Here is a 72,089-nt window from a genome sequence, read left to right as displayed (position 1 = left end):
TGAAGCAGAACTAAAGAGCCTCTTGATGAAAGTGAAAGAGGAGAGTGAAAAAGTTGGCTTAAAGCTCAACATTCAGAAAACTAAGATCATGGCATCCGGTCCCATCATTTCATGGCAAATAGATTGGGAAACAGTGGAAACAGCAGCTGACTTTATTTTTCTGGGCTCCAAAATCACGTAGATGGTGATTGCAGCCATGAAATAAAAAGACACTTACCCCTTGGAAGGAAAGTTATGACCAACCTAGAGAGTATATTAAAAAGCAGAGACATTACCAACAAAGGGCCGTCTAGTCAAGGCTATGGTTTTTCCAGTAGTCATTTATGGATGTGAGAGTTGGACTATAAAGAAAGCTGAGCACTGAAGAATTGATACTTTTGAACTGTGGTGTTGGAGAAGACTCCCGAAAGTCCCTTGGAGTTCAAGGAGATCCAACCAGTCCATGCTAAAGGAAATCAGTCCTGGGTGTTCACTGGAAGGGCTGATTTTGAAACTGAAACTCCAAAACTTTGACCGCCTGATGCGAAGAGGTGATTCATTTGAAAAGACCCTGATGCTGGAAAAGATTGAGGGCAGGAGGAGAAGGGGACGACAGAGGATGAAATGTGTGGACGGCGTCACTGACTCGATGGACATGGACTTGGGTGGATTCTGGGAGTTGGTGATGGACAGGGAGGCCTGGCGTGCTGAGGTTCATGGGGTCACAAAGAGTCGGACAGGACTGAGTGACTGAATAGAACAGTACTTCGCATGCCCACTAATTTTTTACTAAATATTGAATCCTCTATGCTTTGAATGATGCTATCTTTTTCCAGCGAGTGTTTAGTTTTACTCTGGCAAGTCGATAAAGTATAGATAAATCACCTTATTGCAGTGGAGTCTTTGTTTCCAGTTTTTAATAGGGATGCCTGATTTTAGTTTGCTCTTAGTCCTAGGGCATAGCTCCCACTCATAAAGTTTAGCCTTTTTATGTATTACCTGAAAATCTTCCTTCATTCCTCCCTCCCTCCCTTCCTTTATTTCTCTCTTTCTTTTTACTTCCATACCCTGTCCTGAAATTTATTAATAACCTCTTTGTGACTAGGCAGCCCGATTATTTTCTAAGATTTTTAGCTTTTCAGATACTGCTCTTCCCTTGCTTTTTAGGAGTCTCAGCTCATACATACACAAGGTAAGAATGGCACAACACCCAAAGTAGGAAATTACCTACTAGGGTCATTTATTTTTGGTTTCCTGATTCTGGTGCTTTTTGCCTCAAGTTTTTGCCATTATAGGAACCCCAAACTCCAGACTCTGTCTCTGTTACCCAGTTTGACTGTCCATAATTTTAGGCTACCACTGGAAAAGACTCTGATGCTGGGAAAGGTTGGGGGCAGGAAGAGAAGGGGACGACAGAGAATGAGATGGCTGGATGGCATCACCAACTCTGTGGACATGAGTTTGGGTGAACTCCGGGAGTTGGTGATGGATAGGGAGGCCTGGCTGCTGTGATTCATGGGGTCACGGAGAGTTGGACACGACTGAGCGACTGAACTGAACTGAACTGGCTTTCATTTCCCTAAAATGTGATTGGTTAACTTTCTGAGGTAAACCCAGAAGTGAATGGGGATTTACTTTGGTGTGGTTTCTTTCTCCTGCCTTCCTTGGTTGCTTTCCTATGACATCAAATGGTTGTTTACAAACTTTATCTATCCTTTATAGTTTCTCTCAGTGGTCAGATGAATTTGTTACATGTCCCATTTTCATGGTTGAAATATAGATATAGGAAGTGAAGACTAAGTAAACATTTCCTATGATCACACAGAAAGGCTTTTGTGGACCAAGAATTCTAATTAATCTCAGAAACTTGTGATCCAAGCTTTTTGTTTCACACCCTTCAGATTTCATATACTCTGAAATTCCATAGTTCAATTTTTGTCAGGTTATATTGAAGAGGAATATTAACAAGCCAATGATCTCAGCTTGCATCGAAACACAATCTTGGTATTCTGGTAGTCAGTATTCTTATGAATGCTGACTTAATTGAATATTACATTAAAGGGATAGGAAGAAGTTTTCTTGAATTAACAGCTACTTGTGAATCCACAATTAGAATATAGTGTACAGAATACTGTAGAAATAAAATGACTCCTACATCTCTTAACATGAATTCTAGCACTATTACCTTGACCAGAAGTCATATGTCAAATATGTTGATATATTAGAATGTATTCATAATATCCAAGCCAGTGGCTGACAAGTGGACTTTTCAATGGAAAATGACATTTATTTTATGACATCTTAAAATGCTTAGTGATTTGCATTTACTATCTCATAAATACTTTACAGTGATGTTATAAGGTAGTTCCTTGTTATGGAGAAGGAAAAAATAAAGGATGCATAGTTACGGTCACAGAAATTTACCAGGGCAATGAGGAATTTGTGACAAAATCAGAAATGAAACTCAGGAAAACCTCAGTTTTATGGATACATCCCAAGAACTTTAATTCACCCTGCATCTCTGAATCTATCCTCAGGTATTGAAAATGAATGAACTCCTGGAAGAAAGGTTTAAGAAGCTTAGGACAAAAATATTACTGGAAGCACCTGCTGTTTAAAGTGTAATCAGAATCTTTCTCTTTTAATTTTCATATGCTCTCATAGGAACTCCAACCCTTTGTACAGATCTTTCTTGATTCAGGAATTTAGAGAGTTCTCAATGGGAATTTTATTTGAACATCAGGGACACAATTTCCATTGATCTCAGCATGAATGATAACACATGAGTTATTGGTATTAGGTTTAGACTCAGAGGTTCTTCCACGATTCCCTTGCATGTTCTAACAATAAGATTTCTAGCAATTTTCCTCCTAATATTTGTCAATGCTTTTCCAGATGTTACGAGTCTTAAAAATGTTCTAGAACTATTCACAAATCTTTTTTCATGTAAAATATTGATGAGCTGTTTGATTCCCAAACAATTTTAATTTTTACAAAACTGAAAATATGAGAGTTTGAATCTCTTTCCTTATGGTACACTTCATCACAGAAATCCCAAAGCTGTAAATGTGAGACAAAGTTTAAAGAAAAGACCACCCAGTGGATATGAATTTTGTGACACCTACCTTAGGAAATAAATACTATTCACAAATGCAATTACTCTGTCTCTGATGGATAAGCTATCATAAGGCACAAAACTCTTTGTTCAGAAGAAGTCTTCTCCCAATTGACTTTTCATTGTCATTTCAAGAAATTATCATCAGAATAGCGCAACAATTTCTAAGACAGTTCTAAAATTTCTGCACTTTTCAATATACAATTGGAACTTTCCACTACAGAGATCATAATAGATTTCATCTATAGATTGAAGAGACTGGCTAAAAGACAATTGTACAAAATAAATACAATAAAATGTTTATGTCAAATCCATAGTGTTGACCATCACTAATCATAGAAACAGACATTTATGGACAGCATAGTCCACCATTTAATTAGACTATAATAGTCCTCATTATCTAATAACTGATTTATTTAGAGATATCATTGTATTTTAGAGATTTGAGTCATCAATTTTTGAATCATCAGAGTAACTTCTTTTATTGAACTTAATTACAAGCTACATAGAATTTGGTAAAAATTGAGCTCTCTCTTTTAATAAAAGCTTTCTTTCTGAATCTTAGTATGGAAAATAGATTAAATTATACTAGGAGGAACTTTTACCACAGTAGGCTAAGGGGAAAAAAACAAAACAAAACTATTAAACCCTTTCCTCTAAACGAATGAGTGTTCAAAGATTGCCATTTCATAGGTTTGTTAATTTTCCAAAAAAGAATGATTCATATAATTGCTATGATTTTTTTTCTTAGGTGTTATCACTTGTAGTATGCTTTTATTCCATCACAGAATAAAAGGTTAAAAAAAAGCATTGGTAATTTCCTTAAATGAGCCTTCTTATTTTGTTTAACAATTCAGAAAAGATCAGAATTTAATTAAATGCATTTTGTTCAGAAATGAAGCTACTTGAGAAAAGAGTGGATGGGGGAAGGGGAGAGAGTCAATTGTATTATAGTTAAGATTTTTACCAGCGATTGCTCACTTTGAATTGAGAAAATATATTACCTGTGAGCAACAGATGCTCAAGTGAACTTGTGTTTCAGTGCCAACTGCTTTAAATCGCTATGTAATTTTTGAGATTTAAATCTCCAGATTTTCTTTTGTTTTTAGGCCAAGGTAAATGTTGCTACTTGAAAAATCTGTGAACATGTGTCAAATTACATGATCTTGGTTGCCATATTCAACGATGAAAGTTGATCAGAAATAAATAATTCATATTTCTTTCATATGTATAACATATTCATACAAATAACAAGAAATAATTCAGTATTTAGTGAGATAAAGATTAGTCATCACTGCCTTTCCATATTGCCAAAGCTGTGGTTTCTCCATTACTCATGTACAGATATGAGAGTTGCACTATAAAGAAGGCTGAACTCCAAAGAATTGATGCTTTGTGTTGGAGAAGACTCTTGAGAGTCCCTTGGACTCAAGGAGATCAAACCAGCCAATCCTAAAGGAAATCAGTTCTGAATATTCATTGGAAGGACTGATATTGAAGCTGAAGCTCCAATACTTTGGCCCCTGATGCGAATAACTGACTCATTGGAAGAGACCCTGATGTTGGTAAAGTTTGAAGACAGGAGGAGAACGGGGCAACAGAGGACGAGATGGTTGTATAGAATCACCGACTCAATGGACAGGAGTTTGAGCAAACTCTGGAAGATGACAAAGGACAGGGAAACCTGGCATGCTGCAGTCGTGGTGTTGCAAAGAGTTGGATTAACAACTACCATCACTGCCTTTGAAACAAAACCAGTCCATCTAATTCTGTATTCTGACAGGTCATCATTGCTCCTGAACGTTCACATTTTTGACAAGAAACTGATAGCATCAATCAAGGCAATAATTAGTTTGTTGGGATTTGAGAAATATTGACATGGTTTCAAGCAAGCACATATTAAAGTGTAGAAAGTGTTTCTTTAAATATTTGAGAACAAAGCTGCAGCAAAAGTTAATTTGGTACTAACTTCAGATACGTGTGTGTGTGTGTTAGTCATTCACTCGTGTCTGACTCTTTGCAACCCCATGGATACCCACCAGACTCCTCTGTCCTTAGGATTCTCCAGGCAAGAATACTGGCCTGGGTTGCCATTCCCTTCTCCAGGGGATCTTCCCAATCCAGGGATAGTACCCTGGTCTCCTCATTGCAGGCAGATTCTTTACCATCTGAGCCACCAGGTAAGCCCAACTTCAGATTTAGCTCAGCTTAATAACACGTAGATAGCTATCATCTGATGAATGGTTATTTTTGGGTACGTGGCAAGTTTTCTTCATATTTTACATATAGTCTGATGGCTGCTATCTTGAGGAAACAAATTTTTTTGCTTTATTGTGAAAAATTGCAGTGCCTATTAATGATTATTACTGTATAGTCACAACCATGGCTTATGTGCTTATGTTTCTACATTCAATCTAACTCTTCGTGGTTTCCTTATTAATTTAGCCCCCATAGCTCAATTTCTTCTTTGTTAACATTCTCTCAAATTTTTTGCATTTGATTTCAATCACAATGATATATTTTTGTGTATGAATATTCCTGCTGCAGGCTACTTAGGCCTCTATACCATCAATAAGTCCCATGGAGGGGGATTATTCCCTCACTGTTCACCAATGTAGACCTGAGTGATTCAAGTCTGGAAATAAAGTCTTATTATTATTTGTTTGTTTTTTATACCAATTGAACATTTATTCAAAATCTTTTTAAAAGACAGTATGTATTATCACCTCAACTAGACTGTAAACTAGTTATTTTGTCTTCTAAGATCTCCACATTTCTCCTTGGTAACCAGTGGGAGAATTATGTATTTTTATTTCACATTACAATCTGCCAACGTAAGAATAATTAATGGAGAGATCATAAAGTGTTATTAGTCTTTCTGACCCTTTGGCTATTTCTTTCATAATAAAAAAAAACTCTGTGTATTTATTGCATATATTCAGGTTTTATAGCATTGATTTAAAATCACAGATTATCATATTAGAGTTTCCCTTCCTATTTGAAGTTCTGAACTTTCTGTAATCCATGGACTTATCAAAATCATTTTAATTCAGATATTTTGGCCAGATGTTTGTGATCTGGGTTGTTCAATTGTGTAAATGTCAAAATTGGGATATTCTCTTACCTTTTTATTGCCTAGTAACAATGTTAAAGTATTCATTCATTTATCCTTTTTGTATCTATTTTGCTCTTTGCCTCCTTTTCTTCATTCTAGCAATCATTTCTCAAAGGTTTATTATGCAGTGGGAGGTAGAACATCCAAGAGTGTTCTAACATAAAGAAGTCACAGACTTTCCAGATGCTCAGAAGGTGAGAGGTGAGGGGTGAAATCACCCCAAAATCAAAACTACAATGCAATGAAATTCTCTCTCTTTTGTACTGCTTTAGTGAAGACTAAGCCAGTTGATTCATTAGGGAAAGTGAAGAGGATTCTACTTAAAATATGACACTTAGATCTTGAAATATGAACATGTTTACGTACAATGGAGAAAGTATGGAATATCTTCTAGGTAGGGACACAACAGTTATAAAACCAAAGAGAAATGAAAGAACACAGGGTGTTTCAGAAGAGGAAGTCTCTCCACGGATGCATCTGCAGTTGTGATCCCCTTGCTCCCTTATCACAGTGGGGGAATGATGGATGGATGACCTAGAAGAGGTTCCTACATGAGACACATTAATAAAAGGTTACTCCCACAATTGTGCTCTGAAACTGGTTGTTTGAAAACAGTTTTCCCACAAATTGTACTGAGTACATAAAAAATATATCAGATTATCAAGCAAATAATTTTGAGAACAAGAATGACACAACCAGAAAACATACTTCCAGGAGAGACATGCCATTCTTCATGTTAAAAAGGATCCTTTAAAATTAGTTAGGATATATTTTCATGTGGCTCTTTGAGGAAAAGTGGCTTTGTGCCCAATCTACCCACTGGACAGAATTAGTTAATCAAATGTATGTTGACCAAGTGATCATTCTTTCTCCTTTTTAATTGGCATTACTTCTCTTAATGTAGTTTTCAGTTCCTGTGAGTCACTGTTCCCAGTGAACATTTGTCCTTGCCAATCTGATCCCCTTAGAATACTGGAGAACCCATAGACATCATCAACCAATTAGGTTTGAAGGTTAAACATCATGAATGGGTTGTATGCACAGGTGTAGGTTCCTATTTTCTTCTACTCTTAGCAGGAGAATTTAATTAGACAGCATCTTTTGAGCTCTAAGAAGAGATCCACGATGGTACTCATTGACATAAGAGCCTATGGGCTAAAAATTCATGTTGCTACAGTGAATTAAATATAATTTGAAGTGTCTTTAGTGAGCATATGCAGGTATGCTTCTTCAACTTCAAGAATATTTGGATTTGTGCTTCTTACAGTTAAATAGTACACTTTGCTTACATCTTGTAAAGAGAAAATATCTCTGTGTGTATGTGCTGTGTAAGTGCATGTATTTATGTTTATAAAATGAACACCTGGGAGTAAAGATGTCGGACTAGCTTGAGAAACACTTCAGTGAAAGGTAAATGTTGATTTCTAGCCACCATATATAACAGACATTGGATTTGCCATCCCAAACCAACCATAAACTAGACAACATACATAAAATGATGGTTTTCAGATATTGAACATTGATCAGTGCAGGACTGTGATAACTGAGACATAGGAGATAAATGATGTGAGCCGAAGATTGTTCCAATTTGCTATCTAGGGAGTTTGCAAGCTAAAACGTAGGTACTAGGAAACTAAGTGAAAGCCAGAAATATTCCAGATTTAAAGAGAGAGTTGAGAGACCAGGACAGACAAGGCAGGGGGAGTTCACTATAGTGTAAGAGAAGAGAGGAAGATTACCATTAAGTCTTGAACTAGTATTAATCAGTGCATGAATGTAAGAAAATTGTGAAAAGTTGAGGGGAGAATAACTCCAAACTTTTTTTAAAGAAATGATTATAATTGTTGTTATTATTACTAATGAATTTTACATCACGTTAAATTAACAATTTTAGTATGAACAATTCAGGGCCATGTAGTATATTGAAAATGTTGCCTAATCAATACCTCTGTCTAGTTCCAAAATATTTTCTTTATTACAAAAGGAAACCCTGTACCCATAAAGCAGTTCCTCTGTCATCTCCCCTAACAACCAACAGTATGGTAATTGTTTAAGTATCTATTTTCAGTTATTTGGGGTTTATTATTTAGGAGTGGTGTTTACGGGTCATATGGTAATTCTGTGTAACTTTTTGAAGGTCTGCCAAACTGTTACCTATATTTGCTTAACTACTTAATATTCCTAATAACAATGTACCAAAGTTTCAATTCCTCTAAACCCTTTCCAGTACTTGCTATTTTCCATCAACAAAAATAGCCATCATAGTTGTGAAAATAGTGCGTGTGTGTGTGTGCTAAGTCACTTCAGTCATGTCTGACTCTGCGATCCTACGGACTGTAGGCAGCCAGGCTCCTCTGTCCATGGGATTCTACAGGCAAGAATACTGGTGTGGGTTGCCATGTTCTCCTCCAGGGGATCTTGTCAGTCTAGGGAACAAACCCACATCTCTTACGCCTCCTACTTTGGCAGGTGGGTTCTTTACCACTAGTGCCACAGGGGAGCCCCTGGTGTGAAACAGTGCCATTTATGATTTTGATTTGCATTGCCCTATGCTAGTAAAGTCATGCTCAAAATTCTCGAAGCCAGGCTCCACCAAAACATGAACCGTGAACTTCCAGATCGGAGAAGGCGATGGCAAGCCATTCCAGTACTCTTGCCTAGAAAATCCCATGGATGGAGGAGCCTGGTAGGCTGCAGTCCCTGGGGTCACTAAGGGTCGGACACGACTGAGCGACTTCACTTTCACTTTTCACTTTCACACATTGGAGAAGGAAATGGCAACTCACTCCAGTGTTCTTGCCTGGATAATCCCAGGGATGGGGGACCCTGGTGGGCTTCTGTCTGTGGGGTCACACATAGTCGGACACGACTGAAGTGACGCAGCAGCAGCAGCAGCAGCAGCAGAACTTCAGATATTCAGGCTGGTTTTAGAAAAGGCAGAGGAACCAGAGATCAAATTGCCAACATCCACTCGATCATGGAAAAAGCAAGAGAGTTCCAGAAAAACATCCATTTCTGCTTTATTGACTATGCCAAAGCCTTTGACTATGTGGATCACAATATACTGTTGAAAACTCTGAAAGAGATGGGAATACCAGACCACCTGACCTGCCTCTTGAGAAACCGGTATGCAGCTCAGGAAGCAACAGGTGGAACTGGACATGGAACAACAGACTGGTTCCAAATAGGAAAAGGAGAACGTCAAGGTTGTATATTGTCACCCTGCTTATTTAACTTATATGCAGAGTACATCATGAGGAACGCTGGGCTGGAAGAAGCACAAGCTGGAATCAAGATTGCTGGGAGAAATATCAATAACCTCAGATATGCAGATGACATCACCCTTATGGCAGAAAGTGAAGAGGAACTAAAAAGCCTCTTGATGAAAGTGAAAGAGGAGAGTGAAAAAGTTGGCTTAAAGCTCAACATTCAGAAAACAAAGATCATAGCATCTGGTCCCATCACTTCATGGGAAATAGGGAACCAGAGAAAACAGTGTCAAACTTCATTTTTGGGGGCTCCAAAATCACTGCAGATGCTGATTGCAGCCAGGAAATTAAAAGATGCTTACTCCTTGGAAGGAAAGTTATGACCAACCTAGATAGCATATTAAAAACAGAGACATCACTTTGCCAACCAAGGTCTGTCTAGTCAAGGCTATGGTTTTTCCTGTGGTCATATATGGATGTGAGAGTTGGACTGTGAAGAAAGCTGATTGTCGAAGAATTGATGCTTTTGAACTGTGGTGTTGGAGAAGACTCTTGAGAGTCCCTTGGACTGCCAGGAGATCCAACCAGTCCATTCTAAAGGAGATCAGTCCTGGGTGTTCATTGGAAGGACTGGTGCTAAAGCTGAAACTCCAATACTTTGGCGCCCTCATGCGAAGAGTTGACTCACTGAAAAAGACTCTGATGCTGGGAGGGATTGGGGGCAGGAGGAGAAGGGGGCGACAGAGAATGAGATGGCTGGATGGCATCACGGACTCAATGGACATGAGTTTGGGTGAACTCCGGGAGTTTGGGTGAACTCCGGGTGATGGATAAGGAGGCCTGGCGTGCTGTGATTCATGGAGTCGCAATGAGTCGGACACAACTGAGTGACTGAATTGAAATGAACTGATGCTATACTCTCAGATGATTATTAGTTGCTTCGATATCTTCTCTTGAAAAATGTTTATGTAAGCCCTTTGCCCATTTTAGCTATTTGTTTTTGAGTTTTTAGACTTTATACAGTTGGTCCTCCATATCTGTGGTTTCCACATCCTTGGATTCAACTGATTGTGAATAATATTCAGAAAAAAATTCCAAAAGTTCCAAAAAACCAAACTTCAGTGTGCCATGCTGGTAATTATTTATGTAGTGTTTATATTGTATCAGGTATTTTATGTAGTGTAGAGATGATTTTAAGTATATGATGGGATGTGCATAGATTATATGCAAATATTACACCATTTTATATAAGGGAATTAAGCACCCATGGATTTGGTATGCACAGAGGATCCTGGAACAATTCTATACTGGAAAACAAGGGACCACTATGCATTCTGGCTTTTACACCCTTATCAGATTTATGAATTCCAAAATTTTCTACCATTCTGTATATTATCTTTTCACTTGCTTGGTAATACCATATGATATTCAAAAATTTTTAACTTTGATGAAGTACAATTAATGCAATGTTTTTTTGTTGTTGCTCGTGCTTTTGTTGTTCAGTCACTCAGTCATGTCTGATTCTTTGTGATCCCATGGACTGTAGTACACCAGACTTTCCTGTCCTTTACTATCTCCTGGATTTTGTTCAAAATCATGTAAAGATTTTGAAATTTTGAAAGAATTATACTGTTTCCAGCTATATTTTTCAGAAATCAAAAATATTGAAAATCCAACAAAGCAAATTTTGATGTCTAACTTTCAAATAAACAAGAAAATTAAGCCCATAATAAAGAGGAAAATCAAATTATATAATGAGAAATTATGGAGTTACCAGGTAAATGCACTAAAATTTTTTATAAGTGCATTTTTTATATCTCAAAAATAGAAGATGATGGATACATGACACTTGTTTTTAAGAATAAATTCAGACTTTGTTATTGAAAAACGTCAATATCTGAGATGAAAAAGATACTCAATAGAATTGACACTAGATTTGTCCAAATAGAAGAGGAAATTAGTGAATTTGAAGGTAAACTGTTTATGTAGGTATTTAAAAATGTTTTCATCTGTATTTTGAAGCTTCACTGTAAAAATCTTGAACAAGTTTTCTAAGATTTATACCTCAGTATTTCATGGTTTCAATGCAACAGTAAATGGATATTTTAAAATTAGAAATTTTAGTTTTTATTGCTTGTTCACTTGCTCAGTCGTGTCCGACTCTTTGCAACCTTATGGACTGTAGTAACCCTGGCTTCCCTATTCTACACCATCTCCCAGAGTTTTCTTAAATTGAGTTTGCTCATGTCCATTGAGTTCATGATGCCATACAACCATCTCATCCTCTGTCACCCCCTTCTCCTTCTTCTTTCAATCTTTCCCAGAATTAGGGTCTTTTCCAATGAGTCAGATCTTTGCATCAGGTGACCAAAGCATTGGAGTTTCAGATTCAGCATCAGTCCTTCCACTGAATATTCAGTGTTGATTTCCATTAGGATGGACTGGTTGAGACTCCTTGCAGCCCAAGGGACTCTCAAGAGTCTTCTCCAACACCGCAGTGAGAAAGCAACAATTCTTCGGCATTCAGCCTTCTTTATAGTCCAACTCTCACATTCATACATGACTACTGGAAAAACCATAGCTTTGACTAGATGAACATTTGTTGGCAAAGCAATGTCTCTGCTTTTTAATATGCTGTCTAGTTTGGTCATAACTTTTCTTACAAGGAGCAAGTATCTTTTAATTTCAAGGCTGAAGTCACCATATGCAGTGATTTTGGAGCCCAAGAAAATAAAGTCTGTCACTGTTTCCATTGTTTCCCCATCTATTTGCCATGAAGTGATGGGAGTGGATGCCATGATCATAGTGTTTTGAATGTTGAGTTTTAAGCCAGCTTTTTCACTCCTCTTTCACCTTCATCAAGAGGCTCTTTAGTTCTTCACTTTCTGCCATAAGGATGGTGTCATCTGTATATCTGAGATTATTGATTTTTCTCCCAGAAATCTTGATTCAAACTTGAGCTTCATCCAGCCCAGCATTTCTGCATATAAGTTAAATAAGCAGGACAGCAATATACAACCTTGACGTATTTCTCTTCCAATTTAGAACCAGTCTGTTGTTCAATGTACAGGTCTAACTGTTGCTTCTTGACCTGCTTACAGGTTTCTTAGGAGGCACGTAAGGTGGTCTTGGATAGAAATATAGAAAATCAATAGAAAATTGATTTGTGTATATTGACCTTGTATCCTGTGACCTTGCTAAAATCACTTGTTAATTCCTATTATTTTGATAGACTATTTGAAATTTTCTAGGTTGATGGTCATGTTGTTTGCAAATAAAAACAATTTTATTCTTATTTTCCAAACTGAAAAGCTTTTATTTCCTTTTCTTGCCTAAGAGAAGTGGCTAGATCTTTTGGCAAAATATTACATGGAAATCATGAAAGGAAACACTCTCTCCCTGTTACCCATCAGTGGGTAAAATCATTCAGTATTTTATATTTAAATACAATGTTAGCTGTAGCTTGTTCACCTTTTAATATCTTTTACCAGGTTGAGGAAGTTCTTTCCTACTGATTTTTTAAAGTTTCTACCATGAATAAATGCTGAATTTTGTAAACAGCCTTGTCCTTAATTTTCTGAGATGATCACAAAGTTTTTTTTATCTTGTTAGATAACAAAATGTAATGACTAGTTTTCTATTGTTGACTCAATTTTATATTCCTGGGATAAGCTCTGTATTGTTATCCTGAAAAGATTAAAAAATAAAAAAACTTACACAACTGCTAGACTGTAAAAACCATATCTAATCAGCTCTGTTTTAGAAACAGTATTTTAAGTAACATAATTTTCACTTATTCAACTGGTGTTAAATTCATTAACTAATTGACAAGTGCTACTTTTAGCTTTCAACTAAGACTTACGGAGATCTTTATTTTAGTCATTACTGGAAATTTGAAATAATACAGATCAATAAATAGTCAAAAAGTTAGACTTATGGATTAAGTGCAGTGGTAACAATGGCAGCAATGTAATTGTATTTTCTGTAGCAGAAACTAGTTGAGGCACCACATTATGTTAGCCCTTATCCAGCCCTGTACTCTCCATCCATTTAACCTACAGGTGTTTTTCTCTCTTGCTTGCTTACTTAACTGCATTCTGAAAACTATTTCTCTCCAGCTACACCTGACGTTTACCTGCTCCAAGACAACACTCCCTAACACTCCTTTCCTCTGGGAACATTCTTATTTCAGAAAGAATGCCTTGGGACGATGAGCTTGAAGCACCAGAAATCACTGGATGCCAACCCAAATGATCTCAGTGCCCCCAGGAGGAGAAGAATGCAAAACCACATCAGCCCTGATCTTTGTCTTTAGCCCCATTTTCCATCCTAAAGTTATAAGACCTCCTCCAATTTCCCAGGAAGGGGGCACAGTCTTGGAAGTGCTAGCTTGCTGTGGTCCCTCTTTGCCTGGCAAAGTAATGAAGTTACTCCTTTCTACTCTTCCAAAACTCTATCTTTGTATTTCTATTTGGCTTCGATGAACAGAAGTCCTTTTTTTTTTTTTCAACACATTAGAATTTGAAGATAAAAGGATATCGCTGATCAATATGATTGAACACTAGAGTCTACATGACTGAAAAGCCCAGGAAAAGGTGTATTTATATAGTGGAGAAGTGAAGTTGGATCTTTTGACAATAGAAAATATAATAGTCACAAAATATTTTAGTATATTATTTAGTAAATTAGTATATTTTTAGCTAGTTCAAAATATAGCTATAATATACTAAATTTAATATACTATATAGTATACTGAAGATAGCTGAAATATACTAAATTTTATTTTATGTCAAATATTTGAATTGATATTTAATTTTCTTTTATATCTGTTTGTATTAAGATATTTAAAGGTTAAGAAATACTCTGGATCACATAGCTAGCAAGTCTTATGCCTAGAATTCAAACTCAATATTTTCTGCCTTTATAGTCTATGATACTAAAGAGCTAGTCTGAGCACCAAGATATAAGTTAGGGCAGATTGGTTGAGATCATATTGGAAAACACTGAGCAGTGCCTAACTATTTATAATGGTTTGAGCTTGATGATCATAATGTATGAAACAGAGAGAGAGAGAGAAAAAAAAACCACAACTGTGTGGTTTATGGGAATGTCATAGAAACTCACATAAAAGAAATGTTCCAAAAGTTTCCAAAAGGAAGAAGAAATTCAAATGAGGCATTATATTAGCATACTTTGTCCCAAGTTAACTTCTACTCACTCACTCTCAAAGATGTAGTATATTACCCTGGGTTGTTCCTAAAATAAAAAAGGAAACAGCTTTATGTTATAGTAGATTTGCATGAACATTATACAAAGAACAACTTTCTCATAGTGATCATTTTGTAAAATATAGAAATATTTAATCACTATGTTGTGTTCCAGGAACTAACCTGGTATTGTAGGTAACTTGTAATTAAAAATACACAAACTCATAGGAAAAGAAATCAGACTGGTGGTTACCAGGGGTGAGGAGAAAGGGAGAAGGGAAACTGGATGGAAAAAAAAAAATAGAAGAATTTAGGCTGGAGACAGATAGATGTGTTCCAGATGTAGCAGCTGGAACCTGTTTCCCTTGGACAGATACTCCAACATAAAGATAATGGCAGGAGCAAGGAGGAACTGAGTCCTGCTTGGATAGAAGATAAAGAGACCACATATTTCTCATTCTTGAGGTCAAGGAGACTTCCCCATCTACAAAAGTGCAGAAAATCTCCTCAGGAGTCAAAAATGGATGGGACCACCTCATAATAGGTGGTATCAACCTCCTCATAGAAATCTGTGCTGGAATCCATCTTGGCAATAAAAGATACATATGCATGTCAGGGAGGACCCTAGGACAGGTCATGTGTGGAAAAGAAATGAAGTAATTGGCCAAAAACAAAGACCTGGAGGAAAAACCCTATAAAGTGACATGATCACCTCTCTGGGATGATCCTCCCCACACCCTTTCTCTCCAAGTGTGTATCTCTGCCTTGCTTCTGTCTTTAAAAAGCAAATTGTTATCTCTATGTATTCCCACTTATTGTGTTGTGTCTCTAACAATAAACTTTGCACCTGATTTTACATTTTTTGCCTCCTTGAGAAATTCATTCTTCAACAAGGACATGAGCCAAGGAAACTTTGCTTCTAGTCAGCCTCTATCCCCTGGTGGACTGGTATTTAGAATTCCTGATTTTCACCCAGGCTGCTGCTACTGCTGCTGCTGCTAAGTCACTTCAGTCGTGTCCGACTCTGTGTGACCCCACAGACGGAAGCCCACCAGGCTCCCCCGTCCCTGGGATTCTCCAGGCAAGAAAACTGGAGTGGGTTGCCATTTCCTTCTCCAATGTGTGAAAAGTGAAAGTGAAGTCGCTCAGTCGAGTCCGACCCTTAGCGACCCCACGGACTGCAGCCTACCAGGCTCCTCCATCCATGGGATTTTCTAGGCAAGAGTACTGGAGTGGCTTGCCATCACCCAGGCTACCCAGGTTCAATTCCTGGGCAGAGAACTAAGATCTTACGTCACACCACCTATGTTGTCTCCTGAGATCAAAATGACTTCCTCAAATTGATTGGCAAGGATATATTTGTTTGCTCAGATCAGTGGTCCTCAAATTCAATAGTGCTTCAGAATCCCCTGAAGCTTTGTTAAAACAGCTCTCTGGGCCCTAGTCCCAGAGTTTCTAATTCAGTAGGTCTGTGATGGGGCCTAAAACTCTGTGTTTCTAACAAGGTTCCAGATGATGTTATGTTGCTGGTCCTAGTATCAACCTTGGTAACTGCTGCTGCTGCTGCTGCTAAGTCGCTTCAGTCATGTCTGACTCTGTGCGACCCCATAGATGGCAGCCCACCAGGCTCCCCCGTCCCTGGGATTCTCCAGGGAAGAACACTGGAGCGGGCTGCCATTTCCTTCTCCAGTGCATGAAAGTGAAAAGTGAAAGTGAAGTCACTCAGTCATGTCCGACTCTTAGCAACCCCATGGACTGCAGCCTACCAGGCTCCTCTGTCCATGGGATTTTCCAGGCAAGAGTACTGGAGTGGGGTGCCATTGCCTTCTCCTGGTAACTGCTAAGATACCTTAAATCATTCTCTCAAGGGCTAAAAGTCAGCACACCAAATTCCTAGTAACAATTCCCTAACCACCTATGTAGCCATGGGAAAGATTCTGAGTTCCCTAGATCTCATTCCCTCCATATCTAAAATGTGGGTGTGAATTATTGTTTAAGGGCTAAGCCATGTCCAACTCTTTTGTAACCCCATGGACTGTAGCCCACCAAGCTCCTGTGTCTATGGGATTTTCCCAGGCAAGACTACTGGAGTGGGTTGTCATTTACTTCTCCAGGGGATCTTCCAGAACAAGGAACTGAAACCACATCTCCTGCGTTGCAGGAGGATTCTTTTACCATTGAGCTACCAGGGAAGCCCTGGGTATGAATTAAGTGACCTTTAACATTTTCTTCAGCTTTATAAATTTTTATCTTATATAATTATTTTCATTATTTATAATTGTTCTTTTTTTTTCATTTTTTGTAATGATTTTTTTCATTTTTTTTCAGAAGTCTGAATCTTTCTTGGAGCATCTTACTACTACTGGATTTGAGAATAATTCATTTGTTCATTAATTTATAAAATACTTATGATGCTTACTTCATGCCAGACATCAAGAAATTATTCCTGCTTTTCAGGAACTAAATCTAATTTTATAAATCTCCAACTTTACCATATATAAGACTCACTCTGACAGAATTAAAAACATCTAGACCTTTCCCTGTGGGAAGATTCCCTGGAGGAGGACATGGCAACCCACTCCAGTATCCTTGCCTGGAGAATCCCATGGACAGAGGAGCTACAGTCCATAGGATCGCAAAGAATCAGACAGGACTGAAGCAACCTAGTATGCAGGCCTTTCCCTAAGATGGTTATTCATTAAATCTAGGCAGAGTCTTTGTATCTGAAATGGTGGTGAATCTCACCAACGACTACACTAAGCATCCAGTATCAAGAATTAGTGATTTAGTGGAGGCAATAGGTACAGGAAAGAGGTTATCACAGTGCCATATTTTGGGCACCAAGAGAAACCTGGCATAAGGTGAAGGAGTCAAATGAAACAGCTTATATTTCATGAAGGCACACCTCAACCCTCCTTTCCCTGAATATTCTACGCATAATGAAAAAAAAAACCCTCCCATTCAAAGGGCTAAAATTAAGATAAAAAGGGAGATCAAAAACCCTGTGGCCTGCTCCTCACTCTTGAGGACACCAGTTCTTGTCTCAGAGTGTGTAGCTTTCATTTCTGCCCTAAATAAACTGCTTCTTTCTCTTTACTCCTCTGCCTCAGGGTTGGTTTGCTTGTTTTTTGCTTGCTTTTTAATTTTTCCTTTGTATTTTGTGTTCCTCAACCAAATTCTTCTGGAGAAACCAAACAACTTTTTGTTAAAACCTTTCCAGTATCAATATTGCCCAACTTGTTGCTCCCTAAAGGCCTTTTCTGGACTGTTTGCACTCACTCTCCTCTATGTCTGGAACATTTTGCCCTGTATATCTACATGGGTTAATTTCCTCTCGTCCTTTAAATCTTTGCTTATATGACATTTACACAGTGAGAGACTTCTTAATAACCCTATTTAAACTGTAGCCCACACTCAGACATTTCACATTACCCACTTATCTACTCTATTTTTTAATGTGCCATTTAATTCATTTTTTTCTTTCTGTCTCCTCCTACTCAAATATGGCTCCTCTAGGGATCATATATATATGAGAATATACAAACATAGTATAAATACTCTGTTAATGTTATTGTTTTCTGATGAGTTCCCAAGGTCTGGACCAAGTGACTGGCACACAAACACTCAATAAGTAAGTGCTGTATAAATAATCATGTCTATGTAGTTTCGTACGTAGATTGGACCCAGATATTCTTCTTTATCAGGAATGAAGGGTAACAAGATGAAGCATAGGAGTCTCCAATGATTTGTGTTAGGAAACCAGTTTTCAATGTAAGTTTTCTTTAGCTTGCACACGATAGGTTATAAGCTTTGCTAATTTAGAAGCTAAATAATAACAATTAAATTGATTTTAATTTAGCAACATAAATCAGTCTTCAGTTCAGTTCAGTTCAGTTCATTCGCTCAGTCGTGTCCGACTCTTTGCGACCCCATGAATCACAGCACGCCAGGCCGCCCTGTCCATCACCAACTCCCGGAGTTCACTCAAACTCACCTCTAACGAGTCGGTGATGCCATCCAGGCATCTCATTCTCTTTCGTCCCCTTCTCCTCCTGCCCCCAATCCCTCCCAGCATCAGTCTTTTCCAGTGAGTCAACTCTTCTCATCAGGTGGCCACTTAAATAATCACAAAAAATGACACATAAGCAAATTGTTTGCAGTATGATGTGCTAATATATTCTGAGACCATGTGAGAAGTTTAAAAGCTTTTCTTCCTGGATTTTGAGATTGATTTTAGTACTCTGAAAAATAAATGCATTTGAATATATGGAATAAGCATACCTTTATCATAATAGCAAGTTTACAGCTACTTTTCATATTTTACTAGAGCCTTCTGGGTTTTATAAATATGCAGCATATCATCAGCAAATGCATATACTGAAACTCTTGAAATACAATGAACTATAAAAATGGTAACAGAGACCACTTTTGCAAAGTTACAGATTTTAATTTTAATTACATTGTTGCTCTTCTATTTAAAATATGTGTTTGACTTTGGACTATTATTTTTACTATATTTATTTAGTTACTTTAATTCTTATAACATTTTAAATTTTACTATTCTTTATAGATAAAATATCAATATTCAATGAGAGATTTCTCACTCTATTTATATTTAGATAACAGATGAATTAAATTCTCCACTTGCAATCTCCTTTGCTTTTCTGGAATAAATCTACATTAATTTTGTATATACTGTTATTTTGATACTTCATTGGGTTGTATTTTCTAATATTTACTTAAATTATTTTGTATCCATATTCTTAAGCATTCTGAACACTTGCTCTTTACCAAGCCGGTGAAGAGTATATAATAAATAATACATAATTATAGGATACCCAACACTAGGAATATGAGATGGTAGTAATTTATTTACTACACATGCAGGGCCATACCAGGGATTGCACTTGGAAGCAAAGTGACCCAATAGGGCCCAAGAGAAGCAGGCTTACAGTATCCAGAGGATGAGAAAACACCTGGTTCCATCAGAACCCTGTGACTGGCTTCTTGGAAAAGTTTCATGAGTTGGCAAAGCAGTGAAATGTAATAAATTGAGGACAGGAAATGGCTGATCAGGAAACATGGCTGAGGAGGGGAGCATTTCCCACTGTAGAGGGGTGGGAGAGTACATATTTGGCCAAAACAAGGGAACTCACAATTAGGCTTTTATGGGGCCCTGTGGAGGTTTAAAGATGTCAAGAAGCACTTGAAATTTTACGTTTTCCAACACAACAAATAAGATTTATTTTTTGCAGTTCCTGAAGTAGAATTTTGTAATAAATGTATGTAAGCCTTATACAATAAATCAGAGAGATTTTTAGAGTATTTTCTAGAACATATTTCCAATACCAGGATATTATTTATAAAATATAAATATTCTAGAACACTTATAATGAACTCAGTGATTCTTTAACAAATATCAGTTGTAAAGCAAGCTGATTCTGATAACGTTTGAATCACCTTTGCTGCCCCTTTTATGTCAAAATAGTCAAATTATTCTCAGGTTTTTAGAAATCATTTTATTTTTCTTATAAACAATTAATTTACTCTAGGTTTTGATGTTTTTGTCACAGATTTATTCATGGTATCTTATTTTTATTTCTCTTATGCTTATGTATAACCCAATTCTAAGAAATATAAAATGCTTCTTTTTCTATTTCTAATCTTGTTTTCTTATTCTTTTTAAGTTAATCGAGTTCATAAAGGATATTCTATTAATCTTTTCTAAAGACAAGTTTGGATTTATCTTCAAATATTTATTTTTATCTCATTTATTTCAGTATTTATTATATTTTTATCTCTAATATCCGTGTCCTTGTGATTATATTGTTCATTTCTTAATATCTTAAAAAATAAACTGATTTATGTTTGTGAAAGTTTCAATTACCTAAATGCTGAAACTGAGAAGCTAATTCTTGTGAAATTGATTTATTAAAGGAGCAGCCACTAGGGGAAGTCTTTAATACAATACTCTGAGTATAATATTAATTGTAGGGTTTGTTAAATCTCCTCTATCAGATTTAAAAAATCCTCTTCTATTCCTCTATCTGCATCTATTGATGTGATCACATTTTACCTTAGATTCTGTTCAAATGGTGAATTACGCTTAATTTTGGAATGTTGAAGCAACTTTGAAATCTGATATAAAGCCCACATACTCATGATATATTAATTTTTTCACATTGTGGTATTTACATTCTAATTTTCTCCTCTACCCAAAAGCAGAACCTCATTAATATGCTTTTAAAAAGCTGTGGTTCTTCTTGTTACAGGTGTCTTTGTGTTTATTATTGGAGGCTTCACCTGCCAGGTTTTAAGCTTCAGTTTATTTGGTATCTTTTCATATCTTAGTGTTGGAGAAAAAGAAGTACAATTAGAATTGGCTCTTTGGTTAACCATTTTGTGTGTGTGTGTGAGTGTGTGTGTAGCCAGCGCTCAAGGGAGAAGGAAATGAAGAATGCCATTTAGTGGATATCTAATTTCAGTTATGCAAGATGTACGCATTTTAATTTAACCTTTTCAAGTTACTATGACAAGTTTTGAACTTATTAGATATTTTTCTTCTTATCTCAAATTCTTCTATACTTTTAGCAAATAAACTTGGCTACTTCAAATGTCTTCAATAAAGAAGATAAAAGTCAAAATAATGATGATGTCTGGCAGATGAGATGAGAGATATTTGTTAGAAATATTCTGTGTTTCATCCGAATTAGTTAGCATGAATATGTATTTATCATAGAAAGACAAATATTTCTGCTTATTTCTTAATGGCATGGACAAGTCATAGGAAATTTGCCTAGAGCCTTTTCTATGTCATATAATGGTTTTCATACACAGAAACTCACAGTTTAAAGAGGGTTTATATTAGATAGACAAATTGGTAAAAACAGAGACAAAAATTGCAAATAAAACTACCAAATTTCTGTCTTACTTAAATGGGGCTGGGATTTATGTTATACTCAATTTTATGTATTTAATACAATTCTTAATAAATATTCAATACAGGTATATAAAGTATATTGAGAAAAAATTATTAAAGGATATCCTTAGCTACATAGAGCAAAGATTAAAGTTCCCCAGTATCTTTTGGCTTATAATATATCCATTACTGTTGTCTGAAGAAGGATGTATTTATTTTACCCAATGGACTCAATATGTCAATAATCTTAGTATTTTTTTTTGACAGTACTCAGCACTCATTATGACAATCTTTTATTATAAATGCTCAAGGGCTTTGATTAAATAAAACATTATTTGGATCTTATCATAAAACTGTTCAATATCTTCTTCCTGTAATGTTTAATTTAGTAATTGAAAATAGTTACCACAAAGAAAGTTTTTATAAGTGAGTGATGACTGTAATGACTGTATCCTTTTACATAAAATTTATGTCTAAAAAGACATATATATATATCCTGAAAACTGTCATAAATCAAATAAACATGAGATTTCTATTTTCAATTCCCATGTAATATATAATTTGATGATGAATGATACAAAGAGGTTGGTTGCACATGAAATAACTACATATTCTGACAAACTTTTCTATTTGTTTACATTTATGATAATAGCAGACTCAGGAAACATTATTTTTAGCAGAACCTATGTGAGAATGCTGATGCTAAAGCTGAAACTGCAATACTTTGGCCACCTCATGCAACGAGTTGACTCACTGGAAAAGACTCTGATGCTGGGAAAGGTTGGGGGCGGGAGAAGAAGGGGACGACAAAGAATGAGATGGCTGGATGGCATCACCAACTCTGTGGACATGAGTTTGAGTGAACTCCAGGAGTTGGTGATGGACAGGAAGGCCTGGCGTGCTGTGATTCATGGGGTCGCAAAGAGTCAGACACGACTGAGCGACTGAACTGAACTGAACTGATGTGAGAATGCATAGTGTTAGTCATTCAGTCATGTCTGACTCTTTTGCAACCCCATGGACTGTGTAGCCTGCCAGGTTCCTCTGTCCATGTAATTCTCCAGGCAAGAATACTGAAGTGACTAGCCATTCCTTTCTCCAGAGAATCTTCCCAACCCAGGGATCGAATCCAGGTCTTTTGTTGCAGACAAATTCTTCACCAACTGAGTCACCAGGGAAGCAAACTGGGAGATAGTGAAGGATTGAAGCCTGGAGTGTTGTAGTTCATGAAGTCACAAAGAGTCTGACATGACTTAGTGAAAGAACAACCAAGCTGAGAATACAGTGAACTGGAATAAGAATATAAAGATCTTTGCTTTCCAGGACCCAGCATTGGTAAATACGTGGTGCCTCTATGTCCACTGACAGGGAGCCAATTAGTTCAAAACCTTTGGAGCATTTCTGTCCCTGAGTATAGAAGAAAAAGAGCAAGTTTCATGAAATTACTTAGATCCAGTGAAAACTCTTCTGTTATATATTTTAAAAAGAATCTGAACATATTAAGGGAGGATGTCAACCTTTGCTCTTTACTGGAGAAGGAAATGGCAGCCCACTCCAGTGTTCTTGCCTGGGAAATCCCATGGATGGTGGAGCCTGACAGACTACAGCCTATGGGGTCCAAAAGAGTTGGATACAACTGAGTGACTGTAATTAATTGCTCTTTACACAGTAGGTGCAAACACATACAACTGACTGACAATGATTATAAGTCTTCCTCATTGTTTCTATTTATCTAATGTCTGTTCTGGCTCCAGGAACTGCAATCTGAATCAGTCTCATGACAATTTTTTTCAGGAGACTCCATTTAACACTATTGTAGCTTTCTTGGAGCAAGACCAAAATAGAAAAAATGATTCTTTCAGAGAAAGGGTGGATGAATACACAGAGTGAGAGCTCCTCAGGACACTGTAGCCTGCTGAAAGACAAAATGATCCAGAGTAGGTCAGGAAGATCCCCTGGAGAAGGGAATGGCTACCCACTCTAGTATTCTAGACTGGGGAATTCTATGGACAGAGGAACATGGTGGGCTACAGTCCATGGGTTTGAAAGAGTTGGACACGACTGAGCAACTGATAGCTTTCCATCATCAAAGAGGAGTCTTAACAGGTAGACACTTGTCCAGTAAAAAGTGCTCATCTTAAACTGGCTCACAAGAAATAACTGTTAAATATTCAGGAAATTTGTGAGCTGATTATTAAAGCTATTATCAAAAACTAAATTACATAAATTTATGATCACAAAACAAATGTGCTGGACACTTTAAAATCATATTTTTTAATTCCTATACTATATTTTGCTATTATCTATGCTCTTAAGGCTGTTTTTGCTATTGAAACTGAGGGATGGAAATTCTCATAATGGTAGCTGGTGCTTGTCTCTTTTCTATGTTCTGTAAGAATAGACTAGCAGTTTGAAATCAGCCAAGGTGGGAGTAAAAATATTATGGAAATTGACAAACGCTACAAACCTGGGTTTGACTTACTGCTTTTTTGAATAAAATGTGAATCAGGCAGATTAAAAAAAAAAAGTGTTCATCTTTTATCTTTCCACTCCTTATTCAGAAAGCAACTTTCCAAACCCTTTTGTCAGGATATTGCACTTAATGTCAGTATTAAGGCTTTCCATCTTTATTTACATTTGCATTTCTTTATCTTTTTCTGGCTAAATTATATTTTGTACAAAATGGGCAATGAATGTTTAATCCAAAATTTCAATTTCTGTTTAATTTTTTGAGTCTTTTCTTCTAGGTTTCTTATGTAAGAATGATTCTCTTTTTATAGCTATTAGTAAGCAGTCATTAGCAAGAAATTAATACCCTTAGTATAAATATTTTGTATTCAGTGCAGGTAATTAAATTCCTGGTCCCCTTAAAACATGAATATGTAAGCATTCAGGAATGTATGAGTAGGTATATGAAGCACATGGACTCACCACTACCAGATGACAAACAGAGAAGAAAGAAATCAAATACTGCAAAGTAAACACCTGATTCTGGGCTTTACTCAGAAGCTTCAAATGGAGACATATGGAGTAAAATGAAAAATGTGAATGGCTACTGTGCTTGGTGTGATGAATGTGGTAAACGTGCAAAAATCACTAGACTCTTAAAAGATAAATATTTTCTCCAAAGGAAAAGATAGCATGAAAGAATAGATTTGATTCATACTTTCTATAACAGAAGTTCTTGAACTAAGATCAACAGGCAACGTGAAATCATTGAAAGCTCTGTAAGCTATCTGCAACACTTCAAACAACCTGACAAATCAAACCTCATGACAAGTTTGTGCACGTTAACTAAAATCCAAGGTGTTTTTGTTTTCTTTGGAATTACATCAGTGTGGCATAGTAATCCCTCCCACATGGAACTAATAACACAATTTTAGCAGACTGGTGATAGTGGGAAATAACGTAAGAGGTATTATATAAATTGGTGTTTTTCAGTTGCTAAGTTTGTGTCTCACTCTGCAACCCCATGGACTGCAGCATGCCAGGCTTCCCTGCCCTTCACCTTCTTCTGCAGTTTGCTGGAATTAATGTCCATTGAGTCAATGATGCCATCCAACCATCTCATCCTCTGTCACCCCCTTCTGCTGCTGCTACTGCTGCTAAGTCACTTCAGTCATGTCCGACTCTGTGTGACCCCATTGACGGAAGCCCACCAGGCTCCCCCTTCCCTGGGATTCTCCAGGCAAGAACACTGGAGTGGGTTGCCATTTCCTTCTCCAATGTGTAAAGTGAAAAGTGAAAGTGAAGTCGCTCAGTCATGTCTGACCCCTAGCGACCCCACGGATTGAAGCCCACCAGGCTCCTCCATCACCCCCTTCTACTCTTGCCCTAAATCTTTATCAGCATCAGGGTCTTTTCCAATGAGTTGGCTCTTCATATCAGGTGGCCAAAATATTGGAGCTTCAATTTCAGCATCAGTCCTTCCAATGAGTATTCAGGACTGATTTCCTTTAGTATTGACTGGTTTGATCTCCTGGCTGTCCAGGGGAATCTCAAGAACCTTCTCCAGCACCACAACTTGAAAGCATCAATTCTTTGGTCTTCACCCTTCTTTATGGTCCAATTCTCACATTCATATATGACTACTGGAAAAAAACATAGCTTTGACTATATGGACCATTGTCGGCAAAGTGATGTCTCTGCTTTTTAATATGCTGTCTAGGTTTGTCATAACTTTTCTTCCAAGGAGCAAGCCTCTTTTACTTTTGTGGCTGCAGTCACCATCCACAATGATTTTAGAGCCCAAGAAAATAAAATCTGTCAGTGTTTCCACTTTTCCCCCATCTATTTCCCATGAAGTAATGAGAGTGGATGCCATGATCTTAGTTTTTTGAAAGTTATATAGATTTTAAAAAATTATTTTCTTCCTCCCTTGCTACATTCACAGGAAACTTAAACTTCCCATATATTTTATTTCATATTTATCTTGTCATCTGCTTGGGATGAGGACATCAGAAGATGGACAATAGAAGCTTAAAAAATACTTTGAATATTTTGATATTTTCTCTTGCACCTTTGCCCTCGTCATGAATTTATGGTGCTATGTTACTCTCACTAGCATGCTGCTAGAAAAAGAAATATTTGGAGTAGCACTGGCCCTAAGCAGCTGCTGAAAGCCATCCAGCCATGCCCACCTTAGATCATGCAGCACCAGTCAACTCACAAACACTTGAAGGAAAAACAAGTCTTATGCTGTATGCCACTGAGATTTTGTCTTTTTTCTTATTTAATAAATGACAGTTAAATCCAATGAATACTAAGAGATCTTGCCATAAAAACTGGGAGAGGAGCTTATTTATTGCATAAATCACTTCAGAGTTTATGTATGAAAAATGAGAAATTTTGAAGACTCAAAAAGAGTGACTTAGAATTTGCACTTGGGTAGTTTATTTAGTTGGATCAGTGGACAACAGATTTTAAAATTGGGTGCTAAAGTTTAAAAAATGACAACGAAAAGGAAAGGCTGTTAATATACGAATGTCAGATATATTTAATATATGCATGCATGCTTATTTGCTCAGTTGTGTCCAACTGTTTGTGATCCCATGGACTATAGCCTGCCAGGCTCCTCTGTCCGTGGAATACTGGAATGGGTTGTCGTTCCCTTCTCCAGGGGATCTTCCTGACCCAAGAATCAATCCAGGGTCTCCTGCATTGCAGGCAGATTCTTTACTGTCTGAGCTACCAGGTATTTGACAGTTATTTGCACTAATAAATGTATTGTTTCACAGCTTCAAATCCACCCTTTATTACCTGCTCTGTGATTATAGAGAAGGATTCTGTAAACAATTCTCCTTTACTGCTGGCACAGACGTCACATAAAGGCGACTGAAGAAGGAAATGTTTCTCTTCCTGATACAGGTGTTTCTTTTGGCCCCTCTTCCCGCCTTACAGCTGCACACCCAGACCACACAGTCCCTTGGTATATTTGCAGCCCTCCCCCTCGTTACCAACTCACTGCAATTTTCTCCGTAGGGTCACTGTGCTCCCCAGGCCTCATTCTATCCACTCAGGAAGCAGAATCCTGAGGCTTTGGTGCCTATTGTGCACACATCTCTGAAGTCTGGTCAAGGTGAATCTCATAGGTATGTCAAGAAGCACCTAAAACAGGCACCACATATCTCAGGCCTCACACCACTAGCCACAAAGCAGATCCTAAAGTTCTGACCGATTTTTGAGGACCTTCCCACCAGGCATGGTCTCCTGCAGCCCAGAGAGTGCTTTCCTGCTTGAAAATCAAGAAAAAAATGATACAAGAGAACATATATACAGAACAGAAATAGAAACTTCCACAAACTTATGGTTACCAAAAGGGAAAGGAGGATGAGGATGACTTAGGAGTTTGTCATTAACATATACATACTACTATATATAAAATAGATAGCCAACAAGGATCTGCTGTATAGCACAGGAAACTATACTCGATATTCTGTAATAACCTATTATGGAAAATAATCTGAAAAAATATATATATATAACTGGAACACTTTGCTGTATACCTGAAACTAAAAGAAGGCTATAAATCAACTGTATTTCAATTAAAAAATTAATCCAAATAATAAAAAGAAACTCCTCTGCTTCCAAATTTGTTTCTTACCTTGGACACTTCTCCAGCAGTAGATTATTTTTTAGAGTCGTCCTTATCTTTTATTCCCCTGATATAGTCTTTATATTAAGTTTTTTCATTTCAATTTACAGTGTGGGTTCTGTCTCCTGAATGGATTTTAATTGATAAAGAACTCAGGTGAATTAATTGTAAGCATGAAGAAGAGAGCAGGAAGGGTAATTCCAAGATATGAACAGATTGATGGTGGCACTTTTGACTAATATATGAAGTAGGCACAAGTGGGGAACAAAATCAGTTCCTTTCTTAATCTGGACAGTGTGAAATACTTGTAGGGCATTCAGAGGCAATTGACCCTCAGGCAGTGAGATAGAATAACTGAAGTTTGGTGGAGAAAGAGGACAGATAGAAGCAATGGATTCATTAACTATCAGCATTCAAGAGGAAGTTGAAATTATGAGAGTGGCAGTGATTACCTAAACTACAAAGTCTGATGAATGATAAAAAGCAGAGACCTAGGGACAGAAGTCTATGGAAAATTAATATGTAATAATTCTCAAGAATAGCTTAGAAGTAGCCATTGAGAGCAAAGGAGACATTTCTCAAGTAAGGAGTGATTAGTGATGCTAAATATAACAGGAAGTGTTATTAATATAAGGTCAGGGAAGTTTTTATTAAATTTGACAATTCAATTCTATTAAGAAAAGTTTCAGTTCTTTTGTGAGAATAGGAACTAAATCATCATGACCTGAGAAATAAATTTTTGGTGAAATGACAGAGTTTAGTTTTCTCTTTGTGAAGTTTAAGTGAAAAGGGAAAATGATTAAACACTGTCTTGCAGGACTCAGAGCATACAAGGCAAAGGAGAATTTAGTTTTTGGAGTAAGAGAGTTTTAAGAATGATTAAGAAAGGAAAAAAAGATGGAGAAATTAAAAGTAAAAGAGAATAATAATCAGTAGAATTCAATTTCTGGGATACAGAACATGTTGGCATTAAGAATACCTCTGTAAGGATTGGGTTTGAAATGAAGATGGTATTTGTGGCTGGAGAATGTTTCTGGTTGTAGAAAGTATATAATGGGGCAGGGAAAATCAAAGAAATTCATGCTTAATGACTTCAATCTTCTCAGTGAATTGATTTAAAGAGATTGATGAAGTGGGAGAAAATGTAAGGCTCTTTGGAGAAATCAGATGTAGAATATGTTGAGAAGGTTAGGTCAGGAATTTGTGATCCATGAATGTATGGTAGAACTAATAACAATAATCAGTAGAATATTTGTGTTTGTGTGTATGCATGTGTGTGCATGCATGCTCAGTCATGTCTGACTCTTTTGTAACACCATGGACTATAGCCCACCAGACTCCTCTGTCTATGGAATTTCCTAGGCAAGAATATTGGAATGGGTTGCCACTTCCTTCTCCAGGGCATCTTTCTGACCCCAGGATCGAAGCCATATCACCTGTGGCTCCTGCATTTCGGGTGGATACTTTACCACTGAGCCACCTGGGAAACCACATGTTAGGTTAGGATGCGTATATGTATATATTAGAATACATGTATCCAAAAAGTGATTGTTTGCTCATGCACATAAGTAATATATTTTTGCTCTTGTCAAATTTACAGAAATATTTACACCAGTTGGTTTTTCAACCAGCAGGATATAAAAGAGACTATTTCACTATGTGAGTGAACATTAGGTAGAATTCTAAAAGAACTCAAGATCAATTGCAAATTCCTATTTTGGACAATTTTAGACCTAATATGGAACAGTGGAAAGAGCATAGACTTGGTCTGAGAAAATCCAGTATTTCAGTACAAACTCCCCACTTTTCAAGCTGTAGGATATTATTTCCTTCTGATCTTCGTAAAATCAGATCTGTAATACATATTAGAGCAATACTTAAGTGTATAAGTTCTTAAATTTATAGGAAGGTTCTGTAGCAGTTTATTTTCTGAGTCTGAGTTTCTCATGTTTAACTAAAATCAGGGTAATTTTTATTAAGTTGTTTCAAAGGTCAAGTGAACTAATTAATATATATAAAGTCCATGGCTCAGGGCATCCACAGAGATTTAAGTTAGTGATTGAAATGTAACAGAAAAATGTAAGTTTTCCTATTCACCCAGACTGTTTTCTTCTCTTTGTTTCAAATGTCTTAAGAAAATTCACATACACATTTATTGTGTTAACCACTTGATCCCTCTGATATTGACTTTTACTTTTCAAAGCCACTATCAAATATTTTTTAGAACATACACTTTTAATTAGCAATTAATTGGTCAAAATGGCAAGAATCATATAAAAACAAATCATTGAGACAGTCACGGAGAAATGAGAAGATAATTTGCAAATATAGAGGAAGACTGCTATTTCTACGACTATAGCAAATTAAATATTCCTTTTGGTACCAAAATAACTTGAAATCACGTATAAAATGCAACAAATATCCTCAAGAGTGAGATAGAAGAAAGATATAAAGACCAAAAATAACAGAGGCTGAAATCAGCAAAGTAAACAAAATGTGAGACAAAACCTTTCTTACATTTATGTGCTTATACCAAAAAATTCAGCGTCTTGGTATTTAAGTCTTCAGGAGAAAAAAAAGAAAAAGCACATTGATTTTACTCCAGGAAAACCTCAAATAAGACCTCTTCAGAAAGTCAGGGACTTCATATCCATGAAAAAAGACTGTGATTAAAAAAAAAATGCCTTCACAGTGTTTGAAGTTTGATTTTCAATGACTTTCAAAGTCTGGGAAAACTCAAATAGAGTATTATTTTTAATGTGTTTTTATGCTAATATTACCCTCGATTCCCTAACACTCAAATTATGATCTACAAACACCTAGAAACATCCGGATCACCTGGAAATTGCCTAGAAATATAGAAACTCTCACTCTTTCCCAGGGCTACCATCGGATTCTTTCACGTTATTAACAAGATCCTAAAATGATTTGCATTCACATTGCCTTGGTCTCTCTCTACTGCTGTAACAAACTTAGGAGAGCAAAAAAAATGATGTAAGCACAACTTACTGGAAATAAACCCAAATGTATTATCTTATTGGAGACCAGAAGTTCTAATATCAAAGAATTGGAAGTCCACATTCCTTCTGGAAACTCAAGGTGAGAATCCTTCCTCTTGCCTTTCTAGTCTCCTAGAGGCTGCCTACATTTCTTTTCTTGTATCCTCTCCTCTCTCTTCAGAGTCACAGTGTGACATTTAAAATCTCTCTCCTTTTCCCTCTCTATCTTTCCACTCTATTTCTAGCACAACATCTCCTTCCCTTACTATGACCCTCCTGCCTCCCTCTTATAAGAATCTTTGTAATTACATTGGACCTACATGCATAATCCAGTGTTACTAACTAAACTCCATTTGCAGAGCCCCTTTGGCAAAAAAGGTAACATATACTCAAGTTCTGGGAAATAAGACATGAGGATTTTTGAAGGACTTTTATTCTGTCTACCACACAAGGTAAAAACTGAGAGGTCCTGGCTTAGAAAGCCTAAAAGAAGCAAATGCAAATACACTCTAAAGAAACTTAAGCTCAACCTAGCTACTGTGGGGTTTTCACTGAATAGAATCAGCCGAATAAGAGCCCACAAACAGAAATTATAAATTGATTGAAACAATACAGCATTTGGGAGAGTCCACAGAAAGAACAAACAACAGAGAGAACAAAATGCATTATTAGGACTGCAGATACTTGCAGCACTTTCACAGCATCATCTTTTAGGTTTTGAAATAGCTCAATCTGTAGTCAGACTACATGCCAAGGTTGGTAGCTAACTATTCAGTCACAATAACAGAAGCCAGACACAGTAGAATATGTTTGTAGGACTGCAAGAAATAATTTAAATTTGGAATTATATAATTAGCTAGGAGTTAGAGTTAAGTCAAGTGGGCCTTAGGAAGCATCATGACAAACAAAGTTAGTGGTGGTGATGGAATTCCAGTTGAGCTATTTCAACTCCTGAAAGATGATGCTGTGAAAGTGCTAAACTCAATATGCCAGCAGATTTGGAAAACTCAGCAGTGGCCACAGGAAGGGCCAGTTTTCATTCCAATCCCAAAGAAAGGCAATGCCAAAGAATGTGCAAACTACTGCACAATTGCACTTGTCTCACACGCTAGCAAAGTAGTGCTCAAGATTCTCCAAGTGAGGCTTCAACAGTACATGAACTGTGAACTTCCAGATATTTAAGGATTTAGAAAAGGCAGAGGAACCAGAGATAAAAGTGCCAACATCTGCTGGATAATCGAGAAAGCAAGAGAGTTTCAGGAAAACATCTACTTTTGCTTTATTGACTATACCAAAGTCTTTGAATGAGTAGATCACAACAAACTGTGGAAAATTCTTCAAGAGATGGGAATAACAGACCACCTGACCTGCCTCCTGAGAAACCTGTATGCAGGTCAGGAAGCAACAGTTAGAATAATACATGGAACAACAGACCAGTTTCAAACAGGAAAAGGAATAAAACAAGGCTGTATATTCTTACCCTGCTTATTTAACTTACATGCAGAGTACATCATACAAAATCCTGGGCTGAATGAAGCACAAGCTGGAACTTAGATTTCCGGGAAAAATATCAATAACTTCAGATACAAAGATAACACCACCCTTATGGCAGAAAGAAAAGAACTAAAGAGCCTCTTGATGAAAGTGAAAGAGGAAAGTGAAAAAGTTGACTTAAAGCTTAACATTCAGAAAACTAAGATCATGACATCCAGTCCCATCCCTTCATTCAAATAGATGGGGAAACAATGGAAACAGTGAAAGACTTTATTTTGGGTGGCTCCAAAATCAATGCAGATGGTGACTGCAGCCATGAAATTAAAAGACACTTGCTCCTTGGAAGAAAAGCTATGACCAACCTAAACAGCATATTAAAAAGCAGAGACATTACTTTACCAACAAAGGTCTGCCTTGTCAAAGCTATGGTTTTCCAGTAGTCATTTATGGTTATGAGTTGGACCATAAAGAAAGTTGAGTGCTGAAGAATTTATACTTTTGAACTATGGTGTTGGAGAAGATTCTTGTGAGTCCCTTAGACATCAAGGCGATCAAACCTGTCAATCCTAAAGGAAATCAGTCCTAAGTATTCATTGGAAGTTCTGATGTTGAAGCTGAAACTCCAATACTTTGACCACCTGATGCAAAGAACTGCCTTATTGGAAAAGACCCTGATACTGGGAAAGATTGACGGCAGGAGGAGAAGGGGATGACAGAGGGTAAGATGGTTGGATGGCATCACCAATGTGATGGACATGAGTTTGAGTGGGCTCTGGGAGTTGGTGATGGAGATGGAAGCCTTGTGTGCAGTCCATGGGGTTGCAAAGAGTCGGACATGACTGAGTGACTGAACTGAACTGAACTGAACTAGAGTTAAGTAAATCTTCTTTCAATAAAATATCACATATTTCACAAGGAAATATATATATAATAAAAAGTATTTGAAATGTAGATAGACCCCACCAACTGAGATAAGCAATCACATGCCAAAATAAATTTTGAAAAGAATAGACAAGCAAGTGACAGTTTTCCATACCCCTTCATTCTATTATGACATCTGAGTTTATATAAATCTAAAAATATCATACTTTATAAATGTGAGTTGCCTTTATTATTCTATACTAATCTCATATGCGGTTGTCTCTCACTCATGAAAGTAAAGTCAAATTTAGAAGAGCTCTGAAGGCTCATGTAGCACTTCCAGTATGGTCTGTGTATTGCTGCTAGTCAACGAACTATTTGTTAGAATCATGACTATATGATACAGAAGTTAGAGATGTTCTGAAAATGTTTATAACAATTTAACATTGCTGCACTATTCAAAACATGATCAGGGACCTCAGTCCCTGAATAGGAAACAGATTCATTTAGGAGTTGATGATGTTTTGCGATAAATTATATTCTATATGAATTAAGCAGTACTCATGTGATATCTTCGGAGAAGGCAATGGCAAGCCACTCCAGTACTCTTGCCTGGAAAATCCCATGGATGTACGAGCCTGGTAGGCTGCAGTCCGTGGGGTCGCTAAGGGTCGGACACTACTGAGTGACTTCACTTTCACTTTTCACTTTCACACATTGGAGAAGGAAATGGCAACCCACTCCAGTGTTCTTGCCTGGAGAATCCCAGGGACGGGGAGCCTGGTGGGCTTCCGTCTATGGGGTCACATAGAGTTGGACATGGCTGAAGTGACTTAGCAGCAGCAGCATGTGATATCTTAAGATTAATTCTGTTAAATGAAATTCAAAGGTATGGAAAATATGAAGAAACTTAAGCATCTTAGTTATCTATATTACTTATTCTTTTATAAACATAATTTTTTAGTAAGCTTTTAAAAACATAATTTTATTGTTGCTGTTTAATTGTTGATTCATATCCGACACATTTGTGACCCCATGGACCGTAGCCAACAGGCTCCTCTGTCCATGGAATTTCCCAGGCAAGAATACTGGAGTGAGTTGCCATTTTCTTCTCCAGTGTATCTTCCTGACCCAGGGATCAAACCCTATTTCTCCTGCATTGGCAGGTGGATTCTTTACTGCCGAGCCACCAGGGAAGCCCATATAGTTTTATAGTATTAGCTGAATTAGGAAAGCATAATTTATGCTATTTATTTTTCACTCAAATTTTAATATAGTGAAACAAATTTGTTACTGTTTGAGAAGAATTATTATGAATTTTCTTGTTTGAAGCAGTAGTTGCAAGCCTAAAGACAATGACACAAATGATTCTAAACAAAACCAAACAGCTAATACTAACATGACAGTGACTGAACAACAACAATGATCATACAAATACTGAGTTTATTTTATAGGCATAATTCATAATGAGGTGCTAGAACAACAGTGTGCTATTTGTGAGGGATGTACTGGGCAATGAAGCAAAGATTCTACTACAATTTAAGTAGCAATTATATATAAAATACAGAGGACCACATTCGATCATATATATGTTGATGTTCAAAAATTCAAATATAAATATTGATTCATATAAAAGGGCTTCTTAACATGAATTAACACATCATGTTGAAGACTAAAAGGCCCTATACTGTTGCTGAGGTGTTAGTGAAAACTGTGTCAAAGATCTGCAACTATGAATGTTGGGTAAATCGATGGCAATGAAGGCAGGTCAAGAATCAGTTAAGTGTTGTAATCCTGACATTTTAAGAAAATAGTTAACTATATGGAACACCAAATCTTAGAACAACATAAAGCTTTGAAAATATTTTGCATTTCACACAAAATGCCTAGATATTTTTAAAACAGCAGGTTTTGTTTTTTTTTTAAGTGATGAAGATAATAAGAATGACTCCTTTGTTTAGCTTCATTGTTATAAAATAGAGCCCTAACGTAGCATATGCATCTGAAGGGCATAACACTGTACTAGTACATTGTGTGAGACCTTATTTCAATGACCCAGTTACAAAGACAGTAAGATACTATAGGTTAGTTGCTCAGTGTATCAGTTATCTGATGCTCTTAACAAATCACCCAGAATTTGATGGCTTAAAAAGTCAAACATTTATTTTCACACCATTTCCATTGGTCAGGAATGTGGGACATCTGAATGGGTTGTCTGGTTGAGGTTGGTTCATGAGGTTCTAGTCAAGCTATTGACCAGAGCTGCAACCATGTTAAGACGCAGATGAAGCTGAAAGATCAGCTTCCAATAACTCATATGACTGTTGGAAGGCCTTGGCTGTCACTAGCTTTGGCCATTTGATTGCCTTGCTGGTGTCTTCATAGAGGCTCACAGGGTGAGTGATCCAAAAAAGAATGAGAGAAGGTGAGCACCCTCCAGACAGAAGTTGCAGTCTTAAATAGATTTACTTGAATGTAATTGTATACCGTCATATCACCATATGCTGTTGGACACACAGATCAGTTCTGGCACAAATGGAATCACACAAGACGACAATACCAGGAGGTGTGGTTCACTCGGGGCCATCGTGGAGGTTGGCTATCACACCTAGATTAAAAAGTTACATAAATGTAAATCATACACTGCTTCCTTCAATTGAGTAAGTATTGTTTCAAAATGCAAAAAAAAACAATAAATAAAATACAGAATCTTCAGCATCACTAAATAGTATTCTTAGTGTTTTAGTAAGAAATGAGGGGCAGGAGTCGCAGTGGCCAGGCAGTCCAGCTTCACGAAGGTTCTCAGCCACCATGGCCCGCAAGGACGATGCCCAAGAGCAAGGTCAGATGCTCTGAGGGCCCGGTGAAGGAGGAGCCCAAGAGAAAACCCCGAGGTTGTCAGCTAAACAGGCTCCTGCAAAAGTGGAAATGAAGCTAAGAAAGGTGGCAGAAAAGGATAAATCTTTATACAAAAAAAGTGCAAACAAAAGGGAAAAAGAGGAGCAAAGTGAAAACAGGTGAAAAAAGCCAACAAAGAGGCTAAAGACTTAGCTGCAGAAAACAGGAGAGATTAAAAATGAGGAGAGCCCAGCCTCCGATGAAGCAAGGGAGAAAGAAGCCAAGACTGATTAACATCACACACCCAATCTTCTCAGTGGCCCCTGTCTCCCTTGTACAATCTAGAGGAATATTTTTATCAACTATTTTGTAAATGCAAGATTTTTAGTATCTCTAGAAACATTATGAAAAAGGAGGGAATCCCAATCGCCCCCCTTTTTTTGAGATGAAATTGTTTAATTTACTGTTTTTTTTCTTTGTACAATAGTGGGATATTGAATATGAGATGCTTTGATTGTCTTGGATGTCATTTTAACATTCCACAGTTGGGGAAGCATTTATATCCTATAATACAAAGCATACTAAATGGCAGTTTGGAGTCAATTGTGCTTTTAATGTCTTGAACACTTAAATTACTTCTCTTATGTTGTTTTTGGTGGAAGTGTTTCCTAATGCAAACTGCTCACTCCTTGTGCTTGGCACTCCTGCTCAGAATTTTGTCCACTCTATAACATTTTTGGTCATGGTAGACCAGTTTTCCTGCCAACTTTGTCAATGTGCTGTGAACAATTGACAGTTTGAGGATGTAGTGTATATGATATTAAATTGTGAATTAATGAGACTTCTGCTGAGACAGCGCATCAACATTTGAAGATATGGGTACTTGATAGCTTGTTAAGGAAGATCCTGTGGAGGAGGGCGTGGCAACCCACTCCAGTATTCTCGCCAGGAGAATCCCATGGATAGAGGAGCCTGTTGGGCTACAGTCGATAGGATCCCAAAGAGTAGGACATGACTGAAGCGACTGAGCACACATGCATGCAAGAGTTGTGTGCAAATTGATATGTCTGTTTTGATTCTCAAAATAACCAATAAAATCTCAATTATGAAAAAAAAGAAATGTGAATTACTTAAAGAATGTATATTTAAGACTATTTTCTTTTCTACATGATAATATTAAAGCTTCATAAATGTATTGCATGCTGATAAAAGAATAATTGTTTCAGTGATACTTGAATTATGGACACTTTTTGTGTTACTGTGAAGTAGGAGATCAGTTTAGTCCTGATATAAACATATAATTTGGACAGCCACTGATTATTTATCATTATTAAGAAATGGATGCATTTTCAATAGCTTGTAAAATAAAAAGGCCCAAACATAGTTTGGGAAACTGCAAGAACAGAGGCTTAAAAATTGTCATGATATTCTATAATTTAAGGATAATTATCAATTAACTTGGATTTTGATATTGTACATCTATGAAAACTTATCACCAAACACCTTAAAAATTATAGCTTACACTATGAATTATATGACATTCATATGAACATAATGTTTACATGAACATTATGAATTACGTTTCTGTCAAGAAAAGATCCATGCATAGGAGGTATATGATCAAAATCTATTTCTTTGTCAAAAGACAAATCTAAGTTTATAACTGATTGGGGCTTGTTACACTTTGGATAAAAGTTTAAAAGAATAATCTGAGCTCACTGAAGTTGCTTTGAAAGCATTTCTATTTCTATTAATACACCACTGTTTCACTGATTTGTTACTATGAATGTTATCAAAACAAGCCATTGAAGGCAATTTCTTAATTCCATCTTCCCCCAAATTGTATCTTTTTGAGCAAAGAACTGTTCTAGGTGCCTATTACAGTCTTACAGGGAATTGAAACTTTTTCCATTAAGAGAATTTTTTTAAGGACCAAAATAAATGTCCATCCAAAGGCATGTTCACCATGTCTGATGAATACGGTGGATAAATCAGAACTTCCTAGCCAAGCTGTAACAGTTTTTGCCAGGTCATCAAAGAAATATGTGGTCGAGCATTACCCTGATGAAAGATTATATGTTTTCTGTTAATCAATGTCAGATGCTTTTCATTGAGTACTGCTTTCAGTTGGTCTAATTGGGAGCAGTACTTGTTGAAATTGATCATCTGGTCCTCCAGAAGGAGCTCATAAGAGAGAATTCCCTTCGAATGGTACTGTATACACAGTATCACCTTCTTTGGATGAAGACCAGCCTTTGGTGTGGTTGTGCTTAGTCACTCAGTGGTGTGAGACTCTTTGCGACCCAGTGAATTGTAGGTCTCCAGGCTCCGTTCCATGGTGAGTCTCCAGGCAAGAATACTGGAGTGGGTTGCCATACCCTCCTTCAGGTTTGGTGTGGTCAGTGATGGTTTATTTAACTAGCCCCATAATCTCTTCCATTCCACATTATTGTACAGTATCTGCTTTTCATCTTCCATCACAATTTGTTTTAAAAATTAAACATTTTAACTATATTTAATTAGAAAATTGCACGTGGGAATATGACTTTTTTTCACTTAACTTATGTGGAACCCCAAAATCAGAGTGAGTAACATAACCAAGTTGGCTCAAATGATCTTCAACTTTTGATTTGGATATTTTGAACTGTGGTATAACCTTGATTGTTCTCAATTAATGTCTTGATCACTATCAACTTTAACTGGTCTACTCAAATGTGGAGCATCATACAGTGAGAAATCTCAAGCATGAAACTTTGCAAACCACTCTTCACACGTTCAATTGTCACAGCATTTTCTCCATACATTGCACAGATCATTTTTTTTTTTGCATTTCAGTGTGTTTTTACATTTCTTGAAATAATAAAGTATAGTATACTGAAAATGTCATTTCCCTTCCATCTTCAATATTAAAATGACTACACAAAAATTTACCAGTTTTGATAAGTTTTTAAAATAGTGCACACTGATAGGACAGCTGTCACAGTACAATCTAACAAAACTGTTCTGGATGAAGTTAAAGGCAACTAGGCACTACTAGGTCCATGTTATGGAGAAACACTGAACAAACCTTTTGTCCAACCCAATACATATTATTTTCTGTTAGTAACACTATTGTTAATGCAGCCTACATTAGATAAGTTAGTAAGTAAGAGTAAGCTCATTTATCACATTAATATTTCATTGTTAATATAGAAGATATTTATTTAAAATGTGCTTGCAGATCTTTAATATGGAGAATCATTATATCCCTCATACATTTCCATTTAGGTATAAGTGTAGAATGACAAAAAAGTGATGTAGTATTTTTATATTAATTGATTACTCACATTTGCAATGAATAATTCATATATTTAATTATTTCCTTATGTTATGCTTGTTCTGATTGTATTAAAATTTCATATGCCTGTTAGGTTTAATGAATGAAAAACCTTGGGCTTATATATTATACACCTTTATTTATTTATTTAGCAATTCATTTTAATTCTTTTAAGTGTTAGACTGTGATGTATTGAGATGTTTAAAAAATTGTTTTGTCAAAGATAGTTTGAAAATGCTGATCTAGAGGATTTTTAGTAAGTTATTTGCATTCATTCTCAGTTGCTCAGTTGTCTCTGACTCTTTGTGACTCCCTGGACAGTAGTCCACCAGGCTCCTCTGTCCATGGGATTATCCCGCAGGTAAGAATACAGGAACTGGTAGCCATTTCCTCCTCCAGGGAATCTTCCCCACTCAGGGGCTGAACCTGCATCTCATCTGGCTCCTGCATTGACAGAATTCTTTACTGCTCAGTAACCTGGGAAGCCCAGTAAGTTGATCATAAGTTTATTATAAATACTTTGGTTTGGGCCCCGCAGAAAAACTGTAATGGATTCAGAACTCAAAACAGGTTTCCCCACTATCTGAAAAAGTAGAGAATTTCTGTGAAATCTTTAGTCAGCCAAAGTGGTATAAAGTGAAGAAGCAATTACTTTTAGGACACATCTTGCTAACAGATGCACAAAATACATAGAGATAAAGTGCAGGTGCTCACAGATGCAGTTCAGAACTATGGTGCTTGTTGATGCTGAGATGCTGAATGAAGTTCCTGGGGAAGAAGGTTGGTGATGCCAGTTGTGGAAGAAGGTTGGCGATCCCCTGCACAGGTACTTGCTGCCTCCTAACAGCTCACTGCTATAAAATAAACACTGAACCCAATCGTTTTTGCCTTTTGTTTTTTTCATAAAAGTGAAAATCCTCTTTGGATTTCTTTCTGAGGGCAAAACAAGTACTAATGTAGGTATTTCATAAAAAGGGAGGGGTGTGAAGTGAACTTTTGAAAAGTGGAGGTTATCTGAATAGAGAGAGTTGTATGGGGAGGGGAAGAGATAAATTAGGAGGTTGGGATTAACAAATACACACTACTATATAAACAATAGATACTTAATAAGGACCTGCTGTATAGCACAGGGAACTCTACTCAATATGCTGTGATGACTTATATGGAAAACGAATCTACAAAAGAGTGCATATAAGTATATGTATAACTGATTCACTCACAGCTGAAGCTAACACAAGACTGTAAATCAACTACACTGAAATAAAAATTTAAAAACTAAAACAAGAAAGAGTTGTATGGGGTGTTTCTCAGGGAGGAATGGTAAAACAAACAAAAATGAAAAAACAAACCACACAGCGTTCAGTCTATGGAGTTAAAGTCTGAAGAACCTTGATTCTTTTTCTTTGGCAACCTAAAGAAGAAAGAGAAAATGAATTTAAAAGAGCACCTTCAATTTTTTCTCACTTTTGCATAATGGCTTTGTCAATAATGTTGGTAAAGAATTTTGGTTCTTTAGAAAATGATATAGATTTTATCTGATTGCCTTGAAATGTTTTTCCTTTCCGCTGAAATTATTCAGTGGTGTTGTATAAAAATTGATTCTTCTATGTGATTTAGAGACTGGTATTTCTGTAGTACTAATGAAAACAATAACGCTGATGTACTTTTGAATTTAGATGAAAAGATGAAAACTGCTCAAATTATTTATGAGAATACTCATCAAGTTTTTCTTTTGGTGCTAATTTTGTATATTTCATGTACAAAAATTACACTGAATCAGAAATCATTCATGTGAATAACTATTACAATATTTTGAGATATTTTTTGTATGTTATATATTTTTACATTTGTTAAACTATTGCACATGTTAGATGTTTTGTATGCATTTGATTTAGTTCACACAAGAATTCTGCAGAATAGTGTGCCATCATTCTGCAGATAGAAAAACTGAGGCACAGGAAAGTTAAGTAGTATGCCCAAATGCACCAAAATTAATGATATTAGTGATGAAATTTAAAACTAAGTTGTTCTGATTTCTTTTCTACAGTATTATTTCAATATAATATTCATTCATTAACATAATTTCACAGACGACTTTGCACTAAAATTAAAAATATGCACAAATTGATAAAAAGCTACCAAGTGAAAGTTACAAAATGAAGAAAAATCACCATTTGATTACTTGGAATTCACTACAAACAAAGTAGTGGGAGGTGATGGAATTCAAGCTGAGCTATTTCAAATCCTATAAGGTGATGCTGTGAAAGTGTGCACTCAATATGCCAGGAAATTTGGAAAACTCAGCAGTGGCCACAGGACTGGAAAAGGTCAGTTTTTATTCCAATCCCAAAGAAAGGCAATGCCAATGAATGTTCAAACCAGCGCTCAGTTGCACTCATCTCACACACTAACAAAGTAATATACAAAATTCTCCAAGCTGAGTTTCAAAAGTATGTGAACTGAGAACTTTCAGCTGTTCAAGCTGGATTTAGAAAAGGCAGAGGAACCAGAGATCAAATTGCCAACATCCACTGGATCATAGAAAAAGCAAGAGAGTTCCAGAAAAACATCTATGTTTGGTTTATTGACTACACCAAAGCCTTTGACTGTGTGGATCACAACAAACTGTGGAAAATTCTTCAAGAGATGGAAATACCATACCATCTAACCTGCCTCTTGAGAAATCGGTATGCAGGTCAGGAAGCAACAGTTAGAAATGGACATGGAAAAGCAGACTATAACAAACAACAGCATTTCCAAATTGAGAAAGGAGCATGTCAAGACTGTATATTGTCACCCTGCTTATTTAACTTATATGCAGAGTACATCATACAAAATGCCAGGCTGGATGAACCACAAACTGGAATCAAGATTGTCGGGAGAAATATCAATAACATCGGGTATGGAGATGACACCACCCTTATGGCAGAAAGCGAAGAACTAAAGAGCTTCTTGATGAAAGTGAAAGAAAAGAGTGAAAAAGTTGGCTTAAAACTCAACATTCAGAAAGCTGAGATCATGGCATTCGATCCCATCACTTCATGGCTAATAGATAGGGAAACAATGGAAACAGAGAGACTTACTTTTTTTTGATCTCAAAAGTCACTGCAGATGGTGATTGCAGCCATGAAATTAAAAGACACTTGCTCCTTGAAAGAAAAGTTATGACCAACCTAGAAAGCATATTAAAAAGCAGAGACATTACCAACAAAGGTCCGCCATATCAAAGCTGTGGTTTTTCCAGCAGTCATGTATGGGTGTGAGTTCTAAAGAACTGATGATTTTGTTGGAGAAGACTCTTAAGAGTCCCTTGGACAGCAAAGAGATCAAATCAGTCAATCCTAAAGGACATCAGTCCTGAATATTCATTGGAAGGACTGATGCTGAAGTTGAAACTCCAATAGTTTGACCACCTGATGTGAAGAACTGACTCATTGGAAAACACCCTGATGCTGGGAAAGATTGAAGGCAGGAGGAGAAGGGTACGTCAGAAGGTGAGATGGTTGGATGGCATCACCGATATCATGGACATGAGTTTTAGTAGGCTCCAGGAGTTGGTGATGGACTAGAAACCTGGCGTGCTGCAGTCCATGGAGTCTCAAAGAGTTGGGCACAACTGAAAGACTGAACTGAACTTCATTGAAGTTGTTAGATTTTTTTCTTAATGATATTTGCAACATAAAACCAAATCAATAGCACTATCACTAGGACAATTTATATTTGTTTGTGATCATGAAATAAAATAGCAGTTAAAAAGCTCTACAAGGGGTTATGTTTTCCAAAGTCTTAGTTTATATGAATGAAAAATGATCTCTGGATAAAGGTTATCTAGCTATGTGACTATTCTGTAATTAAATGATTAAGAAATCATTTCTCAAACTACTCGTGAAGTGATTCTATTTTTCTATGTATCTTCTAGTTATGTAATTTTCCAACCCTAGGTGAGGTAGCTGCTTGTGGAATATCTAATACATTTTGCCTGTCTCAAGAACCAAGCAATATTTTGTAGCTGATTTTTCCTTTTTCTTGCCCCATAATATTTATTACAAGTCAACAAATAAGCAAATGTGGTGACTCTTCCTTTCCACTCACCCATGACCTCCAATAAGTCATCAAGAGCCAGCAATTTCAACCAGCTCCTGCTTATATACTGGGGCTGAAATCTTGCTCTTGAAATATTAGAGCAAATTTCAGTCCTGATTGTCCAGTATAAGTAGCTTCTAGCCTCATGTGATTAGTGAGTACTTGAAATCTGGCAGCTGCTTAGAGTGACTGATACAGCTGATAGCATAAACTACACACTGGAGTTGAAGGTAGTATTTTTTAAAAGAATGTAGACTATTTGAAAAATAATTTTATACTGATTTTATATTAAATGACAATATTTTTAATGTTGTGTTTGATAAAATATATTCTAAAATTAATTTTACTTGTTTTATTTTACTTTCCTAATGTGGCTACTATGAAAACTTGCTATGATCTAGGTTCAGTTCAGTTCAGTTCAGTTCAGTCGCTCAGTGGTGTCCGACTCTCCGCGACCCCATGAATCACAGCACTCCAGGCTTCCCTGTCCATCACCAACTCCTGGAGTACACTCAAACTCATGTCCACAGAGTCGGTGATGCCATCCAGCCATCTCATTTTCCGTCGTCCCCTTCTCCTCCCGCCCCCAACCTTTCCCAGCATCAGAGTCTTTTCCAGTGAGTCAACTCGTCGCATGAGGTGGCCAAAGTATTGCAGTTTCAGCTTTAGCATCAGTCCCTCCAATGAACATCCAGGATTGATCTCTTTTAGAATGGACTGGTTGGATCTCCTTGCAGTATAAGGGACTCTCAAGAGTCTTCTCCAGCACCACAGTTCAAAAGCATTGATTCTTCGGCGATCAGCTTTCTTCACAATCCAACTCTCACATCCATACATGACCACGGGAAAAACCATAGCCTTGACTAGACGGACCTTGGTTGGCAAAGTAATGTCTCTGCTTTTTAATATACTATCAAGGTTGGTCATAACTTTCCTTCCAAGGAGCAAGCGTCTTTTAATTTCATGGCTGCAATCAGCATCTGCAGTGATTTTGGTAGATGTCATTATATTTCCAGTTTTTTGTACAGTTCTGTTTGGTCTCTGTAGCTTCTGACTTAAATTCAGTCAGAATTGTGCTGCCAAAGTGGCCTGTCTAAAACACAGTTCTAGCCACTTGCAGATGGTGTACAGAGCAGCTTGATGGAAAATTTGTAACCAGAGTAGCATAAGACTTGAGTTTAGAGACAGTTATGTTAATGATACAGTAACCCTTAAAAAGAGTTAAATATAAATAATTAACAATGTGTCCATTGTACAGAAAGCTGATGCTCTGAAATCAACATTGCATAACAGGAGCTAAGAAAGTGAAACAACCCTTTACAAAGCACCAATTTCTCTCTTCAACACATTCTTACATGTATGCCCGAAAAACTCTCCAATGTTAACAAATAAGAATTTTAATTGCAATTTAAAATAAAATCAATCAAAACCAATATTTTAAAGACTAGCTATTTCTGGGCATATTAGTATGGTTCCCTATTTTTTTTTATAATTTCTCTTCTCTACAAAATAAGATAATCTACTTCTGAAATCAAAAATTTAAATGTAATAATATCATATCATATCAACATTTTTATTAGTAGAGGGACAATAGTACCTTGCAGCTGCCTTTTTCTCAAGAAGAAATTTGAAGAGAAACGAAGTATATAATTTTACTCATTTTTTTAAACTCATGTTTACATTATTAGTAGAATATGTCATGGAAGGTGAATAGGCTTTAACAATTTTTCTCTTATTTACAGCAAATCACCATAATGCCATTTTCCTTTAATTTTTAAAAGAATGTTTTCCTCAGTAATAAAAAATGTAATTGGGGGAGGGGTACTGACATTGCCTAATACAATATTGAACTAGATTTAGAAGGTCTATGGACAGATTGAATGGGAAGCATATTTCATTATCAGTCCAGTGATTCAAGTTCGTCAGCTAACTGGCCTCAAACAAAATGGAAATGATTAGTGGGTGATTTTTAAGGTAGTGAGAGTGAGAAAACATCCTGGGGAGTTTCATTTCTATGTGGATGTTTGAACTTCATGAATGATAAAAAATTTCAGCCATTTATTTTTATTTTTAAAATATGTCACAGTTTCAGTACACATGAAAACAGTGACATAAGGTATGAAACATAAGGAAAGGCCCAAAAAGCTAGAAATGAACTCAACTAATTCTAATGAATTTTAGTAAACATATTACAAAAGTTCTACAGAGCATGTGTCATGAGAAACAGTAGTTCTGTATGTTTGTAGCAAAATGAAAAAAAAAATATGACAGTGACTTCCAGAGAATCCACATTCTTTATTCCTTTGAGAACACAAAGAAAACAAAGCATAACTATAATATGAAACACTATTTTCAACATACTCTTTTTTTACAAAATCTAATCTCAGATAAAATTAATAAAGAGCTTGTCTTTCACACTAAAGAGGCAAATGTTATCTGACTGAACTAGGAATTTATTCCTGTTTAAACATGAGATAAATTGTATGAAAATTGATTTATCTATGTATCACATATGTGTATATTTTTATTGCTAATATAACTACCCACTCCGGTGTTCTTGCCTGGAAAATCCCAGGGATGGGGGAGCCTGCTGGGCTAACATCTATGGGGTCACACAGAGTTGGACACGACTGAAGCATCTTAGCATCAGCAGTAGCAACAGCAGCCTAATATAACTATTATAACTAATAAATGATATTAGTTATAATAAATATATTAAATATTATAAACATACAACAGTATAATATAATATATATACATATATAATATAAATATTATAAATATATAATATATTATAATTTGACTAATAAAGTTATAATATAACTAATATAACTAAAGAACTATTAGCTACTATAACTACTAACTATATTGCTAATATAACTGATATAACTATTAACTATTGATGTGCCATTAAACTTAGCTGAGCAGATGTCAAAATATACTTTCAAAAAATCTGTATGATACTTTATTTACATTGGTTTTGCATACATTATCTGTAATTTATACAAGAATATGATTGAATAAGTATAATACTATCAATTTACCAAAGAGAAAACTGAAACACAGTAAAGCAAATGATTTACTAAAATCACACAGATTGATAGGTTTGAAAATTGCCTCCAACTGTCTGATTCCAAAGTCCTTTGTATTTATGTTGTGTTATTCTTATTTCACACATGAATGTTACTTTTGTGTAAGAAGTAGATTTTCATGTTAGCAAAATAGAAAAATGGCATTATGCAAAACTTTGGTAAGTTAAGGATCAGCCTTCAATCATTTGGCATCCTGCTTATCTGTTGCACTGTCATTGCTATGGAATCAAGCTGAACTTTAGGATATTTTAAACATAAAGCAAAATTAGATCAGTATGCTCTACTAACTTGGTGATTGATAGTTCTATCTGCTATACAAAATGGCCATTAATGAAGCTTCCTATGATGACACCCTTTCAGAAATTTATAACTTATCTGAATAAAATATTATCTCTAAGTAGAGACTATAGAAATATGTTGTGAATCACATAACCATTTCCAAAACTTCCAAGAAAGTGATTCAGTTTCCCATATATGTTTTATTTATATGTGCGAGTTATTTATTTAGCTGTATAAATAAATTTATAAATGGCTTTAAATGTACTTTAAAAATGTTAAATATATCTGTTTTGTGGAATATGTGATATATTTTTATTTGCTCAGGAGCCACTTAAGATTCCTCTAAGTCTCTACTCTTATTCAATAATATTTGTTACAATATTCTAATATTAACCTTTGAAGGTGATCTATATAACACACCTCGACCTGTAGTATTTATAGTTTCTGCAATTATTATTCTTTTGTGGTAGCTCCATCACCTAAATGATAAAATCAAAGTCCTTAATTTATCTCACTAGGTCTTTCATAATATGATGGTTATTAGTTTTCTGACTTGATTTCTCACCATCCACTCACTTGCCTTTTATGCTCCAATAGCACTTAGCTCTTAGCCAGGGTGTTTCTGGTCTTTGGTTATTTGCCTAAGTTGTTCATTTTCATTCATTCATTAAAGACATTTATTGAACACCTACTTGAGAAAGACACTGTGCTTGGTGTTCGGAAATTTAAAAAGGAAAATATTGCTTCTACTCTAAAAAAAACTCATCATTTAGAAATGGAAAATCCTTTCAAAGAACAACAACCAAAAAAACAAAAACAAAAAAACAACCCTCCACTATAAAAAAAACAGAGTAGGTTCTTAACATCCAAGAAAACTGTGATACTTCTTCAATACTTTGACTCTTCTTTGTTTTCTACTTGCTTTTTATTCATTTCCAATTTAACAAATCAGATCACCATCATTTTTTAAGCATCTACCATGGCATGAACCCCACTAGGGGCTAATGAACACGCAGAATACAGAGAAGATGGGGTGGTTTCTTGCAAAAAGTATACAATGTATTATAAAAAGGCTTAAGAGAAACAACTAGAGATTGATTTAATTCAGGATCTATAAACTTTTCCATAAAGGACTATATAGTAAATATTTGGCACTTTGTGGGCCCTGCAGGCTTTGATTCAACTGCTCAACTCTATCTTTGAAGCACGAAAGCAGCCACAGATGTGTGAACATGCAGAGCTGTGCTTCATAAAATTTCATTTACAAAAATAGGTGTCAAGCTGGACGTAGCCCTGCAAAATTGCAGACTGGAGACCAAGGTGAGCCAATAATCTAGCTCTAGTCTGAGTTCCAAGACCAGAAAACAAAGAGAAACAAGTGATGTGATTTAAACCAAAGGTCAGCAAGTTTGATCCCCAGAAAAAAACTGATGTTTTACTTTGAATTTGAAGACCAAGAAAACCAAAAAACAACTTCCCAGTTCAAAGAAAATCAGGCAGGAGAAATTCTTTCTTATTTTAGGGAGGACCAGTTGTCAGTTTTTTTTTGTTATTGTTCTGTTTAGACCTTCAACTGCTTGGACATGGCCCACCCATATTTGAGAAGGCAATTTGGTTCAGACACTAAAGAATCTGACTGCAATGCAGGAAACCTGGGTTTAATCTCTGGGTCAGGGAGATCCTTTGGAGAAGGGAATGGCTATCCACTCCAGTATTCTTGCCTGGAAAATTTCATGGACAGGGGCTTGGTAGGCTACAGTCACCAGGGTGGCAAAGAGTTGGACACAACTGAGTGACTAACACTTTCACTTTGCTTTACTCAGTCTATCAATTTAAACAATAGACTCATCTAAAAATATCCTAACAGAAACACTCAGAATAATATTTAATATCTGGGCACACCGTGGTCCAGTCAAGTTGACATGTAAAACCAACACAGTATAGGCTGAAATTTTGAAGCCAATTTGCATATCAAGAGTCATGAAAGTCTAATTGCTTTTTACAAAAACTATTTCCTCTTGCTCCATCACCATACCTACACACCTCTTCTCCAATCTACCTAATGATACAGTAAGAAAAAATAAAACATACTTACCATTAAAAGTCATTTAATATCACTCTTTTTGAAAAAACCTCCATGATAGTCAATTACAGAAATTAGTTTTTATAGTTTCACTGTATTTTCTCTTCTCTGTTGACACACACACACAAATAATCCACTTGCAAAATAACAGTTCCATATAATGATATATTATACCATCTCTTTTCTATAGTGCAGAGTGTATTCTGCCTTGTTGCATTCAGCTTTTTAAAACTATGTGTGGAGAGATGACATATAGTGTTTCAACTTGTTTGTATTTTATTAATTCGGTATGATACTAGATGCTAGGCTTCCCAGGTAGTGCTTGTGGTAAAGAATCTTCCTGCCAATGCAGAAGACATTAGAGATGAGGGTTTAATTCTTGGGTTGGGAAGATCTCCTGGAGCAGAGCATGGCAACCCACTTCAGTATTCTTGCCTGGAGAATATCATGGACAGAAGAGCCTGGCAGTGTACAGAACACAGGGACACAACAAGTCAGACACAACTGAAGTGACTTAGTGTATACACATGCACTATATTCTGCCATAGACGGTAGAAGGTGTATTCATAAATTTTTTTTTACTTATTTAAATTTAATTAGTAATTTAGAATTATTATAATCTATTTTTAATCCTCTTTAACAATACTTTGGCCACCTCATGAGACGAGTTGACTCACTGGAAAAGATTCTGATACTGGGAGGGATTGGAGGCGGGAGGAGAAGGGGACGACAGAGAATGAGATGGCTGGATGGCATCACCGACTCAATGGACATGAGTTTGAGTGAACTCCGGGAGTTGGTGATGGACAGGGAGGCCTGGCATGCTGTGATTCATGGGGTCGCAGAGAGTCAGACACGACTGAGTGACTGAACTGAACTGAACATAGCATGAATTTTTAAAAAATTTTATTTCTGCCACCCACTCAAATAACAAGTTGCAACATTCCATTGCTTAAGGAAAGATTAATCCTACTTCAGTTCAGTTCAGTTCAGTCACTCAATTGTGTCCGACTCTTTGCGACCCCATGAATCACAGCACGCCAGGACTCCCTGTCCATCACCAACTCCCGGAGTCCACTCAAACTCATGTCCATCGAGTTGGTGATGCCATCCAGCCATCTCATTCTCTGTCGTCCCCATCTCCTCCCACCCCCAATCCCTCCCAGCATCAGACTCTTTTCCATTGAGTCAACTGGTCGCATGAGGTGGCCAAAGTATTGGAGTTTCAGCTTCAGCATCAGTCCTTCCAATGAACACCCAGGATTGATTTCCTTTAGAATGGACTGGTTGGATCTCCTTGCAGTCCAAGGGACTCTCAAGTTAGGAATTGCTATCTGGCACTGACAAACATTGCTTCCTTTTACATCTCTTTATCTCTGTCCTGTGTTCCAAACATCACCATCCAGTTACACTAAGGAAACAAACACATTATATTTTATATAGGGAACCAGTGGGTAACCAATCACTTTGTTATGGGATCCTTTTAGATAGGCACAAATTTCTGAAACTGAGTTTCTCTTGACCTAACTCTTTAGTTGATTTAATTCTCAATGGCTTAGAAACTCCTTCGAGTCTTAGATTTATAGCTTCATTCTTATAAAAGTGACTGGCATCTATCTTCTGCAATCCTTTTTATAGCAAAGAATATATAATTGGAGACAAAATATATATAGTTTGACAAAACAGCCTTCCTTTACAGGATTTCTGATGAAACAATAAGATTGAAACATATCTGAAGTCATCAATTTCTGGTCCAGTTATAAATATGTCGAATGGCATTCTTCTAAGTAAACAGTAAATATTATTTCTCTCTTCTCACCTTTCTTTCTCTGAAAGTTCTGAAACTGTCCTCAGACTAAAATAAAGCTTAAAGGAAAAAATATGATTTGTAATTGAGATTTTGTCTTAACCTTCAGTCTGTATTGGTTGTGTTCAATGCTTTTATTTTTCTTCTGGCAATAGTAAATTAGTGTATTGGTGACATTTCAGAAATCCCATCTTGGAGTACAACTTATACTCTATATTGATTATAAATACTGATCTGATTCAAACTTCATGTGTACTCCTATGTAGAAACCAACTAGACAGTGAAGTCATTATTCAGTTTAATCTGCAACATTTATTACCCTTGCTGGATATGCATGTGCTAATTATACTCACAACAAATGACCTCTGGTTTTGAGGTATGCCTTATGCACTTGAAAAATTACTTACATTTCATGCATCTTATATTTTTTTTCTTCTCTGTGCTTAATGTTGTACTGTAGAGAAAAAATGTATACATAATTGGGAATTAAGTTACTACATTTGATTTTAGAATACGATTTTGTGTGAATAGGAATCTTATACATCACTCTTCTGGATTTATGTACATTATAAGTTTTGGAAGAGGAATAATTTCTTTACCCTAAATTTATTACTATTTATTTCTTAACTTTCCCATTCCATCCTTTTTGATTTTCAGACCTTACTTGTGTATTTTTCAAACCTTATTTCGTTGTTGTTATCTTCCTTTTCTATCCTTTTTGTCAGTGTTTATTACTTACAGTGTCAGTAATAAGACAGCTTTTGTCTTGGTACTCTGTTAAGGCATCTAAGCTGATTGTGCAGTGTAAAATAAAGAGATAAATATAAAATTTCAATTTCTCTGAGACATGAGATGGACAGCAAGTATTTCTGTGAATAATGGCAAGATGTTGGAAGTGTAACTGTTGGTTTGGGCACTGCTTCAACAGTATGATCCATCCTGGGACAAAATTTTTCTCCATCTGTGAATCTAGAAGTTATGTACTTCTTCCAAAATACAGTGGTGGAACAGGCATAGAATAGACATTCCTACTCCAGAGAGAGAAAATAATTGAACAAAGGGGTCATTCAAATCCTAACAAGTTGAAAATCCATCAGAGAAAATTTCATTAAGGTTCAAAGCCTGAGAATAATCCTCATGGCTTGAAGCTTTGTCCTCTGAGTTGTGGATATGCCTCATCCCTCCAGGGTTTGTGCTGCTTCAGTTATTCTTTCTTTTTCTTCTTTGGAAATATGTATCTGCAGCCAAGTAGCAGTCCATGGGGTTGCAAAGAGTCAGACACAACTGAGCGACTGAACTGAACAGAGTCTATGATTCCATTCTTGCCTGTAGAATTATAGAGATTTATCACCAACTCAATGGACATGAGTTTGAGTAAGCTTCGAGAGTTCGTGATAGACAGGGAAGCCTGGCGTACTTAAGTCCATGGGGTCTCAAAGAGTCAGACACGACTGAGTGACTGAACTGAAGTGAGCAGTCTGTCATCACTTTGTCCTGTTTCTGCACCTTTCAGTCCAAGATGGTAGTGTTCCTGCTGATATAATATTATAAAAAACTATGTTGGTATCCTGTGTGTATTTCAGGTCCATGCCATTAGACAACAGTCCTCCACAGATCTTTCCTGCATGATCTCGTCTCTACTCCTGGCTTCTGCTGAAATACTTAACTGGATCCGTGAGTCACCTTCCTGATCCCTTCAGCAAAATGTCTAGCCACATCTCTGGCTTTCTTTTCAGAGCATTCTTTCTGAACCGATACTCTCCCAGTATGTTCTGAAGCTAATTCTCTGACATCAACTAGGTGTCTTATGATTCAGTTCAATTTGGACACTAACAATGCAGAATTTTTGTAGACCCCACAAGTTAAGGGCAAATCCTTTAATTCTAACACCTCTGAATTAAGATTGAATCTCACAAGTTAAAGGGCAAGGTTCTTAACAAGACTGCCCTTCCTTCAGACGTCAGCCACAGAAGGGACCCCAAAGCTACTTGCACTTCTGTCTGAGTTGGTTACAAACTTGGAGATTCCCACAACCCCTCTTCAGATTCCTGGGCTTGTAGTTGTACATCTTCCATCTCTGCTTCCATTTTCACAGGGGCTCCTCCTTAACATCTTTGTGTTTCTCTGGTTCTGTAGGAATGTCCGTCCCATCCTAAATCCCAGAAGATCTCAAGATCTTCAGTGTAATTACATGCCCAAAGACACTTTTTCAAATAAGATCACATACACCGGCTACAAGATTTACATATCTTCTGGAGGCTACAACTCAATTCACTGTACTCCCCTACCTTTCAAATTTCTTTCTCTCATCTTCTCTCATTCTCACTCTTACTGCTTCTTTTATTTAAAAAATTGATATTATGAAATATCTTTTAAGGAACCAGTGATTATTCATGACAAATTTTATTTATAACTAGTAGGACCAAGTTAACATTTTCAAGGTTCATTTAGTACCTTTCCAATGGTTTAAACATTGATAATTTGAATTTTTCCCCTTAGGTCACCTCCTTAAGACATTAAAACATTTGCAGCTCTGATTGTTGCAAGTATTAATATTCAGTTTAAACTGATTATCATTTTATTAGATTTTATTTCCACTGTACCTTAAGCAAAACATGTCCATAATGTTTTAACTTGTATGTTCATATAGATAAAAATAATTTTCAACATATAGCATCATTAAATCTTGATAGCAATCAAATTCAATAATTGTTTATAGAACTCTTAATGTGTGTAGGGCCAAATTGTACTGCCTGTCAAACTGTTACCCAGCTGATTAAAAAAGGCATTGAAAGAACTTGTTAAATGAGCACCCTACAGGTATAATCCCAGACCTATGGTGTGGCTCTGAACAAATACTAAGACAATAAATGACAAAAAAATAGGGGCTTTCTACTGCATACTTCTAGTCCATTGTGTATACATGTTTTACAAATAAGGGACACAATACAATGTACAATGTTTAGCTTAGAAGAGTGTTGATATGCCACATTCATTTCTACAGGACATAGCATATAGCTGCACCTATGTCATTCATCCTTGAAGAGTCTGTGGTATATGAATGAAGAGCTAAAAATAGGATTGATTTTTGTAAAGTTGTAAGATGGTTAGCATAATTGTCAAGATATTCTGGGGTCCAGTTCCATCATAAACTTCATATTGAACTGAACAGCTCTGACCTTATTAGTAAAGAAAAATTGTAAACTATCTTTCACTGAAAATTGTCATGAGGAGTATATATATTATCTACAAAAAGTAGACCTCAGAGTATGGAACAGAGTTCCCTGTGCTATACAATAAGTTCTTATTAATTATCCATTTTACATATAATAGAGTATATATGTCAACCCCAATCTCTCAACTCATCTGTCCTCTACTTTCCCCCATGGTAAAGCCCCCATAAATTTGGGCTTCCCAGATGGCACTAGTGATAAAGAAACTGTATTCTAATGCAGGAGACATAAGAGCATCAGGTTCAATCCCTGGGTCAGAAAGATTTCCCTGGAGGAGGGGATGGCAACCCACTCCAGTATTCTTGTCTGGAGAATTCCATGGACAGAGGAGCCTGGAGAGTCTCTACAGTCCAGTAGTCAGTTCAGTCACTCGGTTGTGTCCGACTGTTTGCGACCCCAGGGGCTACAGCACACCAGGCTTGCCTGTCCATCACTAACTCCTGGAGTTTGCTCAAACTCATGTCCATCGAGTTGGTGGTGCCATCCAACCATCTCATACTCTGTTGTCCCCTTTTCTTCCTGCCTTCAATCTTTCCCAGCAGCAAAGTCTTTTACAATGAGTCAGTCTTCTTCTCATCAGGTGGGATAAGTATTGGAGTTTCAGTCTCAACATAAGTTCTTCTAATGAATATTCAATGCTGATTTCCTTGAGGATTGACTGGTTTGATCTCCTTGCAGTCCAAGGTACTCTCAAGAGTCTTCTCCAACACCACAGTTCAAAAGCCCCAAAACTTCAGCACTCAGCTTTCTTTGTGGTCCAACTCTCACACCCATACATGACTACAGGAAAAACCATAGCTTTGAACAGATGGATCTTTGTCAGTAATGTCCCTGCTTTTTAATATGCTGTCTAGGTTGGTCATAGCTTTTCTTTCAAGGAGCAAGTGTCTTTTAATTTCATGGCTGTAGTCACTATCTGGAGTGATTTTGGAACCCAAGAAAATAAAGTCTCTCACTGCTTCCATTGTTTCCCCATCTATTTGCCATGAAGTGATGGGACTGGATGCCATGATCTTAGTTTTTTGAATGTTGAGTTTTAAGCCAGCTTTTTCACTTTCCTCTTTCACTTTCATCAAGGGGCTCTTTAGTTGCTATTGAAGTCTTATCAACATGGATTGAACTCCTTGAGCAGAAAAGACCTTTCAGCAAAACTGTAAATCTTCCTCCTTTTTCAGAGGACAAGACAGGTTCAAAGTAGCTTGTTCCTATGATGAATGAACTTACTGAAACTACAATAAATAGCAATCAAGTAACACTATTGTGATATTTTAGCCATGCCTCTAATTCTGCAGCCTTGCTAAGCAAAGGATAGATGCCTAAAAATTAGACAGACTACAACTTAATAGCATTTTCATTAGTCTACAAATATCATCATCAACTTCTCACACTCATGGGTAAAGGAAAATATGGAGGTGACTAATTTCTATCTACTGTAGCAGGTACTTGATAAAAATATTTGTTCAATAAAAAGAGGTTACATTTCCAGAATTTAGCATCTCATGTATTTTTAAAAATTTATTTATTTTAATTGAAGGCTAATTACTTTACATTATTGTATTGGTTTTTCCGTACATTGACATGAATCTGAATTTAAACATTTAATTGATTAGCATGTTAAGTGTCATGGGACATTACTCATCTGTCACTTTTTCCCTAGTGTTTAATAACATAGGGATCAACCTGTGTTAAGTCTGACCACCACTGTGGTGTGTCCCGAAGTGCCTTCTAGGACCCCCTAGGATTTTCCTTTATGCTTGTTAGTAAAAACATTCTGTCTGCCTGAAGATACACAGGACTGTACTAGAAAATTGAGTGGATGACCTAAAGAACTTTACTGTCTATTTAGGGACACAAGTATTACCATCTATATATAAAAAATTGTCTTCTGTCTTTCCCATGATAACTTTTCATGTGGAGTCATTTAATTCAAGTTGCTTTCCTTTTATCAAACAGATTCTTCTAAGGAACTGTACAAAAGTTTCAATTTTATAAAACTGTGTATTTTAAAAAGCTTTTCAAATAAATAGGAATGGACCCCTTTGAAAGTACATGCTAAAAGTTGTGTCCTTCTGAAATAAAGTCTTTCTTCTTTTTAATGATTCTCTCAGTGCTGAAATTAAAATAATTGCTCTGGTTAAGTTTCACACTTCTATGTTTAAGTCAACTGGATAAAAAATATATATTTTTTCTAAAGCAAAGTTTGTTCTTATGTCGCTTTTTTCATGTTGAAGCAATTTCTTTTCTAGCATATCCAAGAAAATTAGTGTCTTCATTTTTGCTCCTTGATCTTCCCTATTGGCTCAGATGGTAAAGAATCTGCCTGCATTAAAGGAGACTCAAGTTTGATCCCTGAGTCAGGAAGATCCCTTGGAGAAAGGAATGGCAACCCATGCCAGTATTCTTGCCTGGAGAATTCCATGGACAAAGGAGCCTGGTGAGCTACAGTTCATGGAATTGCAAAGAGTCGGACAAGAGCAAATAACACACATACACACACACACACACACACACACACACATCTTACTTCAAAGTCACAATCAGCTGGGTCCCTCTTTGGTATATAACATAAAAAGCATGCTATTTCTCCATTTCAAAAATACTTCTGTCTTATGTTAGTTTCCTTCTCTCTCTGCTTCCTGATAAGAATGATCTGAAATCTTGACTCAAGCAAAGGTATTTATGGCTGAATCCTGCACAAGGGAGCCACTAAGAAGCCCACTTGAAGGGGATTGTCTTCCTCATTAGCACAAAGGGACCATCTGCTCACCAAGTTGTTCATCAGTAGATTTGCATCTGTCCAGAATGAAAAGCCTTTTTCAGTTTGCAGAAATATCCCTTTTCCTAGAGTTTCAGGTCTAGTTGTACAATTTACTGGAGTTACATGTAGTTAGGGATCTTTACAGCAAGCAAATAGAAATTTACTCTGGCTAACTTATAAAACAGTAATGGAATTTGTTTGAAAAGATACTACAGTAGCTTACAGGATCATGGAATACTAAGACTTTTAGAAAGACAGACACCTGTGCACCACTGCAGTGTCAGCAGCAGGTAAAAAAGAGGACAGCACAGTTAGCTAACAGCTAATGTTTGCCTTCTTTCTTCAGAGCTCTAGTTTCAATTCTCTGGGGAGATTATGGTTGACCTTGTTACCAAAATAATTAAGAAGACATGGTGAGTAAATTAGAACAATAAGGCTCAGATCATGAACTCCTTATTACAAAGCCAGACTTAAATTGAAGATAGTAGGGAAAACCAATAGATCATTCAAGTATGACCTAAATCAAATCCCTTACAATTATACAGTGGAAGTGACAAATAGATTCAAGGGATTAGATCTGATAGACAGAGTGCCTGAAGAACTATGGATGGAAATTCATGACATTGTACAGAAGGCAGTGATCAAGACCATCCCCAAGAGAAAGAAATACAAAAAGGCAAAATGCTGCCTGAGAAGGCCTTACAAATAGCTGAAAAAAGAAGAGAAGCTAAAGGCAAAGGAGAAAAGGAAAGATGTACCTATCTGAATGCAGAGTTCCAAAGAATAGCAAGAAGAGATAAGAAAACCTTTCTTAGTGATCAATGCAAAGAAATAGAGGGAAACAATAGAATGGGAAAGACTAGAGATCTCTTCAAGAAAATTAGGGAACATTTCATGCAAAGATGAGCACAATAAAGAAGAGGAATGGTAAGGACCTAACAGAAGCAGAAAATATTAAAAGAGGTGGCAAGAATACATGGAAGATAAATATAAAAAAAAGATGTTAATGACCCAGATAAGCAGGATAGTGTGATAAATCACCTAAAGCCAGACATGCTGAACTGCAAAGTCTAGTGAGCCTTAGGAAGCATCACTATGAACAAAGCTAGTAGAGGTGATGGAATTCAAACTGCTGCTGCTGCTAAGTCACTTCAGTTGTGTCCGACTCTGTGTGACCCCATAGATGGCAGCCCACCAAGCTCTGCCATCTCTGGGATTCTCCAGGCAAGAGTACTGGAGTGGGGTGCCATTGCCTTCTCTGGAATTCAAACTAGGCTATTTCAAATCCTAAAAGATAATACTGTGAAAGTGCTGCACTCAATATGCCATAAATTTGGAAAACTCAGCAGTGGCCACTCAACTTGAAAAGGTCAGTTTTCATTCCAATCCCAAAGAAAGACAATGCCAAAGACATGTTCCAACAGCTGGACAATCGCACTCATCTCACACACTAACAAGGTTATGCTCAAAAAAATCTCCAAACCAGGCCACAAGAGTACAAGAATTGAGAACTTCCAGATGTTCAAGTTGGATTTATAAAAGAGAAACAAGAGATCAAATTGCAACATCCATTGGATCATAGAAAAGCAAGAGTGTTCCAGAAGAAAATCTATTTCTATTTTATTGACTATGCCAAACCTCTGACTATGTGGATCACAACAAACTGTGGAAAATTTTTCAAGAGATGGGAATGCCAGACCACATGACCTGCATCCTGAGAAATCTGTATGCAGGTCAAGAAACAGTTAGAAACAGACATGGAACAATAAATTGGCTCCAAATTGAGAAAGGAGTGAATCAAGGCTGTATATTGTCACCTTGCTTATCTAACTTATATACAGAATGTATCATGCGAAATGTCAGGCTAGATGAAGCAAAAGCTGGAATCAAAATTGCCGAGAGAAATATCAATAACTTCAGACATACAGATGACACCACCTTTATGGCAGAAAGTGAAGAACTGAAGAGCCTCTTGATGAAAGTGAAAGAGGAGAGTGAAAAAGCTGACTTAAAACTCAACATTCAGAAAACTAAAACCATGGCATCTGGTCCAATCACTTCATGGCAAATAGATGGGGAAACAATGGAAAGAGTCACTTTATTTTCTTGGACTCCAGAATCATTGCAGATGGTGACTGCAGTCTTGAAATCAAAAGACGCTTGCTCCTTGGAAGAAAACCTATGACCAACCTAGACAGCATTAAAAAACAGAGGCATTGCTTCAATGGTAAAGGTCCTTCAAGACAAAGCTATAGTTTTTCCAGTAGTCTTGTATGGATGTGAGAGTTGGACCATAAAGAAAGGTGAGCACTGAAGAATTGATGCTTTTGAACTGTGGTGTTGGAGAGGACTCTTGACAGTCCCTTGGACTACAAGGAGATCAAACCAGTAAATCCTCAAGGAAATCAGTCCTGAATATTCATTGGAAGGACTGATGTTGAAGCTGAAACTCCAATACTTTGGCCACCTGATGGAAAGAACTGACTCATTGGAAATGACACTATGTCTGAGAAAGATTGAAGGCGGGAGAAGAAGAGGTCAATAGAAGATGAGATGGTTGGATGGCATTACCGACTTGACGGACATGAATTTGGTCAAACTCTGGGAGCTGGTGATGGACAGGAAAGCCTGGCGGGCTGCAGTCTCTGGGGTCGCAAAGAGTCAGAGATGACTGATCAACTGAACTGAACTGAACTGTCACAGAATGAATATGTGCAGATTATTTCTCCTTCAATTAAGTTGGTTCATTGCCTACCTGAAGAGTATGGTTTGTTACCAGCATTCTGATATTAATTATCAACTCCTGGTCCACCTCAGATTATGAGGCCCTCAGAAATGACCATGATGTACAGTGGCAAGCAAAAATCTTTCTGAAAGGAAGAGGTTTTTTTTTTTTTTTTTTTTGCTACAACTGGGCATCCACTTTCTGTGGAAGAAATGGAAGAAGACTAGAATATATTCATGGAAAGTTATGAATGGAGAGGTTTTTTGGACAAGGATCTAGAATAAAATGATTGGAAGATCAGAGACAAAAAAGGGTGAATAAGAGACATATGGATGTACCTATGGGAGCAAAAATTGTGAAGATTTTTATTTTACTTCTCAATACCCAAGATGGAGCATTAGCCAGAGAGACATTATCAACTAAGTACACAACATAATTTATTATTATCATGGGCCATCCATGGTCAGGCTTCCCAGGTGATGCTAGGGGTAAAGAACCCACCTGCCAATGCAGGAGATATAAGAGACGCAGGTTTGGTCCCTGGGTTGGGAAGATCTCCTGAAGAGGGCATGACAACCCACTCCAGTATTCTTGCCTGGAGAATCGCATGGACTGAGCCTGAAGGACTACAGAGGGCTTAGTCCATAGGGTCACAAAGAATTCAACATTGAATGACTGAAAAAACTCAGCACATTCCTGGTCACACCTGATTGGTCATATCTCACAGCAAAGGGGGAGCTGGAGTGTTTCCTGAGCTTGGGATCCATTGATTGTTTCATATACACCAATCAGAAGCAACATCATAGATGAAGAAACAACTGAAGTCCCAACCAGAAGGCATACTCTGGAATTGTGGCATTCTGTCTTCTGGGAATCACAAGCCTCTGTTTGGCATTGAGTCCCCAGTGGGAAGAATAGACAGGGGTAGGAATCAAGGGATGGAAGCAGAAGTGGCCCCAGTGAGTAATTTCCTCAATTCTTAATAGAAACCTTTGTGCTTCTCATTCTCTAAACTCTTGGCTCTACAGTATCGGAGACCCTGGTTCACAAAGAGATACTCTCTTGCCACAGTCACAGCAAGCTAAATCTATGAATACTACCTTGCACTGTGAACTCTGATGTCTAGGGCCAAGCCACCAGAAGAGGAGTCACTATGTTAACATACCACTGAATCTGATCAGCAGGAGAAGGTAGGACAGCTGTTATGCAATGGGCAGTAAAGAATATTAATGTAATATGAGTTATTCAGTTGGGTGCCTCCGGGTACTTTCTTTCCCAACTGCAACTGTGAATGAACAAATGCAAGACATTAAGCTGAAATGAATGTGCTTGCCAGGAACTCAGATCCCTGAAGAATGAGGATCTGGATGGACACAAAATGGACATGCATGACAGGCTACAGTCCGTGGGATAACAAAGAGTTGGACACAACTGAGTGCATACACACACATACACACACACACAACCTCATGAAGCCCCTGCTCCATCCTCTTCCTACTTTATGCTTTTGTAGATGTTCAGTCATTTCAGTTCAGTCACTCTTGTGACTCTTTGCGACCCCATGAATAACAGCATGCCAGGCCTCTCTGTCCAACACCAATTCCCGGAGTTCACTCAAATTCACATCCATTGAGTCGGTGATGCCATCCAGCCATCTCATTCTCTGTCATCCCCTTCTCCTCCTGCCCCCAATCCCTTCCAGCATCAGAGTCTTTTCCAATGAGTCAACTCTTCCCATAAGGTGGCCAAAGTATTGGAGTTTCAGCTTTAGCATCAGTCCTTCCAATGAAAACCCAGGACTGATCGCCTTTAGAATGGACAGGTTGGATCTCCTTGCAGTCCAAGGGACTCTCAAGAGTCTTCTCCAACACCACAGTTCAAAAGCATCAATTCTTCGGTGATCAGCTTTCTTCACGGTCCAACTCTCACATCCATACATGACCACTGGAAACACCATAGCCTTGGCTAGACGGACCTTTGTTGGCAAAGTAATATCTCTGCTTTTTAATATACTATCTAGATTTGTCATAGGTTTCCTTCCAAGGAGTAAGTGTCTTTTAATTTCCTGGCTGTAATCAGCATCTGCAGTGATTTTGGAGCCCCCCAAAATAAAATCTGACACTGTTTCCACTGTTTTCCCATCTATTTCCCATGAAGTGATTGGACCAGATACCATGATCTTAGTTTTCTGAATGTTTAGCTTTAAGCCAACTTTTTCACTCTCCTCTTTCACTTTCATCAAAAGGTTCTTTAGTTCTTCTTCACTTTCTACCATAAGGGTACTGTTTTCTGCATATCTGAGGTTATTGGTATTTCTCCCAGCAATCTTGATTCCAGCTTGTGCTTCTTCCAGTCCAGTGTTCCTCATGATGTACTCTGCATATAAGTTAAATAAGTAGGATAACAATATACAGCCTTGACGTACTCCTTTTCCTATTTGGAACCAGTCTGTTGTTCCATGTCCAGTTCTAACTGCTGCTTCCTGAGCTGCATATAGGTTTCTCAAGAGGCAGGTCAGGTGGTCTGGTATTCCCATCTCTTTCAGAATTTTCCACATTTTGTAAAATGGAACAATTATAATAACTACCTTAAGTTATTCCTTAAAGGATTCATAATGCATATAATATAATCAGGGTATCTGGATCTCAATCAAGAAATTGTCTTTTCCAGAAGTTATAGTACATAAGTAAGGTGCAGACTCTGGAAGAGGAAAGAAACTGTAATTTTTTCAACACCTAGTATGAATAATGCCCTTGGTTACTTGTATTATGTTTATAATTTCATTTCATTTCTTTTTTTTTTTACATTATTGTATTGGTTTTGCCATACATTGACATGAATCTGCCCTGGGTGTACATGTGTTCCCTATCTTGAACACCTCCCATCTCCCTCCCCATCCCATCCCTCTGGTTCATTCCAGTGCACCAGCCCCAAGCATCGAATCTGGACTGGTGATTCATTTCACATATGATAATATACCATATTCAATGCCATTCTCCCAAATCATCCCACCCTCGCCCTCTCCCACAGAGTCAAAAAGACTGTGCTATACATCTGTGTCTCTTTTGCTGTCTCGTATACAGGGTTATCATTATCATCTTTCTAAATTCCATATATATGCATTAGTATATTGTATCGGTATTTTTCTTTCTGGCTTACTTCACTCTGTATAATAGGCTCCAGTTTCATCCACCTCATTAGAACTGATTCAAATGCATTCTTTTTAATGGCTAAGTAATAGTCCATTGTGTATATGTACCAAAGCTTTCTTATCCATTCATCTGCAGATGGACATCTAAGTTGCTTCCATGTCCTGGTTATTATAAACAGTGCTGTGATGAACATTGGAGTACATGTGTCTTTTTCAATTCTGGTTTCCTCAGTGTGTATGCCCAGGAGTGCAATTGCTGGGTCGTATGGCAGTTCTATTTCCAGTATTTTAAGGAATCTCCACACTGTTCTCCATAGTGGTTGTACTAGTTTGCATTCCCACCAACAGTGTAAGAGGATTCCCTTTTCTCCACACCCTCTCCAGCATTTATTGCTTGTAGACTTTTAGATAGCAGCCATTCTGACTGGTGTGAAATGGTATCTCATTGTGGTTTTGATTTGCATTTCTCTGATTATGAGTGATGCTGAACATCTTTTCATGTGTTTGTTAGCCATCTATATGTCTTCTTTGGAGGAATGTCTGTTTAGTTCTTTGGCCCATTTTTTGATTGGGTCGTTTATTCTTCTAGAATTGAGCTGCAGGAGTTGCTTGTATATTTTTGAGAGTAATTCTTTTTCAGTTGCTTCATTTGCTATTATTTTCTCCCATTCTGAAGTCTGTCTTTTCACCTTCTTATAGTTTCCTTTGCTGTGCATAAGCTTTTAATTTTAATTAGGTCCAGTTTGTTTATTTTTGTTTTATTTCCAGTATTCTGGGAGGTGGGTCATGGAGGATCCTGCTGTGATTTATGTTGAGTGTTTTGCCTATGTTCTCCTCTAGGAGTTTTTTAGTTTCTGGTCTTACATTTAGATCTTTAATCCATTTTGAGTTTATTTTTGTGTATGGTGTTGAAAGGTTTTTGCAGAATGACACAGATACTGGGATCTTGGCCTCCGGAGGAAAAGAATTCAATCCGGGGCCAGAGACAAGGCTTGATCGCTCAGAGCTTTTGTGTAATAAAGTTTTATTAAAGTATAAAAGAGATAGAGAAAGCTTCTGACACAGACATCAGAAGAGGGCAGAAAGAGTACCCCCCTGCTAGTCTTTAGCTGGATGTTAAATAGTCACTAGCAGTCTGTGAAAGAAAGAAAGGAATGTCTTAAGGCTCACAATGGCACCAGGCCCCTCACCCATAAGATGCATTTTGGGATAATTTTGACACCGGACGATTCATCCCAGGCCATAAAATGATTAACTTGAATCTTGTAGAAGGGCAGATTACCATACAAATAGTTTCATTTTACATAGATTAAGGAAACAATATCTGAGTATAACATACAGGTTTGTCAAGTAGGTTCTGAGCCATTTGGCAGAACCGACTTGAAGATAGAGTCTGGGGCAAATGCGTAGTACATTAACATAGCTCAAGACCAACATTTCCACAAGAAAAATGCATTGGTTAACTCAAGGGAGGCCTGGCGTGCTGTGATTCATGGGGTCGCAAAGAGTCGGACACAACTGAGTGACTGAACTGAACTTCAGGTGAAACCAGGTGTCATTATGGCAACACGGTATTTTAAGAGAAACTTACCTTTAAATTTGTATAGAGAAGAAAAAAATATCTCTAGTTTGTTTCCTCCTGCCACTTAAGAGAGAGAAAAATGTCTGGCACTTGCAGGCTATTTCCTCAGCTTGGAGACCCCTGGCCTTCCTGCCTGTTACCCTCTCAGTGTTAGGGAGTGTTCTAGTTTCTTTAATCCACATACTAACTTTGTAAGTTAACCATATATATTCTTATTTTATAGTGTTCCCTGGTGGCTCAAATGGTAAAGAATCTGTCTGCAATGCAGGAGACCTGAGTTTGATTCCTGGGTCAGGAAGATCCCCTGGTTAAGGGAATGGCTATCCACTCCATTATTCTTGCTTGGAGAATTCCATGGATAGAAGAGCATGGCAGGCTGCATTCCATGGGGTCACAAAGAGTCAGACATGACTTAGTGATTAAACAACCACCTTATTTTGTAGTTGCAAAAGCATCAGATTCTGAAAGGTGAAACAACCAGCCCAATATGATATGGTTCATAGATAGCAAGGATGGGGATGTTATAGAATTACCAATAGAGCCATTAATAAGAATCAGCTGCCCTAAGTAAATGCTAACACTAGTGCTAAACTGAAGTGTGCTGTCTTGTCTTTTCTCTACCCTGCTGTTATGATGAACCAATGCTTTCACAGTGTGTTTTCTATGAAAAGTAGACTGAGTTTTTTAAGAGGCAACTTGCTTGTGGATTTGAAGGTAAAGGAGTGAGTGAGTGATTTATTACAAAATAATTTAATAATGAATTATTTAATTATATACACAATATAAAAATAACTTGAAAAGATGAATCGTTGGAGATTTTAATGGGTCTACTTTCATGATCAGATGTAACTTTTTGTTTTTAGCAAATAGCCTGCTAATAGTGGCTGATGAGATGATGCTTCCTCTCATAGCAATGTAGTCGCAGTTCCTGGAGAGTGCCAAGCTCAGTCAGATCTTTCCCTCTGCACATGGCGCACATCTGTGATTTCTCTCTGGAAAGATATTTTCTCACTTATTTGTTCAGACAAGATTCATTCCTACTTCAACTCCACATCCACACCTCTTGAAACATTCCCTGGAATAATATCTTGCCTCTGCTTCCCAAGTGAAGTGAAAGTGTTAGTTGCTCAGTCGTGTCTGGCTCTTTGTGACTCCATGGACTGTGGCCCACCAGGCTTCTTTGTCCATGGAATTCTCCAAGCAAGAATACTGGAGCAGTTAGTCATTCCCTTCTGGGTAGGGATTCTTCCTGAACTCAGGTGGCCTGCATTGCAGGCAGATTCTTTACTATCTGAGCCACCAGAGGAGCCCACTCAAACACATTAATTGGGGCTAGTGCCTTTCTTGCAGTGTTTTTACAATGGGGTTTGATACATTACATCCAATTTGTGCTGTTGGAAGACAGGGGAAATCAGAGTAAGTAGATCTTTACTAAAATGTATTGAAGGGACGTCTGATCCCTGCTCCAGGAACTAAGATCCCACATGCCACACAGAGCAGCTAGAAAAAAAAATTAAATAAATAAATAAAATGTATTGGGGAGGAGGGGAGAATGACCCATTACCACTGAAATTAGCTAAGACTGGCTGGACGATCAAATTCAATCTTCTTGAGCAATGTTCTGTAGTAGATGCTGTCAGTGTTTCACTCAGATCATGGCAGATCTGTTTTCCATTCCTGTGTGTTCCTCTCTTCGTTTACTATTTTGTGTTTCTAAGTCCTGCACCTGCCCCTCATCAGATGACTGTTCAAGACTCCTCTGAACAAAAACACCAACACACAGGGAGGCTGTGAATCTCTCATCTTCCTCCATCATAGCCCTTAGCAGAGACAGATTGGAACCACTGGAATGGGAAAGCCCAATTCCCTTTCCTTTACTCAGGACAAGACCTTAGAGGGCCAGCCTAGGGCTAAGACTTTCCTCTTAAATCACTGTTTGGCTCTTTTCCTTCCTTGTCTAGCTCAGATGATTATGTTATTGGATTTTTCCAGGAACAATTCAGTTATAAAACATTTGCATGTGAAATATATCTCAAAGGTCTGCTTATGGGAAATCCATCTTGAAGACATTAAATGGAAATTTCAATTTATCGTTTATTTTATCAAAACAATTTTCACGTAAAGATTCAACACAACAGAATTGGCTCATACTGAAAACTGGCATGGCCACCCCCTAACTCCCTTATTCCCTCTTCCTGGACACAATGGCTATTGCTCTGTATTTTTTTTCATGTCACTAAATAACTACTGCTCTTATTTTACACATAGATTTTAGCTATGATTCACTTCTTGGAAGTTGAAAAGATTAGGAAATAACTCACATACTCATATGTAACTTCCCCATTGCCATCCTCCCAAGAGGGTCTTTTGATTGTTTGTTTTTGTTTTTCAATTGTGGTTTTGATGTGGACCCTCTTTAAAGTCTTTATTGAATGTGTTACAACATTGCTTCTGTTTTATGGTTTTTTGTTTTTTGTTTATTTGGCTGCAAGGCATATGGGATCTTAACTCCCTGATCAGGGATTGAACTGGAACCTCTACACTAGGAGGCAAAGTCTTAACCACTGGAGCACCAAGCACAACCCTGTTCATTTTGTTTTTAATTCTTGCTTATATCTTGGTCACGTTTACAACTTCAAGCAAGGAATTTAAGCTGTCATCTATCTCTTAAAAATTTTCTAGATCTTCATTTATAGAATCCCCTTTTCTTCAAAAGAAATCTTTCCCAGAGTCTTTCTTATGTTCCAATTTAGACTTTCAGGTCTGCTACACAACTGTCATCAAAGGCTTTACTTTTCTTGCCTCTTGAGTCTATCTCTTCCTTTTAATTAGATCAGTCTCTTACTTTGCCAGAGTATATCCTTGAGTAACTACCTAAGTGTGAATAAAGTTAATTCTTTGAGTCTTTTCATGATGAAAATGCCTTTATCTAGTCTCCAATAAGGCCACTTTATTGTAGCTTGCCAAAGTATTCTAGTCTGGGTTAAAAATCTTTTTCTTTCATAATTCTCAAAATATTTTTTTCATTGTCTTCCTGCATTCTTGTTACTAAGAAAAGGGCTAGTCCACGGTATATTTCAGAGCTTTGTAACATCTTTCTTTCTTATTTCCTGTTTTGTCACTTTTAAAGCCTTTACCTTATCCTGCAACTTAAATACATCTAGATTTCTGGGTTTATTTTTTATATATATCTTGCTCAGCACTCATTATATACTTTTCATTTGAATGACCATGTGTTCTTTCAGATATGAAAGATTTTCTTAAATAGTATCTTTAGTAATTTTCTCTCACATTACATTTTTCTATTCTCTCTTTCTGGAAAATCCATCTGTTAAGGTCCTCTTTGTTTTTCATCTCTTCCTTTATGTTATATACAATTTTTGTTCTATTTTCTAAGACATTTCTTCATGTTAGTCTTCTGTCTACTCTACTGTTTGCTTTATTTTGACAATGATAATTTTAATACCTAGTTCTGTAATTTCTCAGTTTCCAAAGGCAGGGGCCCCCGACCACTGGGATTTAATGCCTGGTGATCTGAGGTGGACCTGATGTAATAATAATAGAAATAAAGTGCACTATAAATGTAATGCATTTAAGTTCAATTCAGTTAAGTTGCTCAGTCATGCTGGACTCTTTCCGATTCATGGAATGCAGCACACTAGGCTTCCATGTCCATCACCAATTCCTGGAGTTTACCCAAACTCATGTCCATTGAGTCGGTGATGCCGACATCCAGCTATCTCATCCTCTGTCATCACCTTCTCCTCCTACCTTCAATCTTTCCCAACATCAGAGTCTTTACAAATGAGTCAGATCTTCGGATCAGATGACCAAAGTATTGGAGTTTCAACCTTCAGAATCAGTCCTTCCAATGAATATTCAGGATTTATTTCATTTAGGTTGGACTGGTTGGAACTCACTGCTGTCCAAGGGACTCTCAGGAGTCTTTTCCAACACCACAGTTCAAAAGCATCAATTCTTCAGTGCTCAGCTTTCTTTATGGTCCAACTCTCACATTCATACATGACTACTGGAAAAACCACAGCTTTGTCTAGATGGACATTTGTTGGCAAAGCAATGTCTCTGCTTTTTAATATGCTGTCTAGGTTGGTCATAACTTTTCTTACAAGGAACAAGTATCTTTTAATTTCAAGGCTGCAGTCACAATCTGCAGTGATTTTGGAGCCCAAGAAAATAAAGTCTGTCACCGTTTGCATTGTTTCCCCATCTATTTGCCATGAAGCGTTGGGACTGGATGCCATGATCTTAGTTTTTTGAATGTTGATTTCAAGCCAACTTTTTCACTCTCGTCTTTCACTTTTATCAAGAGGTTCTTTAGTTCTCCTTTGCTTTCTTCCTTAATATCTTCAATATCTGCCTTAATATCTGCCACTTTATTCTTAATATCTTCGTAAAGGTGGTGTCATCTCCAAAGCTGAGATTATTGATATTTCTCCTGGCAATCTTGATTACAGCTTGTGCTTTATGCAGTCCAGCATTTCTCCTGATGTATTCTGCATATGAGTTAAATAAGCAGGGTTACAATATACAACCTAGACGTACTCCTTCCCTGATTTCGAAACAGTCTGTTGTTCCATGTGCAGTTCTAACTGTTGCTTCTTGACCTGCATACAAATTTCTCAGGAGGCAGGTCAGGTGGTCTGGTAGTCCCACCTCTTGAAGAATTTTCCACAGTTTGTTGTGATCCACACAGTCAAAAGCTTTGGCATTGTCAATAAAGGAGAAGTAGATGTTTCTCTGGAATGCTCTTGCTTTTTCAATGATCCAGAGATATTGGCAAATTGATCTCTGGTTCCTCTGCCTTTTCTAAATCCAGCTTGAACATCTGGAATTTCACAGTTCATATACTGTTGAAGCCTGGCTTGGAGAACTTTGAGCATTACTTTGCTAGCATGTGAGATGAGTGCAATTGTTCGGTAGTTGGAACACTGTTTGACATTGCCTTTCTTTGGAATTGGAATGAAATCTCAACTTTTCTGGTTCTGTGGCCACTGCTAAGTTTTCCAAATTTGCTGGCATATTGAGTGCAACATTTTCACAGCATCATCTTTTAGGATTTGAAATAGTTCAACTAGAATTCCATCACCTTCACTAGCTTTGTTTGTAGTAATGCTTCCTAAGACTCACTTGACTTTGCGTTCCACGATGTCTGGTTCTAGGTGAGTGATCACACCATTTTGGTTATCTACATCATTAAGTAATTTTTTGTATAACTCTTCTGTGTATTCTTTCCATCTCTTCTTAACATCTTCTGCTTCTGTTAGGTCTATACCATTTCTGTACTTTACTGAGCCCATCTTTGCATGAAATATTCCCTTTTTATCTCTAATTTTCTTGAACAAATCTCTAGTCCTTCCCATTCTATTATTTTCCTTTATCTTTGCATTGATCACTAAAAAAGGCTTTCTTATCTCTCCTTGCTATTCTTTGGAACTCTGCATTCAAATGGGTATATCTTTCCCTTTCTTCTTTGCCTTTCCCTTGTCTTCTTTTCTCAGCTATTTGTAAGACCTCTTCAGGCAACCATTTTACCTTTTTTCATTTCTTTTTCTTGGGAATGGTCTTGATTCCTGTCTCCTGTACAGCATCACAAACCTCTGTCCATATATCATCAGGCACTCTGTCTATCAGATCTAGTCCCTTGAATCTATTGTTCACTTCCACTGTATAATTGTAAGGGATTTGACTTACGTCATACCTGAACGGTCTAGTGGTTTTCCCAACTTTCTTCAATTTAAGTCTGAATTTGGCAATAAGGAGTTCATGATCTGAGACACAGTCAACTCCTGGTCTTATTTTCACTGACTGTATAGAGTTTCTCCATCTTTGGCTGCAAAGAATATAATCAATCTGATTTCAGTATTGACCATCTGGTGATGTCCATGTGTAGAGTCTTCTCTTGTGCTGTTGGAAAAGGGAGTTTGCTATGACTAGTGCACTCTCTTGGCAAAACTGCATTAGCCTTTGCCGTGCTTCATTCTTTACTCCAAGTCCAAATTTGCCTGTTACTCCAGGTATTCTGGTATGCGGTTTGATTCTAAATGCTTTTCATCCCTCCTTCTATCTTTCTGGGCTTTTCCTTTGCCCTTGCACGTGGGGTATCTCCTGAAAGTTGCTCCAGTGCCACACAGTTGCTGCTCCATTTGTGATGGAAGTAAAGTCCTATGCTGTAATGCGCTTGAATCATTCCAGAACTGGTCCTTGTAAAAGCTATCTTTCATAAAACTGTTTGCTGGTACCAAAAGTTTGGCGACTGCTATTCTAAGATCCTGTTCTTGTCTATAGATAAAATGTGTACATTTCCCTGAGGCTATTTTTCTTTGGCTCTTTTTCTTTCACTTTATTTATAAGCTTCTTTCACCTTGTAGGATTTCTCAAAAATTCTACAGATCCCTCATTTTAGATTTATATGTGCATTTGGAGCAATAGAGAGGCCAGGTTACTCACTGTTTTTAAGTAGGATTTTAGCAGTCAGACTCAGGTGCAGCTGGCCTTTGAGCTGAGAGAGCTCTTCATATCAGGTTAAGGGGAGTTCTCCTCATGGGATCTTTGTTCTCCTCAGACATTAAGTGCAAGTCTGAGCAGATTGTGCAGAAGAACATTTTGTCTAGACATAGATATCAGACTTCAGGATTTGTTCCCTGTGCTCACATGGAATCTTAGCTCAGAAGGAACATGTGTTCTATTAGATGCATGATTTAAGCCTGAATGCTCATTCTGGTCCACACTATAGCCTGATTTCTAAATGTAAAATTCTGCCTATAGGCAAGTTCCCTCTTTGACTATAGCCCCTGTTCTCATGGTCAATTTTGAGGCTGCAGATCTCAATAACCATGCTCTTTCTATCCTCCAATAAATATTGGAATTTCCTGTCCACGGACCACTCTTTTCCCATTCTCTTTGTTGTAGTTTTATGCCATTTTATCAATATCTTTATTATTGTCTCATGGAATATGAGACAGAGAGAGACAGAGAGAGGGAGGTTACATGATGTGTTTTTCTCTGCCATCTTTTAACTTCTAGAAATGTACAGCGACTCCCATTTCTGTTGTTCCTACTATTGATTCTAGTTTTGGTACTACTATTAACATGTAATTGAATCAAATATTTGTTCACAGTACCTTGTAATAGGCATAAACTCATAAACTTATTATGAGCTTTGTGTATCTTATTATTTCACTTACTTATCACCTTACCTTTACAGATATTGCTGTCTCTATTACATATGCAAGGATATGGAGTTTTAGAAAAATATCTTTCATAGCTTGAATTTGAAGTTCTGTCTGTCTGACCACAAAGGTCATAGTTATTCTTTTATGTTAGACAACAGCTACTGTCTGCCTTCCAGCAGGTGGTGTTTATAGATTTGCTTCTTTGTTTGTTTGCAATTTGTGGCATACTAACTGATATCATTTACAAAAAAGGAAGGACATCTGTTAATGTAGTTTTTCCAGATGTTGTTATAGTTTTCTCTATAGTGACATTGACTTTTCATGTTTTACTGGGGCTATATTTATATCAAATACCAACAAACTGTAAATATATTCTCTGTGGGAATCTTTCACATATGAAATGCGAGAAAAAATGCAATATTTTAACTATTCTGAGCATTCCAATTACTAATAAAACTCTGTAAAATATCAGATACAAAGTTTTAAAGCAACTTTATGTTTTTTGCCTCAGGCTGTGAATCTTATCAAAACATTCAATAATATGTAATTAAGCAATATCTGGTTTGAGAGTATTTTATGGATGTGTTTTCTAAAAACATCGGCTTATATAATATCTAAATAGCTGATTCTTGCAATTTATTTGCTTTCTTTGGGTCTTCTAACACTGGCCCTTCTTGGAGTCTTATAACAAATATGTAGTTATTTTTAAGAATAAATGTGGAGCTTCAAAGCAAAAAGACACTTTCTATCCTTCTTTTGATAGTCTAGATTCATGAGAAAGAAAAATAAAAGAAAAGCCTGAGGGACTGAGCAAAAAAATTGTAATTATTAATTTAATTTTCTAATTATTATATTAATTTTCTACTGTGAAACTTAAGTGTTCTTTCTAATTTTTTTTCAAGTCCTTAGCTATGATCTGTGAACTTTTTAATCTCTGGCATTTTCACACTTCTCATT

The 72,089-nt window shown here is 37.0% G+C and overlaps 1 pseudogene; it reads left to right on the top strand.

Annotated features, from left to right (window-relative positions):
* Window positions 1–35,819: 35,819 nt before the first annotated feature.
* LOC129537613 (non-histone chromosomal protein HMG-14 pseudogene) lies at window positions 35,820–36,124 on the top strand (annotated as a pseudogene).
* Window positions 36,125–72,089: the final 35,965 nt, after the last annotated feature.

This window comes from Moschus berezovskii, chromosome 2 (genome assembly GCF_049115385.1).
Source record: "Moschus berezovskii isolate FMDL1 chromosome 2, NW_MosBer_1.0, whole genome shotgun sequence".
NCBI classification, from domain to species: Eukaryota; Metazoa; Chordata; class Mammalia; order Artiodactyla; family Moschidae; genus Moschus; species Moschus berezovskii.
This window is presented reverse-complemented; position numbering and strand designations above follow the sequence as displayed.